Source organism: Ictalurus punctatus, chromosome 6 (assembly GCF_001660625.3).
Source record: "Ictalurus punctatus breed USDA103 chromosome 6, Coco_2.0, whole genome shotgun sequence".
Classification (NCBI taxonomy): Eukaryota; Metazoa; Chordata; class Actinopteri; order Siluriformes; family Ictaluridae; genus Ictalurus; species Ictalurus punctatus.
The window spans coordinates 19187530-19256891 of NC_030421.2; the positions used below are offsets into that span (position 1 = coordinate 19187530).

The 69362-nt window shown below is 38.3% G+C and overlaps 3 protein-coding genes across 7 annotated transcripts; 1 reads left to right on the forward strand and 2 right to left on the reverse strand.

The window, feature by feature from the left end:
• Window positions 1–17595: 17595 nt before the first annotated feature.
• On the reverse strand, window positions 17596–25357 carry inhbb (inhibin subunit beta B). The gene is made up of 2 exons (XM_017470320.3): window positions 23948–25357; window positions 17596–19853 (listed from the first exon to the last, which is right to left on the reverse strand). The coding sequence occupies exons 1-2, from the start codon at window positions 24324–24326 to the stop codon at window positions 19081–19083; spliced, it is 1152 nt and encodes a 383-aa protein (XP_017325809.1). The 5' UTR covers window positions 24327–25357; the 3' UTR covers window positions 17596–19080.
• Window positions 25358–25660: 303 nt separating this feature from the next.
• si:dkey-3d4.3 (actin-fragmin kinase) lies at window positions 25661–36757 on the reverse strand. 4 transcript variants are annotated; one of them, XM_053680967.1, is made up of 9 exons: window positions 36222–36532; window positions 33327–33525; window positions 33146–33228; window positions 32919–32997; window positions 32644–32690; window positions 31994–32114; window positions 30888–31068; window positions 29874–29922; window positions 27007–27172 (listed from the first exon to the last, which is right to left on the reverse strand). In XM_053680967.1, the coding sequence occupies exons 2-9, from the start codon at window positions 33487–33489 to the stop codon at window positions 27158–27160; spliced, it is 738 nt and encodes a 245-aa protein (XP_053536942.1). In that variant the 5' UTR covers window positions 33490–33525; window positions 36222–36532; the 3' UTR covers window positions 27007–27157. The 4 variants fall into 4 exon arrangements, with proteins under 4 accessions (XP_017325806.1, XP_017325807.1, XP_053536942.1 ...); XM_053680968.1 differs by having other exon boundaries at window positions 29874–29919; window positions 36222–36531; XM_017470317.3 differs by lacking the exons at window positions 29874–29922; window positions 36222–36532 and adding an exon at window positions 36673–36757 and having other exon boundaries at window positions 25661–27172.
• Window positions 36758–42037: 5280 nt separating this feature from the next.
• On the forward strand, window positions 42038–60534 carry ralba (v-ral simian leukemia viral oncogene homolog Ba (ras related)). Of its 2 annotated transcripts, none has more exons than XM_017470321.3 (5): window positions 42038–42194; window positions 57314–57476; window positions 58130–58338; window positions 58707–58884; window positions 58978–60534. In XM_017470321.3, exons 2-5 carry the CDS (start codon window positions 57363–57365, stop codon window positions 59098–59100), a joined length of 624 nt encoding a protein of 207 aa, XP_017325810.1. In that variant the 5' UTR covers window positions 42038–42194; window positions 57314–57362; the 3' UTR covers window positions 59101–60534. The 2 variants fall into 2 exon arrangements, with proteins under 2 accessions (XP_017325810.1, XP_053536944.1); XM_053680969.1 differs by lacking the exon at window positions 42038–42194 and adding an exon at window positions 57618–57813 and having other exon boundaries at window positions 57338–57476.
• Window positions 60535–69362: the final 8828 nt, after the last annotated feature.

Consider the following 69362-nt stretch of genomic DNA (forward strand, 5'->3'; position numbering starts at 1 on the left):
CATTTCCAGCCATAAGGACTGTGCAGGTGTAGGAGCAGCCTGGCATTTTCCACTGTGGCTTCACCAATTAGCCATGCTTCAATACCATCTTGGTCAGAGGCCACAGAGGCTGCTTTAGTCACCATCTATTATCCTATTTCAGGGTTTAGTGAAGGAAGTCATTCAGTTGCCAAGACATTAATCTACCTCCTAATAAATATGTCATTATTCTATTATTCCCCACATAAGGAATTTTTTACAATACCACATCATAGGGGATATGTAAGAACAGAGAACTCATCATGCACTGCTCAGAAAATAATCTCCATTTGAAGTCAGCATGTTGAACCATGGGGCCATCAATGGAGACGGCAGCTACCATTTGTAAACAAGCTGAAGATTAGTGGAACTCATCGGACTTGGGGTTCAAAGCTGGAGGCAAAGAGCAAAGTCCACGAAGGTAGGATGAAAGAAGTACAGAATGCCACTGAAAGGAAGGATAATCACCTGCCTCTACGCTAACCTGTTATTAAATGAGGGCCATGCGGGCTAATTTGTGTCCTCCTGCATCCACTGAGTCAGTCCCACATTATCACACCTGAGCATGTCTGCATCCCAGGAGTAGAGAAGGTACAGGTGGGACATTATGGTCAGGAGTGTGAATTTCAGCTGACTTTGCTGCTTAGCTTTCAGAAAACAGCTCTGCAGTTTTAGATTTGACAAGTTTCCTCCTTGTCAGGGTATGTTTAACATGAATCTACATGACATGAGTTAAATATTTTGAACAGTGAAGCAACACTCAAGCAACACTGCCTCTCTTCAGTCAAGAAGGATTAACCAAAGTTAATGCATCATATATAATAATAATTTTTTAAAAATATCCTTGAGGTACAAGAAGGCATTTTATAGTTCAGAATATCTCTTGAAAACATTAAAGAAATTGCTTCCTGGTTGACTTGCCCTGAAAGACTGGAAGGCTCTATGGCTTAGATGTCACGGATCTGCCCCAGGCAGCATGTCCGCTACGCTCTGTCTCCCTTGAGTACTAAACACCTGGCGCTCGTTAACCATGGACGATTTAAACATGCCCCAAAACTCACCTCAGTGCAAAGCCTTGCTTCTATTATAAGCTTTTACCACTCTGTTGCTTTGCATTGTCAGTTTAGTTGTCTCATTAATCTTTGTTCCTTGCTTACTTGATTCGTGTGTACATAACATATTGAAGTAGTTACTATAGAAGAATTTCTTTGATCAGACTATGATTTAAATATGTTTATTATGTTATCCATCAGGTCCAATCAGAAGTTAAAATAATCAGTGATAAGAAATGTTTTAATCCATCAAAGGCTTAATAATGACTTATGTATTTCAGTCATGAAGACAGTGACAATGTTAAATCAACATTTAACCATATTAAGCATATGTTGTGATAATATATGGAATATTTGAATCAAAGTATAATCCAATCATGTATAATCAATGTATAAGATATAAGAGGGTATTCATGTATATTAATCAAAGAAACCAGAACCAGCTGATGTAACTCCAGCTTGTGAGGAATCTCTGAGTACATATTCCTGATCTTTTTTTTCCTAGCTCGTTAACTTGTTATCGGTCATTCCTTCGAATGTACCCACCATTATTGGCAAACTTTATGAGTGGGAAGTTAGAAAAATATAGGATATGTACGTACTGATAAGGCCACCTGTCTTAGGGAGGATGCACCAATGTTCAAGGATGTACGGGAGTTACTTTGCAAAAAGACCTCCTTTGTACTCTTATCAACATTGATGGATATGATGTAGAGGGTTTTATTTTGGAGGGGTATAACATGGTGTGTTAAGATGGAGACAGGAGTAACTTTGCAGGCTGACTCAGCTTTTTATTACTATTGTTATTGTCTAATACTATTTGAAGTCTTTTTGACATCAAAAACCTAGAGACAGATGTTTTTATTTTTGCTGAAGAAGATTCCACGACATTACCTGTACTGCAAGGCTCTTTTAGGTCAGTCTCCTTAGATATTCTGAGCTCTCATTTAGGTGAGGAAAACCTAAGCAAGCATAACTACAGTGTTTGAGTAACGACCCTTTTATTGGCATGTTTCTCACATGTGGTTTGGTTGTCATATTACATGTGGTTAACCAAACTAGATCTTAGATACAGCAGACTGTGGCTTCTGTTCTAACCTTATTTATGCCAAGTGTAATTTTTCCAGTTATAAAGTTAGGGTTAGGAATCAAAACAGTGAAGACAACGTTATGTCTTTAAGTTTTGTATTTCTCTTTACTTTGAAAATTTGATACCATTAACTATTAAATACAACATTTTAATCTATTCTTTAATAAGACAATTAGAATTTTATATACAGGTCACATTACAAAGCTCACATACTGACTTTTAGAAATTACATTTGTACTCTGGAGCAGAGTTAAAACAGGTGAATTCTGAAATATTGATGTTTTAGCATATATAAATTTTTGGAAAGCAATTAATCCTCATCCTACTCCACCTCTTTGCTGCTTGACAGTGTGAAGAATCAGACCCTCCTGTCAACTTTCTCCAGCCTAGGCATCACCAGAACGGCAGAACTGCTCTGCGCTGGGTGGAATCCTATCTCTCAGACAGATCCTTTAAGGTAGTGTGGAGGGGAGGTATTTCTAAAGCTCAGCAACTCACAACTGGGGTTCCTCAGGGGTCAGTTCTGGGCCCACTGCTCTTTTCTATTTATACTACATCTCTAGGGCAGGTGATTGAGTCTCATGGCTTCTCATATCACTGCTATGATGATGACACCCAGCTCTATTTGTCCTTCCAGCCTGACTATCCATCTGTCTGACATCTCGGACTCGATGAGGGAACACCACCTTAAGCTCTACTTGGCAAAATCTGAGCTTCTTGTCAACCCAGCCGGCTCCATCAAACCCCTCCAGATGATTCAGAATGCAGCAGCAGGTCTCGTCTTCAACCAGCCCAAACGGACCTATGTCACACCTCTCTTCATCTCCCTCCATAGGCTTCCTGTAGCCACCCATATCAAATTCAAGGCCTTGATGCTCACATACAAGACCTTGTCTGGAACATCACCCGTCTACTTCAACCCTCTCCTAAAGGCTTACATTCCCTCATGCAATCTGCGATCGATTAATGACCGACGCTTAGTAGTGCTTACTCAGCGTGGCTCAAGGTCCCTTTCCAGAACCTTCACACTAACTGTCCCTCAGTGGTGAAATTAACTTCTAACCTCAATCCGGACAGCAGAATCTGTTGCTATCTTCAAAAAAACAGCTAAAGACTCACCTCTTCTGTGAACACTTAACCAACCCCTAAAATGCCAACCCCCACATTATCCTTTTAAAAAAACAACAAAAAAAAAACTTACTCTGGCTCTTACACCTCTACTCTGTGCACTTTGCTTTTCTAGAACTCAATTATAAACCTTGTATGGTAGCACTACTTGTATTGTTCTCTGCTTGATATATTGCTTTGCTTGTATTTCCTCATTTGTAATTCACTTTGGATAAAAGCGTCTGCTAAATGAATAAATGTAAATGTAAATGTAATTGTGCTGTCACATGTGATATGTGTGAAGAGATTCCATTGTCACAGCTCAGAGTTAATCATTTGAACGTGACCTTATCATGAAGGGAAATTCAGGACAGTGCAATCAAAGCCAGTCTGTTTGTTTACAGGGATATTGTTCATTTGCAGCTCCACAAAGAGGCACTTGTCAGTCTCCAAACACATGACACATAATAAGTATGTCAGTAACTCTCTGAGCTAACACCGATAACACATACCAGGTCATGTTCCCCATTGCAAACTCACTCACTTGCTGACTGTTTGTCATTGACCCCTGCTGATCTAAGTGTGTCCAGGGAACAGACCTCTGGAGCCTGTGCGTGGTCAAGGCTGTGTCAGAGAGCACTTTGCTTACACCCAACTGGAGGGAAAATGCATTGGTGCTGACATTGTTTTGACAGATGAGTTTCCTCCAGCCATAAAGCCAACAGCCTTTAAAAATGAGCCTGCATTATGAGGTGTTCTATTAAAGTGAGCGTTTCATGCTACCCACTGTGGCTTCCTACTGTTGCTTTGCCATTAAGTTAAATAAAGCACAGTAGCATGAAATTGCCCCATAAAGCGTGTTGGCTTAGAGATCTAGAAAGTGACAACATTGTGTCTTTAATGTGTTCTGTCATCCCACAGAAGACCTTACATTCACTCCACTGGTAACTGTGTAGAGATTTTCAATAGATCAAGAGACACGATGTATGGTATATCCATTTTTATTGCTGAGGAAACCATAATATTTTTAATGTTGCAAAGCAATTATAGTAATTAAGAACAAGCAATACAACCCTTGGCTCTCTGCAAGGCAGATTAATTAACCACAAACATAAAAAACAATAAAGATGGGTTGACGATAAAGATGTCATTTAAATGTCCATAAAAGGCCATTTCTTGGAGAGAAAAAATTTAATGGTAGACTCAAGTGCCCAAAGGGTATGATGTTGGCAAAATTAAAGTTGTATCTAGGCTTCAAATTTATAGACACTGCTTTAGACAGAGAGGTAACAGAACAGCATCTTGGGAAACAATTTCTGAACTGTTAAATAGACCACAAGTCATCAGTTAGATTTGAACCCACCCCCATACCCACCCAACCCAACCCAAACAGATCAAAACACTCACACTCTCTCCACCCCCCCAATTCATACTCTTCACTCTTGGATATTCCTAACCAAGACTGCTTATCACCTTATCACACACACATGCTAACCATGATAATAGTTTAAAACAGCAATGATTTTCTCTAACAGTTATATTCTAGCACATAATGGATGGAAGATTATTGCATAACATTGATTTAAATGTTTAATTCTTAAAACAATATTTTCATAGACTGTATCACAGGTATAACATTATTGTGCTTTACAACCTTACTTACTACATATGCACTACATGATATTCAGTCACAATAAACGTGTAACAAATGTAACATGGCAAATGTACATCTTTGTCTTTACATATGATTAAAACAAAATCCTGTTTAAATGACTATATTTCTAAAAAGCCACTCTTTTACATTTGCTTCAAATGTGATTTTCACTGTCAGCTCTTCCTCACTTACTTTTCAGTTCCTCACTATTTTTCTAATGCTTGGTCTAAAAGCACAAATTTTTTCAGCCTAATACCTCAACAGCTATATATTTGGTTGTTCACATGGGCATACCTCAATATACAATATATGAGTAAATGTATGTAGACACCTGACCATCACACCCATATATGGCCGTTCACCAAACTATTGCCACAAAATTGGAAGCAGACAACTGTTTTTGCATAATTTACTTTTAAGAATGCTATTCACTGGAATTAAGGGGCCCAAACACGTTCCAGCATGACAATGCCCCTGTGCACAATGTGAAGTTCATAAAGACATGGTTTGCCAATTTGAGTGGTCTGCACAGAGCCCTGATCTCAACCCCACTGAACACCTTTGTGATGAACTGGAACACCAACTGCGCACTACGCCTCCTTATTCAACATCAGTGCCTGACCCCTGGTCTTGTGGCTGAATGGACAAATCCCTACAGCCATGCTATAAAATCTAGTGGAAAGGTGGAGGTGATGATAACAGCAAAGGGGTTGTGATTGGTCAGGTGTCCACATACCTTTGGCAATATATTGTTTGATTGTTTTTTCTAAAACTAAGGGATTTTCTCATCCTGATCCAACTCCTAGCCTATAACCAAAATGAATGTCTTTTGGTTAAAAGGGAGGGTCTTAAGTGGGAGAGTCTTAAGTGTGAAAAAGTCTTAATGTGGTCTGGAGAACCACTGTAGATCCTATTATGATTACAAACTAGGAAGATTAGTGCTTTGCACAAGATTACAAAGAGAATATGCTGGAGGGATAGTAGATTCTGTCCCAGCTTTGGTTATCAGCTAAATGTTAAAGTTAAGTAGTTTTTCAGAAGCCATTTACTTACAGTTGAAAGCAAAACTATAAGTCTTAATAATAATAAATAAGTATTTATTTATTATTATTAAGACTTATATATATTAATAAATAAATAAGTCTTAATAATAAGAAGAAAGTTTATAAAAATGTATGCCTTAGTAAAACAAGCAGCAATTTTCAATAAATGATGACAACTTAAGGGATAAAGTTGATTTCATTTCATAGTTGTATTTACTAAGAATATTTAGCACATGTGAAAAAACCTAACTTACATTTTGCTTCCACCCCCTACTTTTCATGCGACATTATTCACACAATTATTCTTTGTAAATTATCTGCAACACACCCACTATTTGCCCTCACTATTTTTTTCAATTTGGTTAATTAAGGCAATAGTGTGCAGAATTATAATTTATTTGTAGGCTTGTCACAATTATAAATATTTTGTCTGACAACTAACGTGTTATATGATCGTGATCAACAATCTAATGATCTTTTCTGTATTTTTTAGATCATTGTGAAAATAATTAGGACATGTTATAATTAAATGATATTTTACAGGCTGACAGCCATCTAATGTAGGTGGAATCCAAATAATTTAACTGAGAAATTTGCCGTAATTAAAATGTAATGATTATCAGAACTAGGATCTTTTCTGTGGTCTGTTCTTGACAGTGATTCTTAATATATTTACTATTAGCTATTTACTATTTACTATTAAATGTTTATTCAAATCTTTGGCTTCTCCTAAATGTATATTATCATATGGTCTAATAATGTAAATTATAGCATTCCAATCAGGAAATATGGATGACTGATATATATTTGTATCGTTTTAGCTTCAATGTGCCTTGATTTTCAATGTTCACATGCTGTCTGTCATACAGTTAGTGTGTACCATTATTATGGCGAGATCGTAATGAACACCTCCTTATACAATACTTCAAAATCACAGTTATAGTTAAAATTAAAATGTCACATTATATACTAGTCATATGCAATAATCATAATAAACACATCATAACCTACTGTACCTATAACATTAAAAGTCACTAACTGCCCAGTGGAACGCATCCTCAGTGTTGGCGGGCTCTATGTTCTTCTTCTCCAGCATGGACTCCTCTGAAAGCCTGGCTGAGCTGACCCTGGACCCTGGGCATTGTTCACACAGCTTGGTATTCCCTTCGCAGCATGCTGCAGCCACTGAAGGATGGGATTTTAGGACCGTGTCCCACTGCTTGTCTGATTCAGGTCCTGCTCTTTCTCTGCTCTCCACTTCATTCAACCCTATCCTAGTTCTAACCTTTAGACAAGAGCAATAATTCTTAAAATAATGGTCTTTCTTAGCCTAAAGCTCTTGTACTTTTGTACTCTAACTGCTCTCTCTCCTCTTAACGTCCCTGCACCTTTTGCTCTCATTAGCTGGAATAAGCACAATGCATGTCAAGTATCATCATTTAAGAAAGGCGGTTTGAATGGGAGGCCCTATCTGGGCTACAATGTCCCCTCTATAGTTGAGGAAAACAGTCAGAAACTGTCAATCAAAGTGAAGTTTAATTCTGGTGGAGAGCATGGAGAGACTTTTCATACTGGTAGGGTTATTAGGGTAATCATCAAGCATCACATATTGCTTTGTGGTCTATTTTCCATGTTCTGTTGATGTAAGCTCCTGAAAATTGTCATGTGCTGCTGTAGACATTATTATTTTGACAGTGGCCATTTTTTGTTGCTTATTTAGTCCTCAACTTAGTTTGTCAGTTCCTGTTCTTGAGACAGGTTCTGCTTTGTCAGTATAAGGGCAAATTCCAAAGTGGTTTACTGACAGCACTTCAGGCTATGAACAACTTAATTTATTGAATCTAGACATCAACAGTGTAAGAGAGAGTTTTTTTTAATTATCTTGAGACACTGAACATCGGACATTGGAATTAAACCTAACAAACTGATGACTTATCCATACTGGCATACATTACATGTATTTTCATGAGCTTGTATACTACTGTAGTTAGTTTGTAGCTGAATAGCCCTAACCTCAGTCCCATCAAAAGTTTTGCCTCTTTTAGAAAAAAATCTTTTATTTAAAAGATTTTTTCAAATAAAAACAAAAACATTTTTTTAAATGCCAAATGCCCCCATAATATCAGTATTGTAATCCTATCATCGGATAGATCAGATAGCATTTGTTCTCTGCAAAGAGATAAATACATGGCTGACGCCAACCCTCCAACACCCCCCCCGCCACATACACATACATGCACACACACATGCAAACACACCCACACACACACTCACACACACACACACACACACACACACACACACACACACACACACACACACACACACACACACACACACACACACACACACAGACTATGTGTTTTGTTAACGCATGTATGCCAACCTTTGGATGTTATCAGAAATCCCACCTACGTAGTGTTGTTTACCAAACTCTGAGATCTTATTTATTGGCAGTGAACTTTTTCAGTAAACAAGAAGAAAAAAAAATGTAATTGTACATCGTTTCATATATAGTTTATTAATACCACATAGCTGTTATATAGTCAAATGTACATTTTACTCAAAGTCATATTTCTTTTTGTGCTTAGAATTATGAAAATTATGTTAAGACATGGTTTGAGTGTGAGAGTTATTTTTAGTCCCTGAAGCAACTGACTGGAAGAAGAACATAGTGCTGTGCATGCAGAGAGTCACAAGCACAAAGGAAGTCCTCTGTCCACCATCAACTGTGCAGGGCCTCGCCAGTGTTTGTTGATTTGTTTCTCTGAGATCTGGGCCCTTGCCTGGTTTTTGTCAACACAAGCTGCTGCTGCTGCTATTGATTCAAGTCTTGAATGGGGACAGATACAAATAGATACCTGTCATAATGGCTTTGGTGGTAAAATGTTGTGATTATTATATGGACAAACCCCAAGCTTATGGCAGTAATGAACATGATTTCATCAGTCATGAATTACTGGAGTTGACTCCAAAGGTTTCCTGGAATATTGTTTTCTAAATGTAAAGCTAGAGGTGCACGCTGTAGCACCATTTCAGGTTTGCAGTTGCCTGTCAGACACGTTCACCAACCAGAGAAAGAAAAGAAACCCTACTTCCTACTGACATTTGCAAATCAAAAGTATGCATTTAATATGGTGTTTAAAAATATTGCACTTCACAGTGATGCAACACAACTCATTGCTGTAACTATAGCACAAGGTTCCTAATCCCACGTCCTACTGCACTACACACAGTCTTTTCAGTCTTTTCAGAATCAGTAACAGAGAGGCATGTGGAAACCCTGACAACCACTGTATTTTCTTTCATTCCACTCTTCTTCTTCTTCTTCTTCTTCTTCTTCTTCTTCTTCTTCTTCTTCTTCTCCTTCTTCTTCTTCTTCTCCTTCTTCTTAGTGCATTTGTTTTTTCACATTGTTTTGAATTTGAATTTCATCTTCTGGGAAACATGTAATATTTTATGTAGCTTCTGAAGGGCAGTACTAAATGGGAAAAAAAGATCTTTTTGTCTTAATGTAGTGTGTTACCTTCTTGAGAATCAGTGAATGTTTGCACCTTTTGTAATAGTTTTGTATGAATCCCTCAGTTGTCCTCAGTGTAAAAAGACGAATCTTAATATCATATAATCGCTGTAGGAAAGGGGTCAAATAAGCAGAAGATGCTGGAAAAGCAAAGCATGTGCAAGACCTGGAGGATTTTTCTGAAGAACAGTGGGCAGTTTAACTGTTCAGGACAAACCAAGGACTCATGAACAACTATCACAAAACACAAACACAGTCGTTGATCATCCAGGTAACAAAACACAGTATTAAGAAACAAGCGTATGTAAAGTTTTGAACTGGTTCATTCGTGTTATTATTGTGTCTAGTGAACTATGTGTAAATATCTGTTATGTGAAATAGCATATTTAGGGCAGAACTAAATAAAAAAACAAAATGCAATTTTAATGATCCATCATTTAAAAAAAAATTAACATTTTGCAGATTTTGCAAGGGATATGTACATTTATGAGCACAACTGATGACTGATGAATCTTTGTGGGGATCGCAATTTGTCCCTTATCACTATATGCAGATCCACCCACCGCTGCTCAAGACTTATTCATTCTACAACCCACTGTCCCTGACAAGGAAAAAGCACAAAGGTCTCTCATCATCTCCAAGTCCAGACAAGCCTTAGAGTGAGAACATCTTGTTTTCACCTGAAGGCATTGCAATAAAAGATATAAAGCAGCACCAGTGAGAACCAGAAACAGAATTGCTTCAACCTACCTGGATCATAAACACAGGCTGAATTTTCTGAAGCCCAAAGTAGTAATCACTTCAAATTAATTAACCGAGTTATGCTTTCCAAAGACAACATCCAATCCTTACATTTCTACTCCACCCTAAAGACATAATTTCATCATGGACCAAGCACATCTGGATTTCACATGCCAGTCTACCACATTACAGTGGTCCCACCTCTGATTGGAGGCTCCTCTGTTTGTCAGTTGAGTATCTATGACTCATGAACGATGGTCCTAAGAGCACCAGCCGCTCCCAAGGCCTCAGCATTGACACACACAGAGGAAAAGGGCTGCCTATCACTCCTCATAGCCCTCAATATGCATGCATTTCCCTTCACTCACAAATCTAATCTTGCCTCTGTCACAGTAGTCAACAGCATGACCACTTGCCCTTAACTCAACTAATTCAGATGTGGTCAACATCAGGAAGTAGCTGATATAACTTGGGCATTATTTCCCCAACATGGAACATTAGGTAAGTGCAGTGGAATTCACTGCCATTACCTCAGTCATGCTCAGCTTAGCAACTCACACCCAAAAGGTATCCTACCTTATTTGGGCAATTGGCTATGTCATAATGATTCTTTCTTTCTTTCTTTCTTTCTTTTTTTTAATGGCATTAAACTTCAGCATGATATTTGTAATTCTCCCAAGTGGGAGTTAAGGTTTGGCAGTGTTTTAGAGCTTCAGATACAGTAGAGTGATAGCTAAACATGTTGGTTCACAGGAATGCCACCTCTTCATTAATGAATGAAGAAGGCCAGGGATTCTTTCCTGCCATAATTAGTTCATAATGAGTTTCTGGATATTCAGGGAGTGTATTTTTTTTAAAGAAGAAGAATGCTCCAGGTAAACACAAACAGGACTTTGATTTCACAGACAAAATTTTATGATCAAGCAAACCTCCATCAGACAGTTGATCCCTTATACAGTATGTAGTATCTGAATAACTTTGTATTTCCCTTTGCTTTACTCTATTGATAATCCTCAGGGTTTTTCTGCCTCAATTCTTTCTTCTTACACTGTTCCTTATGCTGTGATACCATCCCTCAGGAATGTTCAGTATGCACCTGAAAATGTCAACAATCAAAGTATTTATAGGACTTCAAATCACACACACAATAGGCTCTCTGATATAACAGAGTCTTTTGTTGTCTGCCCTCAGTCAGTGGTAGATCATTTCCAGTTCTTCGTAGCACTGTATGAACCCCACCTTTGACTATGGAAAAACTTAAGATGTTATTACAACTAAGGCATCATCATCATCATCAGTCATTAGAAAATCACACACTGTGTGTTTCTCTAGTCCCCTCCTTGACTCCTGTAAAATTAATTTGAATGAAGTTATAACCACAGACTTTGACTCATGTTTTCCCTTCTGGCTGTATGGTTAGATCAGGGGAAAGCCTTGAGTCTGACAATTGCCTTGTTCTTTAACTCTCCAGGATTGGGGTTGGTACTGCCTAATAAAACATTTGCATGTACTGTATGCATGGACCATCGTCTGAAAGATCAGCACTATATACAGTTGCTCTCATAAATTTACATACCCCTTGCAGAATCTGCAAAATGTTAATAACAAACAAACAAACAAAACAAACAAACAAACAAACAAACAAACAAATAAATAAATAAAAGGGATCATTAAAATTGCATTTTGTTTTTTATTTAGTTCTGCCCTGAAAAAGCTATTTTACACAACAGATGTTTACACATAGTTCACAAGACACAACAATAACTTAATTTATACAAATGAACCAGTTAAAAAGTTTACATACTTTGGTTCTTAATACTGTGTGTCATTACCTGGAAGATCACTGACTGTATTTATGTTTTGTGAAAGTTGTTCATGAGTCGCTTGTTTATCCTGAGCAATTAAACTGCCCACTGTTCTTCAGTTTAACTGCTCAGGACAAACAAGGGACTCATGAAAGGGGTATGTAAATTTATGAGCACAACTGTATTGGCTGTATATATATTTCCCTAACCTTCTATTAGACACAAGCCAAATTTCTACTGGCCCAGACCTGTTCTCCAAGGTACTCAGCAATGTTGTGTGAAACCATACGGATTTCTCAAATGTAATGGCACTGTCATAATAAAGATAGAGGTTTCATCAATTTAAATTCAGTTCATGCAACTTTAAATAGGTTGCATGGCTGTTCCGTCCAAGTGTAAGGTATTGCTAAAGTATGTCTTGGATTTCAAAGAGTTGACCATTATTTTTTGTATGTTAGATCACATGTTTGATATTATGGCAGGCAGATTGCAAATGCTTTGTAAATGCTCAAAAATCAATTACATTCTGTTCATATCAACCAACATGCCATTTATTATTTAAAACTCAGGCCTTTATAAAAGAGGGACATTAGAATAGTTGGAAATCTCCCATGAGGACATCCATTGCACTATGAGCTGACATTATCCTGATACATGTTTGATATTAAAATCATTTCAGTAATTCACATAACAATGAACTCTCTCTCTCTCTCTCTCTCTCTCTCTCTCTCTCTCTCTCTCTCTCTCTCTCTATCTATCTCTGCAAGCTTATTTATTTGGTCTCTTCTGTTTAACTGATGCAGCTTTTCTCTCAATATTGAAGAACATGACAATCTTTTCTAACCATGTGATCAGGCTGACTTTTTCTTTGTGCCATTGTTTATGGTTTATGGTTTCCTTTTACTCAGGAGGTGTGTCAACCTAAAGCAATGCTCTGTTAGTCTTTCCTTTGCCCTGTACTATAACCTGTCTTTTCTAACAACAAAGACGCCATTTCTGTCTTCTTTGATGCAGTCAGCAGCATCTTGAGACACTCCCTCCCTCTCCCATCAGTATCTCCATTTTGGTAAAATCAAAAAGCCCCTCAATGACAGAACAACAAGAACAATAAGAAACCTGCAAAATAATGAGACTCCAGTCAGCCCTGATGAACAAACATGCTGATGGCATTCTTTAATGTGCTCTAAGATGAATCTGCAACCACACCTGAAATCCCCCTGAATGGAATTTCCCCACCTAAACACGTAAGCTCATAAGCTCCTATTTCCTCAGTTCTTTCTTGGTCCTAGAAGATCAGAGAGACAACTGGCTTTGTCGGTGAACTTGAGTCTAGAGCAGAAGGGCTGCTTCATTCACCCTCGTCATTGTCTCTGCCTCCGTCAGTGGTTTCAGCCTCTGCATGCACCACGTCACATGAATGTGAGTAGAAACTCTGCCTTGCAAACAAAAGGCCAGCTGTTTACCCTCTTCTACATTTACCTGCAGTGAACACACTACATATTACTCACCAGAGTTTCAGTTTAAAGGTTAAACTAGCCTTATTGTTCAGAGTGCTGTCATGAAGCTGCCTTACTTCACCAAGCCATTTGCCAGGCAAAGTCCAACCACAAAAGGATGGCCAGTTTTATATATTGACAGAACACAGAGTATATTGATGATGTCAGGGATGACAGACAGACCTAAGAAGGTGGGGGACTAACTGTAGGCTTTCTGTTGCAACAAATCAGTCGCCCTTTCATGGCAAACTATCAGTTCTTTCAGAGTGGTGACTCCCTCATCGACTCCCTATGGAGGTGGCCTCTGTCGATCCCTGGGTCCTAGCCTGCACTAGGTGAAGTGGGACACAAATGGAGTCTTTATGTCCCTCAGTATACTCTACTGGTCTAGGAGTCAAGAGGTCACCACAAAGGGAGGGTGTGTGCTCGGGTATTGTAGGGTGAAGGTTTAGGGAGCAGAGGAGCGAGAGCCACAAATATTTTGTTGTTTTCTCATTGGTCAAGGAAAATGTATAGGTCTCTGAGACTTTCTTTAGATGTGTCATTCAATCTATTATAATTTTTCATATATTTATGATGGTGAGAGATTAATTCTATGTTATAGGGCTAGCAGGGCTGTTAATAATCCAAGGCTCATTTTCCTTTGGCCTTGGTGATTTGAATCCTGTTGACCTTTCAGCAAAGCTTCTTAACAGAAACCAAATGGTAAGGCTTGTCAAATGATAAAGTTAAGTCAAATAAATCTGTGTAAAGTTTCTTGTATGTTTATTAGAATTGCATTAAATTCAAAATATCCATGTAATGCATTTTATTTGGCAACATGTGAGTCTCCTGTATCATCTACAATGGTTTGGTCAAGCCACTAGTGGTATTTGCAATTACATTTAGTCTTTTTATGATCCTGACAAGAGCTGGACTGTGACCTTTAAAGAAACATTTTAGAAGCACTAACCACACCTATGCTAGTTTGTGAATCTGCTGTATTGTTTACAAATATCTGACAATCTTTTAGGTCCTTTAACAAATCTCTAGCTCTAATCAGGGACTTGTTTGTAAGCAAAGTGTATTGTTTAGATTATTTTAACTGTTATACAGAGTGGGATATTTTATCAAGTTAAAAAAAATTATCTTTGAATTATAGTTTTGGAAACACACCTGGAAACATTTGAGTTCTTCCTTTCTAGATCATTTTATTTTATATTTTAGGTAGTAGCAACTCCAAAAGTTTTGATGTTTGTTGAAAAGGAAGGGTTTATCCAAAAATACAGTCAGGCTGATAATTATTTGGACATTGAGCATACAGTTATTGTATGCTTACCCCAGTATATCAATGTTGAATTTAAATAATGATTTATATAATGATTATATAATATTATTACATAAGATTATATAAGTGCAAACTTTCAGCTTTGATATTAGGGTGTTTAAATCCAAACCGGGTAAACTTTGTATTTGCCCATAGCCCCACCCCACCCCACCCCACCCCTAGAAGTAAGCAGATAAAGGTTGATTACAAGTGTAGCATTAGCATTTTGGTATCTGTTTCTGTTAATTCAAGAGCTGTCATTGCTAGTTAAGCAAAGCATCAATAGGCTGAAAAAACAAAACAAACCTAATTGGAGATATAGCAAAAATATTAAGTGTGGCCAAATCAATTATTTTGTACAAGGAAGAATGCACTGTGAGCTCAGGAGCACCAAAAGACCCAGAAGATCACCAAAAACAACTAAGGTAGATGGCAGAAGCATTCTTCCCTGGTGATGAAAAACCCCTTCACAATAGTTGGCCAGATCAAGAACACCCTCCAGGAGGCATATTTCTGTCAAAGTCAACAATCAAGAGAAGACTTCACCAGAGTAAATGCAGAGGTTTTACCACAAGACATAAACCACTGTTAAGCCTTAAAAAGAGGAAAACCTGATTAAAGTTTCCATGAAAATTTTTTTTATGATGTGACTGCTGACAAAATCAGCAAGATGAATTCAAATGGAAAAGGCTATATTATCTGTTTAGATTCAGCCAAATGCTTCCAAACTCATTGGATGGTGCTTCACAGTGCAAATGGACAATGACTCAAAGCATAATTCAAAAGTAACCGAAGACTTTTTTAAATGCAAAGATGTGGAATGTTCCGCCAATCACCTTATCTGAATATAATTTAGCATGTATTTCACTTGCTGAAGGGAAAACTGAAAGCAAAACGCCCCAAGAACAAGCAAAGACTGAAGACAGTTGCAGTAAAGGCCTGGCAAAGCATCACCAGGGAAGAAACCCAGTGTCAAATTAAAGTCTGGACACTGGCACACATTTTTTAATAACTGAAACATGATTGGCCTAAGTTATTTATTGCTATTTATTTTGGAAATGCTAAATTATGAAATGCAGAAAAATTGCTAATCATAGACAACAAAATGCAAAGATTTAAGATAAATGCAGGAAAATTATAATAACATAATAGATTATTATTTATCATGAAGAAAAGGCAGATAATAATTTATTTCATGCCTGCTGAGGTTCATCCTATAATCTTACAACATGAATACTCATGAGTTCAACACACACAAATACAGTTGAGTAGAGACATGGTTGGATGAAAGTTAAAGAGGAGGGTAGAGGTAGTAGAGGTAGAGGTAGAGCTAAATTTTTCCATCACTGTTTTAGAATACTGTATGTACCAATGATGTACACAACATTGCGTGGCCAAATAGAAATGACAGTATATTGCAAAAATATATATATTTTTTACTAACAGGCCATTTTATTCTATTTTTGTCTATTGTCTAATATTTCATTTTGAGGAAAGCATCGCTGGTTTTGGATCCAGTATTTGGTTTTGCTCACAGTGGAATGTTTATTTGAGAACAAAGTTCCTGAACTGTGTGTGAGCAATTGAGAAAATCCTATAGATTTAAATTTCACGCTATTATGTGTGAGCAGGTGTGTAGGAGTATGTTGCTGCTTAGAATTATTGGATTAAAGAACAGTTCTAGAAACATATGCTCAAAATGTCCACTTCAATTCATAATTCCCTGGTAAGAGTGAACATGTGTGTGTGTGTGTGTGTGTGTGTGTGTGTGTGTTTGTATGTGTGTGTGTGTGTGTGTGTGTGTGTGCGCACACTTCACAAGGTAGCCAGGGGGCATAACTATAGTGTCATTAACATTCCAACAGCCATGCCAACACTGCTAACTCTGCACTACATGATGAGACAGCTCAGTTTCAGTCTCTATATGATCACTCTTTCTCTCTCTCCCTTATTGACACACACAACCCAATACACGTGCACATACATATGCACACACAAGTGCACAGACAGATACACACATACACACACAAATATAATCACCATCTAGTAGTAGTACCAATGCTGACTCATGCCCTTTTTAGCTTTCGTGATTAAGATGTCTCCTCCAAACATGTTAAACATGTTATTTCACACAGCATTTGTTCAGTTGTCAGATAGGATAGCTAAATTTCAGGCAATTATCCCACCATGTCCTTGGGTTTTGGGCATGTTTTAGAAGACTTGTTTTGCAGTGCTGCAGTCGCATTCTTCAGAAACACTCCAGTCATTGGTATGTGTGAAGGCCCGCTCTGCTGGCATAAAGTGTTCCTTCATACCAACTTGTTTTCGTAGCTCTGCCTTAAGGATCTAGAAAAAGGCAACAGATACAGATAGAGTTGGGAACCCACTCTGATATAATCATGCCGTGTGGCTACATGTCGACAAGTAGAAAACCTTTTGCCTCACAGCTGAGAGGTCACTGAGAATAACAAATACAATCAGCACTTCTTGTTCAGAAACATACACAATGTATTTGTGCCATATCAGAAGCAGCCAGTTAAGTCACACGTCAAAACTCTTCACTGGATCTGAATGTATTATGAGAGAACCAAGAGAAGAAAAACTCATGGATTGGATTTTTTCCCTCATTTTGACGTAGTGAATAAAATCAGTATTTCTTTTTCTCATATTACAACAGCTTACAATGCAAGAAGAAACGGAATTGTCTCAAATATGTCAATATTATTTGCAAATAACCACTTCAAAACTCCACAAAAAGCACCATAATGCAGAGTAAGAATTTATTTTAAAGTTACAAAATATTTACGAAGCTTATTTTATTTTTACATAAACTGTACAGAAATGACATGTTTTACTGGTTGACTTTGTACCAACAGCTAAAAATAAGTTTCATTACATAGAAAATGAGAGAATTAAATATGAAGGTTTTGCTGTACAAAATAAAAAAACATATCATGAGCTGAAATGAAATCTGTGATGTTGTACCCTGACACAGTGATTAGGCTTCTTAAAAAGGATAAACAAATATTGTACAAATATTGTAATAGCCTTGCCACCATATTATAATAACTAAAATATTGGCCTCTTTGGTTCCATTATACGGTACACACAAAATTTTCAACAAAATTCAGTTGACTATTATAAAAAATATTTTTTTTTTCCATAGCATTTTGTTTTTTGTCTTTTTTAATTATTTCTGCAACTTTTCAGTGCAACATATGAACAATCATCCGCTTTGGAAAGAAAGCGAAAGATCACATTTCAAGTATTTGATAAAGAGTTAAAGATTAGCAGAACAGAACACTTGGTCTGGAACAGGATTATTATACATTGCATAGATTATGCGGCACTTTATATGACTAGGACTGAGTGAGGATTGGGGTAGGTGCACCTCTTGACAATCCTTTAGAAGGCATTTCAATAGGCAAGTGCTTTAAATTGTGCATTTAGGGCATTTTTGCAAGTGCTGTACTGCCAGCTGGTCAGTAATAATGCCTCCACAGAGCACATGGTGCTGACAGCATTTATGAACCACTGAAGATCACAGCCAAACAGCTATAACATCACATTTCACCTGTTGGACCTCATATCCTGGTTCAGCGGTCTGCCACATGGACTATGCATGTGCAGGGTGAGGGAAAGCCGCCTTGTTGTGTTGTTTAAGAGGGCACTAGCAGTTTCATTTAGCCTACCCGTTTGATATGGAACAATGCCACAGAAAATTTCAGCCATGGTAGTGGAAATGCCTTGAGGAACATACAAGGTGATGTTATACATAGTTATTGAAAACTCCACCTCTATGGAATGATTTGTCACTGTCTTTGAAGTGCTGATGTTCTGAAGTGTGAAGGACATTGTTATGTCAGTGCTTTCACTAGAATTGGAAGGGTTGCTGCTAAGTACTCAAAGCAATGGGCAACACCAGCTTGTTACAGGTAAATGTCCCTTTCTGTACTGTTCGAGTAAAAAGGGCAACATCATATTTTCAACTAGAAAAAAAAGTGTTTGGTGATGACTGTTCCCTTCTCATTTCAATGCCTTTGTGTTTGTAGATAATAACAGAATTACTCCTGTTATATATCTGACGAACCACTGCTCCATGCACACACACACACTAGTGTGTGATTGTGCATTTTGAGTGAACATATAATAACATATTTATATGCCTGTGGTACAGGACCATAAATATGTCACTGCTGTTGTAATGTCTTTTGATTACATTCAAAGTCTACAATTCCCTAACCAGCCTCAGGCACAGCCGCATTCCTCCACTATCATATTAGGAACGTCCCGTTTGACAATGTTGTACTCATCGTCAAAGTAGAGCATGGACATGGTGCTGAGCTTGGTAGGGATGCAGCAGGAGTTCACTGAGCCTGGGCTTATGCCTCGCATGCGGTACTGATTGACCACAGCTGTGTGGAATGAGGAGGCGGAGCCCGGCACGCCTGCCATATATGCAGGGCAGCTGCCGTCGCAATAGTTGCCAAAGTAGCCAGCAGGTGCGATGATCCAGTCATTCCAGCCTATGAGCCTAAAGTCAATGTAGAACTGCTGCCTGCAGCACAGACCACCATGATTTCCATCACACTCCAGGCCACGCTTGTGGATACGATGTTTCCCCTCTGCCTGGCGTGCCCGCACCACCAGGAAAGGCCGGTGAGAGGGATCACCGACGTCCACCAGCACAGGCGCCACATTGGCTACCTCACAGCTCTCGCAGTGCACATCCAAGTCCTGCCGTCGCTCATCTTTCTCTAGTGCCACTCTGACTGCCTCTGACAGTGGGAATGTGTGCCAGCCACTGCGCTTCAGCTCCAGGCGCTTCTCAACCCATTTTTGCTGACCACCAGGCTCCTGGTAGTGCACCCTCACTGTCACCTTCCGACGCACACCTTTTTCTAGGCCTCCAGGCAAAAGTTTGATGTACAGCCATAGATTGGCTTGCAGCACATAAAGGTTCTGATTGCCCTCATTGGAGATCACAAAATAGAGACTGGACTTCACTGACGTCAGGTCATCTATAGGAGATGGAGAGAAAAAAGTTTATTGAAGCACATATATTTGTTTGATTTTAAAAGACATATAACAAATATTTAGTTGAAAGTTGCTATGAAAGTTCCAAAAATACCATATATAGCTATTTATGCCTGAGGTAGATTGCTCCGTTCTATCACATGAAAGCCCTGACAGGTTCAGATACCTCAAATGATCTTTTGTTCACCCTTTCATATATCACCCAGATTGATGGAGAGGCTGCAGCAGCACAACACTGGGCTTGGGCCCAGTTGGCCATGTATTGCAGGCTGCTGATGCAGGGAAGTAAGGGTGGATTGTGAGTTCTGCCCTGGGGGGTTCATTGAGTTCACTGTGAGCGTAGTGAAAAACCCACAGCTCCTGGAGCCTTGGAGACTGACAGCACAATGCACTCTGTGAGGTATTATGAGACAACCATGGCACAGCCTAGTATTGAGCATGTTGCCTCTGAATAAAAAGGATGATCAGGAAAAATAAGAAACATTTGCTTAGCACAGTATTCTATATACTGTTGTATTCAGCATGTAGTCAGTGTTTAGAACAGTTCAGGGTGCTGGCCTTTTCTTTTCCATTTCTGAAAAGTTCCATTGAGCCAGCAGGCACTTGGTTGCTGATAGCTCCAAAGTGATGGATGGTATAATTAATCATATTTCATTTGATCTTTTGGTTCATGTTGCAGAGCTGCTTATGGCTGGCCTGTGCTGGATTGGTTGAATTACCTTGTTTGCAAACTGATTAGCTAAGGTCAGTGTCAACAGCTTGCCTTGGAAGATAGCTTGTTTCTCTGACAGCCTGTCTGGCCCCATGTAGCAATGGCTTTATGTGCACTCAGCCCTGTCCAGACTCGTTTGCCTGACTCTGCTCTCTGGCAGGAACCCAGTTTCTCTGCAGTCCCAAAGTGGCACACAGTTAAAACTCAGGAGGGACAGAAAATAAAGCACTGGGGACATGGTGTCAGCTGTTAAAAGCTGTGTAGCACAATATGAGTAAAACAGATTAGCAAACATTTCAACTGAAATTTTCTACCTCATTAACTGCTGGCATGCCCTCAGGTTATAAATATTCAAGCAAGAAAGTGCTCTACTGCCTGCCTCAACAGCTCCTTCTCAAAATGAATGAGATGCGCAGTGCAGACTGATCTGAATGATGGACCAACAATGTCCACTAGTCTATAGCGTTCCTCTGCACAGGAAAGCAGGAAGGGAGGTGAGGTCTGGAAAGTAGCCAAATGATCCATTGCCCACATGCTGATTGGGTGTGCCTACTTTCAGCTGAGCTGAACCACAGATGGGCAATCAGCACTGTCTGGCCAAGTTTACAGGAGGCAGAGGAAAGAAGGGTTGATTACCTGCTCTCATTAACACTTTACTCCCTTATGGAGCTCCGTATGACATTCCTTTCCGGTTCCCTTCCGGTGTTCTGTAATCTTAGGAGGTGGTGTATAGGTGAAATAGGCCAAACACAAATCTATTCAGTTAAGGTGACTATCCTAAGCAGCAAAGAAAATTGAGAGTCCAAATCCAACATTACTCTAAATTCTAAAAGGGTTTTTTTTTTCCAGGTAAAAGTAATTTGACAGCCATTTTACAGGTGACCTGTAAAATTGACTTGATTACATCACTTTACTCACCTTGAGGGGTCCCAAGCATGTGCTGGGTATCAGCAGATGCCTGGGTGGCCCATTGAATTTACTACACTCAGCTGTTTCAGCCCATTCCTACCCGTTTGTCCCTGAACAGATCAACACAGCTAAAAGTCCACTGCATTTATTACAGCTTTCAGACCACATGCTGCCCCACCACTGCAAGCATGGGCGTAGAACAGTGGAGTGCCAATGCTGTCAGTGTACCCTAGCTATCCACCAAGAATCCCCCCCAAAAAATGTCAAACAGTAAATGGATAAGTGGACACATAAATAGGAGGCTCTTTATAATGCTTCACTAGAGATTGCGCTCATGCTCATATTGCTTTAGGTGAGCTGCTTAGTTCAAGAATATGGGCTGTTGTCTGATTAGCTTCTAACATCCTGCCAATCTCCTGACACTATAGAATCTAATTTCCAAAACAGTATCCTATGTCAATAAAACAAAGATTTGCCAAGAGGATCAATTCAAATGGGGTATGACTGACATGATGAAATTGCAGGTCCTGTTGCAAACCATCTGAATACCGCTACACTGGATAATGTCAAATAATAAAGCCTAATTTCCCGTGCTGGACTGGATGTTAAGAGTTCAGCGAGTCCGAATAGCTATGGACAAATGAGAAGCACACATCTCTCGCTTCGCTCCCGTGGCTACGGGACACCAAATCCTTCTGAAACGGACCACAGAACAGAGTTAACAGAGACGTGAAGCTGGCAGCTGTTCTCACCTGCATGTTGGCAGGGATCTCCATTCTGCCCTCCTAGAGTAGGGTGTGAGATGCAAGCAAACATTCTGGACAAACCACTAATAAAACTATTAAAAGTTCTGTTCCATGTTAAGTGAAGAAAGGGTTCTTTATTGAGAGGCCAGTTTTCAGACTGCAACTGCAGTGATTTGCTGACTTATCTCCTAAGTGTCATAGGGATCCAGGGAACTACACAGGATGAGCACATCTGAAAGCTCAGTGGAGGAGTGTGCCGCTCATTGCAGAATACCTTGGGAGCTTGTCCCAAAGCCATGCCCTGGCTGGCAACCTCCACTCTGGGGGTTAGCGCCAGCTGGCCCTGAGGCAGAAGAGGTCCAGAGAGCAGGGACCAAAGCCAGTTTTGTGACACAATGCAGCTCAAAGGTGTCCTGAATAATGGGTGAAAATGCAAAGAGGCCTAGCTTTGCTTTGATATTTTAAAAGCATTCTTTGCAGAACTGCGATATGAGTAGACCATCCCCCCACTACAGCCTCTATCCCCCACCACAACTCAAATGTCTCATGCATTATTCGGTGTGATTTCTTCTCTCTTTTTTTTGTTCCTAATGTTGACATATTGGGTTTAACAGGAACACACAGTGCCCTATCAATAATTGCTATTCCTTGTTGTCTTAAGTGTGTTTCATTTATTCTTGTCCAAGCTTACTGTGCTGTACAGGTATTTAGAATAGGAAATAAAGGAGTGAGGCTGAGAAGTATCATGCTTCATCTTTCATTCTACAACCATCAAGAGTGAGAAAATTTAGACACCTTATAGATTCATGTCAGGTCCCCATCATATCAACAGTGATAAAAAAATAATTATTTAAAAAAAACAACAACAATAATAATTTCTCATCCAAGATCTGGACAGACATGTCAATGTTTCAATCTATAACTACATTTAATTTAATAAGTAATGTTTACACTTCAAAGTTTGACTCTTACTCTTGTTGATAAGGTTAATTCGAAAGGGGAAAAAAGTTATTATAACCAAAGGTCTTTTAAGGATTTAATCTACAGTTATTGGAAATATCTAATTGGACACAGCAGAATATACCTAATTTGTGACATGTATGAATATATGAAATTAGTTTGATAAAGAAATGCTGCTAGCTGTCAGTGCGATCATCCAATAGTTTCATCCAGTTTCAGTTTGTAATTAGTGAAAAGTGTGAAAATATTCCATAATGTTGATCAAATTATTAGCATTTACCATACCATGCTTGCAGAAGGTTGCAATGTGTAAATGAGTTCTATTACCAATCACTACATGTTTATTCTGTATATGTTTATTCATGTTTATTTAACCCTATGAGATAGGGTTGTATAATATTATTATATAATAATCTAAATATGCGATTTCATATATTTTATATGTTTCTGTGGAGGCACTGAATAACTAGGTTATGTAGCCTAATATTGTTAAAAAATAATGCAATATGGCACATATCATGTTGCATCTTCAATGACATTTTGTCGATATATCATGCTGCATTAGTCTTCCTGCTGATTTGCTTGAAATATAAAATCAATAAAACTAAAACACAACGTCCACGTGCTCAAGGGTGTTTTGGTAACTTTAATAATAAACGCTGCATAATCTGTGCAAACGTCATTCCCGTGTTTACGGAAGTCCGGGAAAAATAGGATTGATTTGTTATAAAGTTTGACATGTCCTACACACCTGACTCGGCAAAGCTGATGATTTCTGAGGTTTCCTCTTGCGCCTCGTTGCTGTAAGCGGCTTGGCCATCAAAGCTGGGAATCTCGAACCTCCCGTCCTCTCTCACTTTCCCGGCGTGGAGCTTCCTCAGTGCCGTGACCATGGCCGCCTTCGGGATCGGGTGCGTGATGTTAGGTCTCTGCCTCATCTGCAGTCTGCTCAGTATGTGCCTCTTCACCGCCTCCAGAAAGTCCGTGTCCATCGCGTCTGGAACGTCTGGACGGCCGAGGCCGCATGACGCGCACGAGTCCCGGGGCAGCGCGTGGGTGTCGCTCCCGGCGCCCCGCACTGACAGCACGCATGCCATCAAACAACACATCACCCGCATGATTACCTTCATCTTCTCTCCGCCGCGTCGACTGCCGATCGTCTTTAATTAAACAGACCGGGTGCCTTGAGATATTTCTTTACTTTGCATTCACAGATCCGTCGTGCCAGGTAAATCGACGCTGTGCAGCCACATGAGATATTTACACAATGTGTTCATAAAAAATACTTGAAAAGTTATTTTCGTCAGCTCGGACTTAAGAAGGATCTGAATTAGGAACAGTCCAGACTTCCAGCATTTGTCTTAGAGACAGCTCCGTGCGTCATGGTTTTTTTGTGTGTGTGTGAAGGATGCAGAGACTCCGGTCAGAAGAGATGGGCTTGACTTCGAGCATCCAAACTCAGCCTCAGGCTAGATCAGTGCGCGTAAAACACAGGCCACATTTCGTCCTTATAATGACGGCAGGAGAAAAATCATTCCAACACAAAAAGAATGCAATCAGAGTCCGAGATCCGATCGATTGCACAAATTAGTCATTAAAGTACTAAGAGCTGAAACAGTGTCCTCTCTGTTATCGCACCTTCTCTCCGTCCAGGTCGCCGCTTGGAATGATAAAAGAGCAGAGAATCCTGACGTTCTAGCGGGTGCATAGCCTCTGCGTACTACAGAACCGATGTTGTGCTTTCCGTCCTTTCCCCAATGCAATCAACATACTAAAGCCTAACTTTTTATAGTTGAAACCACGTGGGCTGAGAGGAGATTACTGTGTGTGTGTGTGTGTGTGTGTGTGTAGAGGCGAGAACAGCATTAGCTGACCCGCACACTCCACAGCTCTGGTGGCCAGCCAAGGTTACATACACAATAAAGTGTAAACGTCATATTGTAACTCCCTTCTATTAGACTCATGTTACAGTCTGTTTTCCTGGAAAGTCTGATATGACTTTTACAGTATAGGCCTACTCCTTAATGTGAGTGTTAAACATTTATCAAAAGTGTAGTAAAATATTTATTAATGGTATTATATGCTTTTTAAGGTTTATCGTGTGTCAATCAACATTTCTTTAGACCAAACCCTTTAATGAATTCAGGATCTCTGAATAGTTACTAAGATGTGATTTTTCCCCCCACATTAGTGTGTTTTTAAATTGATGGACATTAATCTTTTTGTATATAAACCATTTTAAGAAGTGAATGAAGAAGCACTTCTGTTTTGGTGCTGTGGCGCCATCTCTTGTTCTGCCTGTGCAATACTTCTGACCTCATAGTGCCTGGAACATCAGGTGGATGATGTCAAATTCACTGCCATGATCATCAAATAAATACAAACACATTTGGATCTGTGAAGTACCAAAGTATTTTGGAATTATTTTTAGCATTACTGCATAATCAAGATACACGTTACAAACTTTTCAATCACAGCTTACTTTGTTTAATTTAGGTAGCTTGTGTCTAAAATGTTCATTCATAATTCACAAGGCATACACATATCTGTGTATGTTCTATAAACAAGAAAAGGTCTCATCATACTGTGAACATGCTGAACTTGGGTGTTTGTTACCACTGTAAAGAAAACAAAGTTAATCTAATTATGTGATCTACAGAGAGTCCAAAAAGTCAGGAATTAATGGGAATATGTTAAGCAAATGTGTCAACCCAAATATGCTGAGGAAAATCTGCAAAAACATGATACAGTGGATGCAAAGATATGTACAGCATAAGGGTGAACATGTACAGCACATGTAAGTTTCCTCTGGGATCTCTGGTCTCCTCCAATCTCCCAAAAAATGCCAATAGGTGAATTGGTTTTGCCCTTGATTGTGAACGAGTATGAGAATGTGTGTAAGGTGCCTTGTGATGGACAAGCATCCCATCCGGGGTGAATTCTGGGTGAATCCTCCCACAGGTCCCCCAGTAATATTGTGATGGGTTCCGGCTCCACCATGACCATGACTGGTATCCATCCATCCATCCATCCATCTTTCATACCACTTATCCTATCACAGGGAACTTGGCAGGGGACACCCTAGACAGGGTGCCACCCCATTGCAGGGCACAACTGCACACACATTCACACACTACGGACAATTTGGAAATGCCAAAGTACCTGGAGGAAACCCCCAAGCTACGAATGAAAACTCTGTGCACACAGGGAGGAGTCGGTATTTGAACCCCCATTCAAACCCCCAATATATGGTAATATATAAATCAGATTAATAAATCAGAATGCCACTAGTGTACCAGCAGTAAAAACGATAAGTATGTCCTCATATAGGACAATTAAGTCTATTTTTTTTCTCTCTCTCTCTGAGAAAGTAGCATTTGCTTCTATAGAACTTTTCACCCTCTCTCAGCTATCTCCCAAAGTCATTTGCCACACCGAAATGGCAGCTTGGTCTTTTAGAGGTTTACCTCCGAATATGAGCAGCAAGTCAGGCATTGGGACCTCCATAGTGTCCTCTGTTTCATTTTCTGAATGCTCATTGTCCCTGTTTCCTTGTACAAATTGGTTTTCAAAGGTGAGGCAGTTCCCATATGTCTTAGTACTTTTTAAGCTCACATGCAGATTCTGTAGCTCTATGTCCTCATCAGGCTGCTGCTTTAAGGGACTGGAAGGGAAACACTTGTTCTTGAAGGGTCTGAATGTGCTGTCCTTGCTTTTTGATATGGAGAGTTCTTTATTACTGGTATTATTTGGTGGTTTGGGCTGGAATTTAGGGCCAAGACCAACACAGCGGTGGTGAATCCGGCATGGAGCAGTGGATCCAGGCAATGAAAGCAGCCTCTCCCACATTAGTGTGGTAAGATTGAGACTCCACAGGCAGTTAGTGGGAGCAGTCTGGGTCTCTCCTCCACCAAAGAGCAGCATGCTGTCCTTGTACACCGCAGCTGAGTGGCCCATCAGTTTAGAGGGTCCTGAGCTGCACATTGAAGTAGGGAGGCAGAAAATCAAATGTTAAATATAATAGTACAATGAATGGGCAATTAATCCATTGTTCTTTTAGATGTATTCCAGTAGAACCTGGAGTGATACGGTAGCCTTGCTACAATAGTCGGTGTTCTCGGTGTTACACAGTGTTCGGCTGCACACCGATTACATCACTTGCCCAACGCGGCACTGCTCCCAGTGTCGTTTTGCTTTTTTATAGTAATAAAAATCATTTTGCTCAGTTAGAGAACGGACACTACAATTAAAAACTGAACGCGTCTGCTCAATTCAGCATGAGCCGAATGAGTCAGAGTCGCAGCACAGATCAGCAGGAGTCAGATTTCGTTTTTTCTTATTAGTTTTTTATTAGATACATAACTCCATGTAGCCTTGTAGTTATGCTCATTGCCCAACGATTAAACGATAGGAAAATGTCCTCACGGTCACATCTCTATGATACAGTATTAAAAATCAACACATAACATTTTTATTGTTTAACAACTTGTGTAGTCAAACAGGCAAAAAAAAAGTAGCCAAGTAAATGGATTAACTAATGGCCAGTTACATTTCAATGTATTTTTCACGTTCTTGAAACAACATAGTTAGAGCTGTGTCTTTTATCATGTTTCATTTTGTTGCCTGTTTGACTACCTGACAAGAAACAAAACTCTAGCGTTAATCATTAAGTAGCAGCGGTAAGCGTTACTAGTAAAGGTTAATTCAATGGCAAGTGAGTAAGATTAAGAGAAGGTAATGTGCCAACTCTCAGCATGTGGGTTTTGGGCAGTTTATATTTTCTACTGGGCGTATCAAGGGTCTCATACTTATTACAAAGGTATCAGTGTTTCATGCTCTCTTTGTACAGTTTTTTTCCAAAATATTCTTAATTTTAATTAGGTGCACTTCACAAGGTTTACTCAAAATAAATATGTCATATATTATTAAAACCATATATTCATACATATGCAAGTTGCATGTTCCAGTTTATTCGGTACACATGCCTTGTTCCTATCCTCATTATATTAAGTACACCTACCACATACATTATGTTGTAAGCATACAATTACTGACTGTAGCCCTGCTATTGCTAAGTACATGTTGTCAAGCCACCTCTACTCCATTCATAAATGGAAAGACCAGTGCTGACCTGATCTTATTTGGATGGTGGTCCACTCTCAGAGCAGAGGTGACTGACATGGTAGTGTCAGTATCACTGCCTGGTTTAGAAATAGTTCTCCAACCAAAAATATCTAGTGAACAGAGATGGGCTAGTAATGTCAGTAACTGTAGACCTACAAAGTGCACATATATGTTATGACAACCTGATAATTTGGCCAAAGAGCATAGGTACAAGGTACTAGTGGTACATAAAATAGTACATGGAGTTATGTATCTAATTAAACTTGGGACCTGATTTACTATTTAGTAAGGGCAAACGAATAAATTGTGCATGCCAATGTGGGTGTATTTTGAATGATTTCCAAAGAATAACTATGTGAACGATATCACACAAAGTTGGGACAGAAACAATATGCACATGAAGTTTTTGCATGTGCCATATGTTTAGCCACAGTTCATGAGTTCTCTCCTGAAATGTTGAAACAAACTAATCCATAACCACAAGCACATAACTGTGGGTCCAGTACAGTGACTGCATATATGAGTGGGCAACATGGCACTATTCACTCCCATTGTGCCATTTTGAAGTCTTTTTTGAGCAGTACAAACCGAGGAGCCAGTGCATGCACAGTTGATACGGCCAATCGGGCAGTGTACCCACCCATATTAAAAGATGGTCACTACATGCCATCCACAATTCTTTACCTAACATGCAACTTAAAATGGTGCACAAAGTGCAAAGCACAGCGTTATTAATTAATATATAAAATGTTAAACTGTATCATTCACAGGCATGTTGATTTTACTGCTGTCAGAAAAAGATTTTTAAGCTTTGCGTCAGGATTTTCTGAGCTACTACTTGCTAGCTAGCTGACATTTTCCATCATTTTAATGTAAGTATATGTAGTGAATGTAAGATACCAACTGAAATTATACTGGTAAACAGCAGTCAACATTTACACTCAGCACGATTTTCATCTAGCTCTGACAGCTGCAGTTAAGTGTACTTAACCTGAAGCTCCAAATAACTCCTATAAAACGCATTTATCATAAGGAAACTTACTGGGAGAGATATCAAGGTCAGCTGAAAATGACAACATTATTCAAGAAAATAATTTGTGGAACTTAACTTAAAAAACAGAAGATTGCCGTGGGTCTCATTTACTAGCATAGGAATAGGCGGGGTTAAAGCCAACCACTAGAGGGCCTCAGAGACATTTTGGCTTCAATTTTGACTCCCTGTTATGACCTCCACTCATATACACTCACCAAACACTTTATTAGGAACACCTGTACACATACTCATTCATGCAATTATCTAATAAGCCAATCATGTGGCAGCAGTACAATGCATAAAATGTGGGCCACCTTCTTCGGGGTCAACTTAAGCTGACAGAAAGCCTACAATAACTCAGATAAGCACTCTGTACAATTGTGGTGAGCATAAAAGCATCTCAGAAAGTACAACACATCAAACCTTGAGGCAGATGCACTACAACAGCAGAAGACCACATCGAGTTCCACTTCTGTCAGCCAAGAACAGAGAGCTGATACTGCAGTGAGCACAGGCTTACCCAAAACTGGACAGTTGAAGACTGGAAAAATGATGAATCTCGACTTCTGCTGAGGGACACAGATGGTAGGGTCAGAATTTGGCGCCAACAGCATGAATCCATGGAGTCAAACTGCCTGGTATCAACAGACCAGGCTGGTGGAGCTGGTGTAATGGTACAGGAAATGTTTTCTGGCACACTAAGCCCCATTAATACCAAGAAATAATCGCTGGAATGCCTATTTGAGAATTTTTACTGACCATGTGCATCCCTTTGTGGCCACAATTTACCCAACTTCTAATGGCTACTTCCAGAATGATAATGCACCATGGCACAAAGCAAAAGTTGTCTCAAACTGGTTTAATGAACATGACAATTAGTTCAGTGGTCTTCAGTGGCCTTCCCAGTCACTGGATCTAAATCCAGTAGAACAGCTTTGGGATGTGGTAGAGAGGGAGATTCATAGCATAAAAATGCAGGAATTGCGCAGGAATTGCATGATGCAATCATGTCAACATGGACTAGAATCTCAATGGAATGTTTCCAACATCTTGTGGAATCAATGCCATGAAGAACTGAGGCTGTTTTAAGAGCAAAATTCCCAGTATTAGTATAGTGTCCTAATAAAGTGTTTGGGCCAGTATAACTGGCAATGATATGAATGCAAAATAAAAGATGACTCTTTTGTTTATAAAGTACATGTGAATGAAAAACTTCTCAAAGGCTCTATTTAAAAGCTCTTGGAATCAGAGCATTTCATGAAATTTCACGGAATGTGTGAGCATTCAGTGAATGTCTAACATGTTAGATACCACTTTGCCATGGTAATATAAAATCAGCATTTTAATAATAATTTTGAGATACTAATGCATGATCTTGATAAATCTTCTCATTGTTGAAACCTAGTCAATGGTATCATTTTGTCTTCAACTGGTGGAAGACTTCTGCAAATTTCATACCTGCTTTTCGGTTGTACTAATTTGAACACAAATATCTTTTTAGCACTCATTGGGGTTGATCATATGATTTTCTCACGAGGTACTGATGCAGGTCCATGTATGGCTGTGGCAGCTCCATCTCCATAGGTCCCTCTGCTCCTTCAGACCTTGCAGACCACCGTACAGGTACATATAGTTCTGGTGGGTTATGGCAGAGTGGCTATGCCGAGGTCCAGGACCCACTTGTTCAATACTCAAGAGTGACCATAACCTGGAGTCTAACACAGAGGCACATGGTTACAGTTATTATTTGCAAAAGCTGAAAGCAGGCATTTAACAGAGCAGCTGTGAGAGAACACTGGATTTTTAGACTACTGGATTGTAATTGTTTATGTATACGTTATCGTTTAAAAATTTGGACATTACTCTATTTAGAAATAACACTGAAAGTAGTGAATTTCACAACCTGCATACGGTTGATGTGACTACTTTGGGAAATAATTTTTTTTATTATTGAAACTGGTACGAGGATTTGAAAACCACTGTTTACAATACTTCAGATCATAATTTGAATATCATCTTGTCTACTGGGTGTTTATCTCATCTGTTGGGTGTGAAATTGCTGTTATTGCAGCTGAAGGCGCAACAGAGAACAGTTGACTCACATTTCACAGTTACAAATGACTAAACTTTTGAGAAATAATGTCTGGCTCAGTGTCTGTGTGCAAATTGTCCCTGAGTTATGAAACCAAGAATACTGCAAAATGTTTGGAAACACTTAAAAAATTATTATTAATTACCAAAATGACTGATAGATTGAAAGGTACATTTTTCTTAGGAACATAAAAAGTAAAGCCATGTGCAGGCATGAGTATGTGCTAGCTACTGCCTATACATATTTTGAGATCATGTGACAGGAGGCGGGATTTTCACAGCAGGAACTGGCTGTGACTATAGATATTATATATAGTATTATATGTCCAGTGTGCAATAGGATTATGCGCCACCGATTTGTATTTCGTTAATTTACTGTCTTTACGTGCGTTCCTCCTAAGCACCAAAATAATCACAGACAAATGTTTTGGGCAAGACTGGAGAAGAGAAACAACATCCAGGCATATCGACTGTCACATGCATCTCAAATCATTTGTCTCAGAGTTTAGGTCACGTTCATGTTTCTTCCTATAACTTAATATTACTGACCCATGTCAAATCTCCAGAATTCCTGTGAGGTCCCTCGCATGTCGATGTATCCACCATAAATGAACATACAGGATCCCAACACAACAGCACTGTGTCCCTTTTTGTTGGATGGTGCCACATTCTAGAAGAAAAAAAAAAAGATGTAGAGCAGATAAGATTCACCTGTAAAAAAGTTTACTAATGCATTCAAAAGCCTTAATGTGTTAGAACATATAGTATAAGTGGTGGTTTGGGAAAACCCATTGGATGGTGCCACATGTGTTTTAGTAAATAACTAAAAATGGTGAAAAATAAGGTTCTGGCCAAAATAGGGCTTTTCTGCTTATAACATACACCTCAACAAATGACATGGAAATATTTAAAATTAAATAAATATAATTTTTAATCTTGCCATGGCTATTTTCCTACCTTCTTTAAATGCAATTTGCTTCTTTTTTTGCTTGTGGGGGTAACCAGAATTTAAAATGTTATAGACCTTTACATGTAATTGAGATTCATGCAAAAGATAAACATATTTAATTCCAGGAAAGCCTGTCGTGTTTTAAAAAAAATGTCCTCGTTTCACTGCATAAAGTGTTTTCCTAGGCTGCCGCCCATTTAACTATGCAGGAGTCTTTATAAATTTTATGTTAATCTTTATTATCTCTTACCTGAGAAAGTGGACTTTGCTCTTCTATGTAGAACCAGTGTTCTTTAGCTGCAGAAAATAGGGATTGGGAGTAAAAATAAGAATGTATGAGACAGTGAGTATCTAAAAAATAATGAAACATATATGACTGGAAAACATGGTTCTGTGGGTCCTTTTGACAATGTCACTTTAACAAAAATATTTATTAACGATAATCTATTGAATGATTTACATTGTTTATTAGGATTTCTTTAGATAAATCACGCTAGACATTTTCATTTATTCATTAGGCATCACCTGTGTCAAACAACCAGAGAGGTGTTTTTGAGTCAGAATATGCTGAATCCCTCAAGCCTCCGAAAACATAGAGGACACCCTGAGACAGAATAAAAGCATAATATGGGTAATATAATGGGTAATACATTGTTTTACCATATTACTTATCCAGTCGCTGATCACTTACTTTATATGTAAGCATTACATGTAAAGACAACAATAAATACCGGATTCATATTTTAAATCACCTGATTAGGCACCATGCTGTGTTCCTCCAATTCGTCAGGTGCATTGTCATCATCACAGTCCAACTTTACCCACTTGTTACATACTAAAATTATGCAAAAAATTATTTCATTTCACCAAGCATTTTATTCAACTAATGAAATGCATCTTAGAGTCAGACACAGAACAATAGTGATGACTTACCCACAGAGTATTTCCAGAAATCTTTTAATGAGTGCTTCCCTCTACCTCCGAGCAGGTATACGTTCCCATTGTAAGCACAAATAGCATGCTTATAGCGGTTACATGGTGCAGGAGAAATCTGAGGCACAGAAGTCCACAGACAGGAACTGGTCTTCTCGCCCATACTAGGCCTGTGAGGGTGTCATAAGGGCAATCACTCCTGGAAACAAAAACAAATTTGTTTTAGAGACCAAATAGACAAGAAGACAGCTGTGGCTGAGGTAGTAGAGCGGGCTGTCCACTAATCAAAGGGTTGGTGGTTCGATTCACGGCCCACATGCTGAAGTGTCCTTGGGCAAGACACTGAACCCCAAGTTGCTTCCGATGGCAGGCTAGCGCCTTGCATTGGTGTGTGAGTGTGTGTGTGAATGGGTAAATGAAAAACAGTGTAAAGTGCTTTGTAGAACTGCTAAGGTTAAAAGGCGCCAAATAAGTGCAGACCATTTAGCACTTTACTATAGAATTACAGTTCACATCCAAAAAATGCTTTCAGCAAATAGGCTGTGGTGGTACTGAGAAATCTTTATTACAGGTAATATAACCGGTCACATTGGCAGGTGATGTACAGTCATGTGATCAGATCAGATACAACACACCCATTATGTTGCTATCATTATACAGGACTATATGACACCTCCCACCACAAATACATTTAATGTGATTGAAGAACATCTGTGTAATAGCTCTGTAACAGTAAATCTTTAAACATTTTATAAATGCATTCATTCATTACTGATGTTTTAACTGCATTCAAATGATCAAGTAGAAATGTGTATTCACATTAATAAAGAACATTCTTTTAGCCAAAATATCATAACGAAGACATTAATCATACAACCCCAATTCCAAAAAAGTTGGGACACTGTGTAAAATGGAAATAAAAACAGAGTGCAATGATTTGCAAATTTCATTTTTCAATTTTTTTTCACAACAGAACATAGAAAACATATACAATGTATAAACTCAGTAAATGTACTATTTTAAGAAAATCTTTTTTGAAACTGATGGCCACAACACGTCTCAAAAAAGTTGGGACGGAGGCAACAAAAGGCTGGAAAAGTAAGTGTTACTAAAAATTAACAGGTGGAGGTTAATGGGCTCAGAAACACCTCCAGAACTCATTGTCTGTGAACACAGTTCGCCGTACCATCCACAAATGCTGGTTAAGGCTCTATCATGCAAAGAAGAAGCCATATGTGAACATGATCCAGAAATTCTGCCATCTTCTCTGGGCCAAAACTCATTTAAAATGGACTGAGGCAAAGTGGAAAACTGTTCTGTAGTCAGACAAATCGAAATATGAAATTCTTTTTGGAAACCACAGACGCCACGTCCTCTGAACTAAAGAGAACTAAAGAGGAGAGGGACCATGTGGCTTTTTATCACGCTCAGTTCAAAAGCCTGCATCTCTGACGGTATGGGGGTGCATTAGTGCCTATGGAATTGGCAGCTTGCACATCTGGAGAGACACCATCAATGCTGAAACGTATATACAGGTTTTAGAGCAACATATGCTTCCATCCAGATTCCATCCCATTTTTACTTCCGAGGGACTCTGCCTCTCGAAGATACTCTTTTTAAAACCAGTCATGTTACTGACCTCTTGCCAATTAACTTAATTAGTTGCAAAATGTTCCTCTAGCTGTTTCTTTTTAGTAACACTTAATTTTCCAGCCTTTTGTTGCCCCATCCCAACTTTTTTGGGGGCGTTTGATATGTTTCATATGTTCTATTATGAATAACATATGGGTTTATGAGATTTACAAATCATTGCATTCTGTTTTTATTTAAATTTTACACAGTGTCTCAACTTTTTTTGGAATTGGGGTTGTAGTACAGCATAAGTGCTATGTTACACTGGGCTATAGGCAGGTCTCACCTGACCACCACAACACAGTGGGGTTGACTTAAACACTTTCTTTAACCAAGATATTTCTCTAAATGTGACAAAAATTACAAAACAGCTTGATTTTATATAGCACAAAACCTGTAAAGAATTCAATACCAAATACCAACACATTATCAAAAGTATTGTGTTAATTCTTGAGTTCTTATAATCCTAGTTCACACCACACAGACAGACATTGACAACCGCCAGCTTTTAAAATTTGGCCTTTGGATTTAGTGTGTTGGGAAACACGAGTGTTATGTTCACACTGCCCCAAAAGACAGCCAGATTTGCTCCTGTTACCACAATCAAAATTTTACTATTACTAGTGTCTTTAAATGTCATTCTTTGCCTGAAAAGATGAAGAGCGAAATGAAAGAGGTCGTGGGGTGACGCCTCGGTTGTTGTGACGTGAGAGAAAGGGTGCTTACTTAAATTCTGCACAGATCTGCAGACAGAGCATGTGTAGAGCGTTCAAACTTTTTGCTCGGTCTGCCCACAAGCAGTTTCAACAACTCTGAGAAAGACATCTCAACGTAGGCTATGTGGTGAGTTAAGACCATATTAATAGGTCATACTTTATGAACAATATTTTGAGTGACTTGAAGGCAAGGACCCCTCTGTACAGATTTATATTTCATGAGCATTATTTAAAATGTGTACAACATTGTGAGTTTTCTGTTCATGAATTTAATACTCACGTTACACATTAGGTTCAAGTTATTTACAGACCTGCTTGTTTTTGTGTTGTTGAGGTTTGGATTAAACAACCAAATGAAGGTGAACCAGTCAAAAAGAACTAATAACTACTAGACCTCACTAACAAATATAATAGCTTTGATAATGCTGTATTGTGATTTCCACGGTTATGAAGAACTATTGACAAACAGGGATAACAAATACATACAAATTCTCCCGAGTTTAACTGGAAGGGAGGGGTTTGTAATGACTGTTACTACAACACTCACCTAATACAAAACTAATCCCCTGTTACAATTCCTATTATGATTTCAGATTATGGAATTCCTACAATTCCATAATCTGCGTCCGATCGGATCTGAATCCAGCAGAATGTAAACAGCAACCAACCAGCACGGTGTATCCGTTAGTTATAGGTCTCAGCAACCACATTTCCACGGATAATAACTAACCTTTCCCGCTACTTCAACACAGAAAATTGACTCATCAAACACATTTAGCGTTGTCGGTGGATATCATGTGACGGGAAATACAATGTTCAGTCTCCGCTTTTGTAAGATATCATATCATGCTAACGTAAACCCTTTCGTGTTCGTATTGTTAAGTAGTATTATATAACTGTCTTATAAGTGTTATATAACCGCTTATGGTGCACCCACTCCCACAAAAAAAAAAAACAAAAACAAAAAAAAAGTTTATACTTCGTTTCAGTTCACTTACTGTCTTAACGCTTCCCTCTTATAGTGATGTGTCGTTCGCGCACGAGTCAGCTCATTGAACCGGCTCTTTTAGGTGAACAATGAGAGCCGACTCACATATATGAGCCGTATGTGTGTGTTTTTGTCTTCACTTTTCCTTCCGTTGTAGATGTACAACCCCTGGCAGAAATGATGGAATCATCACACTTAGAGGATTTTTTTTTTTTTTTAAGTCTTATTGTCTTTTTTTTATTTACTTCATAGCAAATAAACAAATCACAGATATGACACAAAACAATATTTTTTCCCCCCAGATCAAGTAGAGGGGAAAAAAAATTATGGAATCACTCATTATTGAGGAAAAAAATTCAAGTTGGAATCATCTTGTAATTTGCATTTCCAAAACAAATACTGACAAAAAAAGTTTAAAAATGAAAATTAGTGTGCAGTAAAAAGAGAGTGGTTAAAGACCTTAAAAGACTGCATACAGACCTGAACCATAGACTTTTTGAAAGGAAACATTGCCAAACAAGAGAGTTGTCAGTAGAAACAATGGAAAGGATTTTAAAACTCCTCTAAGAAGGAAATCTAACATGGATTGTGGCAAAAGACGCTGGTTATTCCCATTCACCTGTCTCTAAAATTTGGTGCGAGTATAAACAAAATGAGATGGTTATAAAAGGAGACCAAGGAAGACGTCAAAGAATCTGGATAGAAAATTCAAAGCAGTATGCCTTGAAAATAGAAAATGCACAACAAACAAATGAAAAAAAAATGGCCAGAGTCAGGAGTCAATGTTTGTGATAGAACTGTAAGAAATTGGCTGAATGAAATTGGATTTATGTACAGAAAAGCCAAATTCAAACCAGAACTAAAACCTAAACTGAAGAATACAAGGTACAATGGGCTCAAGAGAAGCAATCATAGAGTGTGGATGACTGAAGGAAGTGATATTCAGTGATGAATCATGAATCTGCATTGGCCATAATGTAACATATAAAGACTGCCTGAAGAAAAGAGTCAAATTTCCCCACTCATTTATGATATGGGATTGCATGTCAGGTAAAGGACCAGAAGAGACCTCAACAGTCAATGCACAGGTGTACATTTAAATTTTGGACATTTTTCTCATTCCACTGATAGAAAATATGTTTTGTGGTGATGAAGTCAATTTTCAGGAAGATAATGCATATTGCCACGGAGCAAAGCGTGTTTAAACTTTTCTTCAGGAAAGGCATATCAACTCAAAGACAGCAAACTGTCCAGTTCTCAATCTTTATGAAAAATTATAGGTGAAATGTAAAAACTTGGTCCATGACAAGGCTCCATCCTGCAAAGCTGATCTGTCAACCACTATTCAAGAAAGGGGGAACCAGACTGATGGAGAATATTGTTTTTCATTAGTGAAGTCCATGCCTCAAACAATTCAGGCCATCATAAAAGCCGGACGAGGAGCAACAAAACATTAATTGTGATTTTTTGCTGATGATTCCATATGTTTTTCCTCAACATTGAGTGATTCCATATTTTTTTCCTCTACTTGATCTGGAAAAAAATATGCTATTAATTAAAATGATTTAATTTAATTTGTTTTAGGTATGTTTCACTAAGCCATCATGTTCAGCTATTAACCAGAAAATGTTTTGTGTCATATCTATGATTTGTTTATTTGCTACGAAGTAAAAAAAAAAACAAAGCTGGATGAACATCCTCTAAGTTTGGTGATTCGTTTGCGTGTCCGTATTAGAGAGAAAAAAAATAACAATGAGCCGTTTGGGAGTCGAATCTTCTCGGTAATCTAAGTCAAATGATCCGACTTTTTAAAAGAGAAAAAAAAAAAAAAAATTCCATAACTAGTCTTAGAATATGAGTACAGCAATAAATAATATTTGACACTTTTTTCTGCACAACACCAATATTGAAATGCATGAACAGTGGTGTACGATTTAATTCAGTTACGCAATATCACATGAGCAAAAGTACGGTTATACTGAATATTTAATTCAATAGTTATATTTTTAAAAATACTGAAACATTTCAGACACAACATGGCCACTATTTGTTTATTTTTTGCTCTACGAACAGAAATAGATCGTGAAAAAGCCACTGCTCATTGGCTAGCTTGCTCACAATGATTCACACATTCCTGTTAAAGGTGCATCCGGTGAAATTGGCTTCCCTTCTTTCTTTTCACCAGGAACAGCGATGCAACATTTGAATATTTTTATGAGATTGTGACAATGTTAACAGGAATTTCCAGTGTGTCAGGTGAAGGGAACCAACTCCTTCCCTACCCCCAAAGCACCTTAAACCTTGCCATCTTCACTATGGTATGGTTTAGAGGACCTCTTTGTCTTTATCTTTCCATATGTTTGTTCACATTCTTTTGAGGGTTTTAACTGAATAATTAAATTCAAGTCCTCCTTTTTTTAAAACAATTTTTAAATTAAGGCACATTCTAAAAATGACCATCTCAGCTTTTAAATAACCGCAATGCATATAAATTGCACAATCATTATGGTCTATAAAGTCAAAGTTCTCTCTATAAAGATGTTTTGAACATGCACAAGCAATAGCACCCAAATTCAAGTTCAAGTTCAAGTGGTTTTATTGTCATTTCAACCATATACAGTTGGTACAGTACACAGTGAAACGAAACAACGTTCCTCTAGGACCATGGCGCTACATAAAACAACACACTAACCACATGAGACAACACAGAACTAAATAAGTTCTACACATTTCTACCTAAAGTGCACGTGCAGATGTGTGCTAAAAACACAGGTCAGTACAGTAACTACTAAAACAGGACAATAGGCACATTAAGTGACAGTGTAGCGCCGAACAGTACACAGTTTTAGTGTGGAAGTGTCTGATATAACAGGTAGTGCAGAAGATAGGTGCCAAGGAGTAACAATATAATTTAAAAATGGTATCAATGTATACATAACATGCTATGACTGAGTATTCATAGCATGAGAGAGACCCTGATGATCTTCTCACCTGTCTTCACTATCCGCTGCAGGGTCTTGCGATCCATTGAGGTGCAATTTCTGAACCAGACAGTGATGCAGCTGCTCAGGATGCTCTCAGTAGTTCCTCTGTAGAACGTGGTGAGGATGTAAGGTGGGAGATGGGCTTTCTTCAGCCTTCACAGGAAGTAGAGATGCTGCTGGGCTTTCTTGGCTATGGAGCTGGTGTTGAGGGACCAGGTGAGGTTCTCCGTCAGGTGAACACCAAGGAATCTGATGTTCTTGACAATCTCGATGGAGGAGCCATCAATGTTCAGCGGAAAGTGGTCACTCCGTGCACTCCTGAAGTCAACAACCATTTCTTTTGTTTTGTCCACATTCAGAGACAGGTTGTTGGCTCTGCACCCATCCGTTAGCCACTGCACCTCCTCTCTGTATGCTGACTTGTCCTTCTTGCTGATGAGACCCACCATGGACATGTCATCGGTGATCTTGATGATGTGGTTGGAGCCATGCATTGCTGCACAGTCGTGAGCAGAGTGAAAAGCAGTTTCCTGAGCACACAGCCCTGGGGGGCGCCAGTGCTCAGCATGGTGGTGCTGGAGATGTTGTTCGGAATCCGGACCGATTGAGCTCTACCAGTCAAGAAGCCCAGTATCCAGATGGAGTTGTTCAGGCTCAGTAGGTTCAGCTTTCCAATCAGGTGCTGAGGAATGGTTGTGTTGAATGCTGAACTGAAGTCTATGAACAGCATTTGAACGTAGGTGTCCTTGCCCCAGTGGGTAAGGGCCAGATGTAGGGTGCTGGCGATGGCATCATCTATTGAGGGGTGGCCTTCCTCGCTGCCACATCATTCGGTGCCTCAAACCAACGTTGAAGTTGTTCAGCGCATCTGGAAGGGAGGCATCACTGTCACAGACGGGTGATGTTGTCCTGTAGTTGCTGATTGCCTGAATGCCCTGCCACATGCGAGGTGTGCCGCCGCTATCCTTGAAGTGACTGTGGATTTTCTGGGTGTGTGCACACTTTATCTCTCTGATGTCCCAGGACAGTTTGGGCCTCAGTGTTCTTAGGGCCGCCTTGTCACCTGCCCTGAAGGCGGAGTCTCGGGTCCTCAGTAGTGCTCGCACCTCCGCAGTCATCCATGGCTTCTGGTTGGAGGGTGTGGTGATGGTCTTGGAGACGGAGATGTCATCAATGCACTTGCTGATGTAGCTGGTCACTGATGCTGTGTATTCCTCCCTGAACATGTCCCAGTCAGTGTACTCAAAACAGTCCTGAACAGCAGAGATGGCTCCTGCTGGCCAGGTTTTCACCTGCTTCAAAACCAGTTTGGAGCATCTGTATGCTGGAATTAGCATAACAGAGATGTGGTCTGAGTAGCCAAGATGGGGACGGGGCTGTGCCCTGTACGCGCTGGGAATGTTTGTGTAAACAAGATCCAGCATGTTCGCCCCTCTCATTGCAAAGTCCCAATAAACATATCAGTAAAAAACAACAACAACAAGAAGAATGTAGAAGCTAGTCAAAACTGAGTGTCGTGGATACGAATTAACCACAATATATCCATATACCTTCGAGTTGCACTTGAACCAGTAGGCTATACTACTGACAGAGTAGTGTCATTTTTTTCTGATATGCTACAGTCGCCAGCAGGGGGCACTATACATTCATTTTGATTTATTGCCATGTCACAGTTTACACAAATATTCTTAAGCTGCAGAGCTGTAACGACAACAAAAAAAAAACCCATCAAATTAAAAAATAACACGTACATGCAATGGCAAATAAAATACAAAGGTAAAAAAAAGACCTGTATATTGAACTGTACAGTATAGTATAAGAATTATAATAATAGCAGTGCATAGTGATATAAAGACAACAGTAATATAAATATATGCATAGTAGTATGTTTATACAGGTAGGTGGGTAAGTAAGAGTAAGCAGACTACAGTATACACTACAGAACATGGTAATGTGCAATATGTGAAATATGCAGTTAATATTTTGGTCCAGTTGCAAAGTATGGTCATTCAGTAGTCTAATGGCTGTGTCTGAGTCTGTTTTGAACATGTCCCAGTACTGCAGTAGTGTGAAAAGCCTGAGGTTTTTCAGTAATCCTCCAGGCCCTTCTCAAAATAAGACTGGAGTCACAAGGCAGTTTCTATTAATTCAAAAGCCTTTTGGCTTTACTTGGCACCAACTAACTGTATACAGCTGAGCTGTAGGAACACACCACAACAAATACACTTTAACTGACACAAGGCATTATTTCAATGGCGTTGCAAAAAAGTTGGCCACCATCCAAAATTCATACATCGCACTACTCAAGAGTTCATTACGATACATTTACAGTACGCCACCTATGGTCAAGTGTGATTTCGGCATGTGAGACATCATGACGCCACATCCGGTTTAGATTCCGCTCTTCCTCGTGCAGGAGGGTGGGGTCGGGCTATCAGGGGTAGCAGCTTTCTCTGATGTAGGACCTGAGCTGTGTGCCTTTGAACACACGATTAATGCATGTAAAAAGATAACATTACGACAGTGGAGAGGATCAAGACAGTGTGTGGTAAGCTTTTGCATAAAAAGCCTCATTTTAATCGAGAATTTCGATTATTTTGTGTTTAATTAACTCATCTGTGTGTTTGATCTACGTGACATTATATACTACTCCGAGGTACCAGCTTACTTAGGCGAATATATGGAAACTTAAATAATAAAAAGAAATAACAAGACAATAAGATGGCAGTATGCTGTGATTAGAAGTGGGCCTGAGCTGAGTATTTTGTTATGATTGTGTGTTATTGGTGGTGGTAAAGTCTCTACCCAGCTAAACCGGCACATCATTCAGTCTCCGAAATGGTTTACTGATATTAAAGAGACGACTGTGTGTCGAAATGTTGAAGAATTGCGGAACTGTTAACTGAGAGACTTTAGAGACAGCTGTTTGTTTAACTAGCGCGTTTCCTGTGTCATGTCTATGGTATGGCATTAATAAATCTACAGTATGTGTTTGTTATTGCGTAGTTAAAGACAGTCTTGACGTGTGCAGCCTGCTTTTGCTCATCTTTGCATGTTAAGAAAATCATTGTTCAGCTCAGTAACCTTTTTCTCTGTCACGCCTTCCCTTTCTGAACTTTCTTGAGCCAATATAAGTAAGTTTAATGCGCCTTTGTCCTCTTATCTAATGTAACATCGAAACCGTAAAAAGGTGAACAGGTTGGTCCACATGCACCTTTTATCAAAAATCTGTTTGATAATGATGGTCTTTATTGGTCACATATGCATTACAGCACAGTGAAACTCTTTTCTTCGCATACCAGCACGTCAGGAAGCTGGGGTCAGAGCCACCTGGAGCAGAGGGGGTTAAGGGCCTTGCTCAAGAGCCCAACAGTGGCAGCTTGGCAGTGCTGGGGCTTGAACCCCAGACCTTCTGCTCAGTAACCCAGAGCCTTAACTGGCAAGCCACCAGATCCTGTAAACTTTTCACTTCAAGTATTCATGCATTTTAACGTTCTAATCCCTAGAATGACCAAGCTATTTTATGCACATTTCTATCGTTTCCTGTTTTTATCCACTCAGGAAAGGAACCCCATGTGTTCCTACACCATATCTCCATATTGGGTCTTTTAATGGATTGTTATTTTGGTGTAGATCTGACCTTTTCCCATATGCACTGACTAACAGTTGTTCTGCATCATCAGTTATTGTGAGAAATGAACCAAGGTCAATTGATGTGCTTCAGGAAACAGCAATAATAGGTTCAGGGCTCAAGCGAAATCATTAGCATATGCATTTTCCCCCCACTCATATACATAAATTCAAACAAGTGTAAATATACAGATTTTGTTCTTTAGTCTACATTCTGTGTATATTATTTGATCTTGCATTTCTGGTTCAAGAAATGCTCCTAAAGTTTAATGCACTAATGAATATAAACCTTCACCATTCTTCAGATGATATTCATTTACAACATTTGGTAGACTCCCTTATCCAGAGTGACTTACATTTATCTATTTTTTTTTTTTTTTTTTAACTGAGCAGTTGAGGGTAAAGGGCCTCACTGAAGGTCCCCGCAGGGGCAGATTGGTGATGCTGGGATTTGAACTTATAACCTTCCGATCAGTGGTCCAATGTCTTAACCAATGAGCTACCACTGCCCTTCTAATTGATATTACATTCTCCATGATTGTTTTATGTTTAAAGAGTCGGGGTAGCTCGGAAAACACCTGAATTAGTGTTTAACAGAATATACTGATATAGAGCAGTGTGCACATACACAGTCAAGCACAGATGACACACACATTTTCAACCTGACTGATAGATTATGCGAACACGGAAATCGGGTTGCGTCACTTAAATGACTGCTTGACTTTTTTATATTCTTATTAATACACAACACATCTATAGTGATGTTTTAAAGTCGTTTCTGTGTGCCTACGTCCTTAAGAGAGCATTAGTCTTGAAATGCATTTAAGTATATATATATATATGTGTATATATATATATTGATTATATATATAAAATCAATCAGTTCCCTCCACTAATATTGGCACCCTTGGTAAATATGAGCAAAGAAGGCTATGATAAATGGTCATTATTATTTAACCTTTTGATCTCTTCATTCAAAAATTCTCACATGCTTTGCTCTCATGGATATCAAACAATTGCAAACAAAATACAATCACAAATATATATTTGTTAAATATAGGTGTGCAACAATTATTTGCACCCGTTTAATCAATAATTAGTGCTGCCTCCCTTTGCCAAGATAACAGCTCTGAGTCTTCTCCTATAATGCTTGATGAGGTTGGAGAATACATGGTAAGGGATCTGAGACCATTCCTCCATACAGAATCCCTCCAGATCCTTCAAATTTCGAGATCCACGCTGGTGGACTCACCTCTTCAGTTCCCCTGACAGGTTTTCTATGGGTTTCAAGTCAGGGGACTTTGATGGCCATGGCAGGACCTTGATTTTATGGCCAGTAAACCATTTTTCTGGTGATTTTGATGTATGTTTTGAATCATTGTCCTGCTGGAAGATCCAGCCATGGCCCAGTTTAAAGCTTTCTGGCAGAGGCAGTCAGGTTTTCACTTAATATCTGTTGATATTTGATAGTCCATGATGCCATGTATCCTAACAAAATGTCCAGGTTTTCTGGCAGAAAAACAGACCCAAAACATTAAAGAGCCACCACCATATTTAACCGTGGACATGAGGTACTTTTCCATATGGCTACCTCTTCTGTGTGTCCTAAAACCACATCTAATTTTAGTTTCATCTGACCATAGAACCCGATCCATTTTAAGTTCCAGTAGTGTCTGGCAAACTGAAGACACTTGAGTTTGTTTCTGGATGAGAGTAGTCTTAGTTAGTCTTAGTAGTTTTCTTGAAACCCTTCCAAACAACTTGTGGTGATGTAGGTGACTTCGGATTGTAGTTTTGGAGACTTTCTGGCCCCAAGACACAGCTAACATCTGCAATTCTCCAGCTGTGATTCTTGGAGATTTTTTGGCCACTCGAACCATCCTCTTCATAGTGCCTTGAGACAATATAGACATGCGTCCAATTCTAGGTTAATTCATAACATTTCCAGTTTACTGGAACTTCTTAATTATTGTCCTGATGTTGGAAATGAGCATTTTCAATGCTTGTGCTATTTTCTTATAGCTACTTTCCATTTTGTGAAGCTCAACAACCTTTTGCTGAACATCACAGCTATATACCCTGGTCTTTGTTATGAATGACTAAGAGAATTTAGCCTGTGTGTTCCTAGTTACCAAGGTGTGCTAACAATTATTATTATTTTAATATTAATGAGAATATACTGCAAATATATTTTTTGGGGTGCCAATAATTGTTGCACACCTATATTTAACAAAGATTTATTATTTTTTTTTGATAAACCTGTGTTGTGTTTGCAGTTGTTTGATATCCATGAACGTAGAGTATTTTTGTGAAGTTTTTGAACAAAAGGTTAAACAACAAAGACAATTTTTCACAGCCTTCTTTGCTCATATTTACCAAGGGTGCCAATATTATTGGAGGGTGCTGTGTGACATGAGACAGCTTACATGAAAAGTGAGTTAAGGTTAAGGAACTTGGTGTCATTTAGGGCTGCAACTAACGATTATTTTCACAATCGATGAATCTGCTGATTGAAAAAAAATAAATGAAAAATTATCGGGGCGGGGGGGGGGGGCAAACTTTCAGTACCATTTTTAAAAATAAATAAAATCTAGTTTAAATTATAATTATAGTATTTATTAATTATTTTAATGGATCGACAAGAAAGCACTGATAATTAAACTACAGTCCTAAATTAATAATAAAATCTTACTTTCACTGTAGTTACTACAAACTACATGTGGCCTAGCTTTGTTTAACTTGTAGGTGGCGTTTATCTACGCGTGCAGCTGTATCCTGAAAAAAAGCACACCCATGTTGGAAGTCCCAGTTGTTTTTATTGACCAAATGCTGACTAGCGTACATAGGAGAAAACAATCATTTTTTAAATGGAAGGTCTCTTTGATGCTGTTTAGGAACCGGAGATTTGAACTGAGAACTAGATACTTTTCATACATGCTCTAAATCATAGTACAGTGGCAAGAAAAAGTATGTGAACCTTTTTGGAATTTCATGGTTTTCTGAATAAATTTGTAATAAAATGTGATCTGATCTTCATCTAAGTCAAGGGTATTGACAAATATAATGTGCCTAAAATAATAACAAAAAAAAAATTCTGATCTTTCATGTCTTTATTGAACACACTCATTCAACAATCAAAATGGTAGTGGAAAAAGTAAGTGAACCCTTACAATTAATAACTGGTTGACCCCCCTTGGCAGCAATAACCACAACCAGGAGCTTCCTGTAGCTGTGGATCAGACCTGCACATCATTCAGGAGGAGTTTTAGCCCATTCTTCCCAGCAGAACTGCTTTAGCTCTATCATATTCTTTGGATGTCTCATGTGTATGACTCAAGTCATTCCATAGCATCTCTATTGGGTTGAGGTCTGGGCTCTGACTTGGCCACTCCAAAAGGCGGACTTTGTTTTTCTGAAGCCATTCTGTTGTGGACTTGCTCCGGTGTTTTGGGTTCAATGACTCCAAATAGCTTTTTTGAGGTTATTAACTCAAGGGTTCACATACTTTTTCCACAAGCACTACAAGGTTTTTTTTTGGTCGTTCTCAATAAAGACATGAAAGGTCAGAATTTTTTTTGTTATTATTTTTAGACACATTATATTTGTCAATACCCTTGACTTAGATGAAGATCAGATCACATTTTATGTCAAATTTATTCAGAAAACCATGAAATTTCGAAAGGTTCACATACTTTTTCTTGCCACTGTATATCACAAAATAATGAGGCGCAGTTATATTAAAATTGTAGGGTTTTTTTTTTCTTTTTTTTTTCTTTTAAACTGCTCAGGAAAATAGATCAGTTGTGTTGGGTGGATTTTCAGAAATGTAATACAATAAGCTTTAATGCCCAATGTCTTGCTCTTCATTAGTCACTTAGTCAGCTGTCTAACATGAGTGGAACCAGTGGTGTAAACTGTAGTTTTCTCCCTGATTCAATTACCCATAACGTGAGAACCTATGTCATAAAATTGCCGCTGACCCAAAAAATTTTCCACAACACTTACTTGCATGAAGGATCTTTATGACCATGAATTGTATCTATCCCATGACATTCATATACTTTGATCAGTAGTGGATACCAAAAATGATTCTCCAGATCTGATTTACTTCAGTTTAGATGTAAGACTGGCTAGGAAGAGAAACGTGAGAAAAGTACTTCCACTACTCTTTATGGTCGAGCGTGACAGCCAGGCTTTTACCATTCACTCTGTTTATCTTCTGCTTCCTCTTTCCTTCACAGGTATTTTGTTACATGTCTCAGCATGCAAACTTTTTTCTTTTCTTTTCTGTCTTTCAAAGCGAATGTAAGGTTCTGACTCTTGAAAGAAGTAAGAAAAAAATCACTACTAATGTTCTCATGAGAATTCTGTTTTTTGTTTGGAAGGGCTTATCCTAAATTCAGGATTATGTTCATTTCCCTCTTCACTGTTGTAAAAATGTAGTAATTTTCTAATCTTAAGGCAATGTTTATAGGCTTATTTAAGCTTATTTACAGTTTCATTTTGTCAGTTCATTCAGCTCACCTCCTGAGTTTAGTGCAGTGTAATGGAGTCTGTTTGATGGTGTATGTGAAGGTGAGATGGTGAGGTTCTAGGTTAAGAGGGTACTGCATGGGATATGTGAAAGAGGATGATGCAGAGCCTTAATTCCTGGCCTCATGTGTCACTACTAACTGTGATTCATTGTGGGTGACCATGAATGTGCACTGTTAATTGGATTCAGTGTGTTTGCTTTTCATGAAATGTGAATAATTTAGAGATGTGATGGTGAGAAATTTCCCCACCGGTTAATCGATGTGTGACATCACTGGCAATACCGGGAGGAAAGGTGAGGGGGGGTTTCACCCTTGCTTTTAAATCGCTTCTGAATGTCCATGCAGCCGTGCGCATTTCACTTTTGCTATTGAATTAGCAGCAGTTGCTTGAATGGTAGGTTCATTAATTTTTTTTAATGAAAGACCAACAGCTAAACAGTACAATGACAAACTCTCTTATATTAAACATAGAACTTTTATTAATAAAATGAATAAGACTGGTTTATTAACTCTTATCTATCAACTCGCCTCACTCATCACGTGATAAATGAAATCTGACTCCTGCTGACATGTGCTGCGACTCTGACTCATTCGGCTCATGCTGAATTGAGCAGACGCGTTCAGTTTTTAACCCTAGCATCCGTTCTCTAACTGAACGAAATTATTATTTTTTTTATAAAAAGGCAAAACGACAGTGGTGGGCAAGTGATGTAATCGGTGTGCAGCCGAACACTTTGTAACAGCGGTAACTCTAACTATGGCTGTAAGCATAGTATAATAAAAAAATAATGCTTAGTTGCCAGACTATTATTTTTACTGCAGTATTTAACATCTACATTAGGAAACCCTGAAATGCAGGAAAAAAACAGTATTTACATTTTTACTATTTAAAAATTCAATACAAAATTTAACATCAGATACTTAGAATCAGAGTTTATAATTGTACTAAAATAATAGCACCGTGTTATGAAAGGATATTTTGATAGTGATAGTACTGCAGAAAAATGTATTGTGGCATTATTTATCATAATATGGATACCTTTCATATTGCCCAAACATAAATATCTGAGCTCTGAGTATTGGATGATATGCCAAATTGGTTCAGCACTCTCATTTTCACATTAATATTTGCAAAATCTTGATTAATTGCACAGAGGCAAGCCATTTAATTGTACAGGTGAATCCTATACCCAGGCTCACTGACAGCTGACTCTCAATCAACTAGAAGCATGATGAGCTAGAGCAAACCTCCTGTTGCCTTGACAAAGTTAGTTTAAAGAGTAAAAGTTTTAAAATGTTATAAGGATAAAACGTAAACTAGTTTGTTCTTATTGAAGAAAGGGTTAATTGATTTTTTTAAAAAAAGTTTTAAAAATGTAACAAACAAAACTCACAAACAAAAAATGGAGTATGTTTGTGAATACATTTCTAAGGGTGAATGGACAGATGAAGTGGAACATCCTTTTGTTACATACAAGCTTGTGTATGACTGATTTATTGATTGGTAGATAGATACTATGTGTGGTTGCTATGCAGTTGGTAGAATATGAATGGTAGTCTATGGGAAGAATGAGAGATGCATATACAACAAATAAGCAGGTCAGTTTGACCAGTGCCCTGACTTGAGACAGTACATATGAAATGATATTTCTTTTTTAGGTTCTGTGGCAGGCATGGTAGTTTATAAAAGTTTCTAATATGTAAAGTCTACAATCTTAAAAACATTTATAAATGTTTGAATGTTATAGCATTAAAATGATAAAATGCTGCTATGCTAACCCGGTTGCTAAAATGTTGAAATGAAATGTTAGGCATGTAAAAGTTAAAAGGCTAAAGGCTGTATTAAAGTGTTAAAATGTTTAAAGATTGGATTTTTTTTTTAATTTTTGGGTTTTGTGGCAGTTAGCAGGCATATTGGTATTTATGCATGTGATTGAATAGGCATCATTAATTTTGAGGATAAATGGCTGTCTTTATCAAAGTGTGTGTGAGACAGACAGACAGACAGACAGACAGACAGACACACACACACACACACACACACACACACACACACACACACACACACACACACATTCCAGAACTCTTATCTGACAGGCTATTTGTGTACTATCATTGGGTGAGTTCATTGCACTCAAACAAATATTAAAAACTCAGAACATATTCACCAAGTCACTCAACTCATGACATGTTTGTGTAATGAGACTTTGCGGATCGATTTGAGGCAAAAATATGTAGATTGAGTGGGAATTGGGTGATTTATGGTGCCAGATTTTACACCGAAGTGAATGGGACTATTGACATGCCCTAGTGCCAAACAAACACTGATAACTTGAAAAATATATTTTTTTAATGATTAAATATTAATTATATGTGAATTATTTTAGATCAGGAGAGTAGCTTAACATTTTAAAGTTTGAATGGAGTTTCTTGGTGAAAGTATAAGGATTTTAGTGGCAAAAGTGAATTTGGACTATTTACGCTCAAGGTTAGCGTGGCGTGGACCGCACCCACTCTAGCTGTCCCCTATTAAAATGAATGGGGGAAGAAAGAAGGATGGATAGAAAGAGAAGGACGAGTGTGATCTGTCTGCAATTTGGCAAGACCGGTACTGGTGTACGCAGGTTTGATCATGTGAATGTTGGTGGTTATAGCTTGAGAATTGAATGAATTGTGCCCCTTTAAAAGGACATCCCATTCAAGAGTCAATGACTACGTTTACATGGACATCAGTAATCTAATTATTGACCTTATTCTGAGTCAGACAATATTGTGATTAAGGTGTTTACATGAGTCGCTTATAGAATACTCCTGTCATGATCCCGTTTTACATGTTATAGAACATAGTTTGATTAACAGCACACGTCATTACGTCACCGTGCCCCGACGTCCCTTCATAATTTCACGTATCGACATATAGTTTGTCTTCGTTATGGTACCGTATACAGTTTTGGGTGTTTTTATTGAATTTTTTATGAACGCTTCAAGTGAAGTTAATTATTTGTCATGCTATACATGCAATTAGACGACTGCATGAAGCCTTGGGCTGCGTCCCAAACCGCGTACTTACCTTCTATATAGTAAGCCGAGATACATGTATTTCGTTTACTACAGGCCTATAGTAGGTAAATACGTGGTTTGGGACGCGGCCGTGCTCTCTTGTTTGCCATAAAACGGTTGAGCACTGCCGTGTGTGATCGTGTCCTGTCGGAAAATGCGGTGAAAACTCGCACATGGTGTTAATAGTGTGATTAAGGTGTTTACATGTCTGTAATACACATCGATAATGCGACTAAAACAGGAGTACTCCACATGTCTTAATTCGATTTGTGTTTACTTCGAGTATGACCTTATTTGCATTAAGGTAATTAAAAATTGCTGTTTACATGGTAGATTCTTAATCAGAGTATTGGGTTAATATTGGATTATTGTTGTCCATGTAAACATACTGATTGATTCATCTCTGTAGCCTTATCGGAACTGGATTTGAACCTGGAAAGGTTCTGTAATGTAACTCCTGCAGTTATTAGCGGGTTTTATTACCTTAGCGTGAGGTCCGAACTAACATGACTACTTGTCCAAGTTGTACAAAGACCTGACTACTCTTGGTACTGTGTATTCTTTTGTACTAGCCAGAGGGGATGTGACATCAGGCAAAATGGAATTTTGTCCCTTGATACAGATTAGAAAGAGGATGTTAATGCTGAGGGGCCTTAGCCCAGTTCTGCTGCTTTCTTCATCATTTTGATCAGGAAGTTTCATACAAGCCAGCTAAATGAAGAGAAATCCATCTGGTTCCCTCAGATACTTCCGCTCTGCACAGCTTGTACTGTGCCCTCCAAAAATATCAGCAGCCTTCATGAAAACATGCAAAAATTACTATCGAAAATAAGACATGCATTCAGTAGGAGTTTGAGCTCAAAGGTGCAGGGATGTTGTATAGATTTATTTAAAAGGTTTTTGTTTTGCAGGCACTTGTAGAAATTTTGGTCCACTCCACCATGCAGAACATTTTATGGTCCTTTATATTTGCACATTTGTGAATATGAACTTCCCTCTTCAATTCAGACCACAGGTTTTCAATGGGAATCAGTAAGGTCATTGCAAAATTGGTTTTGTTTGTTAAACCATTTTTGTGCTGAATTCGTTCATTCTCTTGTTAAAAGATGCATCTCTGGCCTCTGAACCCCCTGTTAGAGGCAAACATGTTTTAGGCTGAAATATCCAGGTACTTAGCAGAATTCGTGATGCCGTTCATTTTCACGAAATCTCATGGTCCCGAAGCCACAAAACAGCCCCAAAGCATCACTAATCTACCATTGTATTCTACAATGGGGTTTCAGAGGATTTTCCATGAATGCAGTTCCTTTTTTTCCACCATGATGATGTGCATGAGCAAAAAGTTTGATTCTGGTCTGATCTGACCACAACACAGATGCTCAACGGAAGGGATTGCAACAAGAATAAACTCTTCTGTGCAATTCTAAAACTGTGTTGCGTGCTCTTTTTGTTGTTGTTGTTTTGTTTCCTTCTCCATCCTCCTCACTCTGAGGAGGTATAGACTGCTCATGCGTCCAATTCCTGGAAAGTGACTTTTTTTGTTATGGCCCTAATTGTTTTTAAGGGGATTTTTAAGGGGATTTCTTATGTATAATGATTATGTATACATCATCTGATTTGTGGAGATCAGCACCAATCGATCTCTTTTGTGTTGACGTTTCCTTGGGTTTTCCCATGGTAAAGGATGACATCAGGATTTTACAACCGCATATTTGTACCCCAGGAAAACGGGTAAAGGTAAAAACAGAGTGCCTGAGCACTGAGAGAAAAAGAAAAACATTTGTTTTTTAAGAATAAGAATTTGTGTGCATTTATTTATTATGTACTTTTCTTTAATGGAAGTCAGTCAAACAAAAGGGACAGCAACTGTTTCAAAGATCTTAATAGATCTTTATAGATGCACCTTTCCATCTAAACTGGATTCCATTCATGACCATTTTGTTTTTGTCAGGTTTAACAGGCATCCTTGGAATGTTTAGTTCATCATTGAGCCAGACTAGGCTTGAGAACAGGGATTGAGCTGGTTTTGGTAAGCTACAATGTCCGTACTCGGCTCACTCCTGTCCATCACTGTAATAATGTCGGGCCCGGAAGACTTGTCTTGATTCACTACCAGCTGGTTTTCCAGCACATTATATTTTGTTCTGAACAGATCAGTGGATGATGGCTACAGTTTTGATACGATCATATAGAAATACACGTATTCATTCACACACCGTCAACTTTATTAGACACATCCATGCCACAATCAAAGTCACAGGAATCACACTTTTTCTTCATTCTAATGTTTGACGTGAATATTAACTGATGCTCTTAACCTGTATCTACATGATTTTTCGTATTGCGCTGCTGCTACGTGATTGGCTGATTTTAGATAACTGCATGAATGTGCAGGTGTTCCTAATAAAGTGCACGGTGATAATTTATAACTTCAGGGCATCTTGAAAACTGCTGGAACTTCAATTTCTGTGAAAAGTGCTTTAATTCTCAGTTTTATCCTGGGAATAAATGTCAGTGTTTTATGCTAAAACCTTTAACATTGATTCATCTTCAGTAACTGCTTTATCCTGGTCAGGGTCACAGTGGATCATTAGTCTATACTGGGCATGAAGCAGGAATACATGGGATGCCAGTCAAACTTTACACATGTTCTTTTTGTTGTTTTGATGTAAGCAGTCTTTTTGCCCAGTCATTTGAAACCGCACCCTTAACATTTCTGTGTGAATAATACAGTTGAGAAATTGGGTTACTTCAAACTGGATAATGTTTGGTGTAATTTACATTCATTCATTGGGAAAGTAATAATAAATGTAAATATTCATTTCCTTCTCTTTTTGATACTGTTACGCATTACTTTGATTTATGGTTTATGGTATGTAGATGTATTCTTACTTCATAGTCAGTCACCTGATTAGCTGTGTGTGTCCTTGCTTTTATGTCTGCTTAAGCTATTGACGTATGATTTTCATTGTAGCAAGTGTCACTGCTATCTCTGGGTAGAGAAGAGGGTGTGAGGTTAAACAGGTTATTTTGACATGTACCTACATTAGAAGGAGGAAGACTGAATAAAGGCCATCACAAAATAGTGCATATAAAGTTGTGCCTCAGGTTTAATAGGTGGACAATAAGCATGAATGATTTTTTTTATCCCACCAGACTCTTGAATTCTCACAGAGACTCAGGGGTATGTATGTCTGTGTGTGTGAGCGAGAGAGAGAGCAAGGGAGAAAGATGAATATCATGGCCTGCATGCTGCATAGCCTTTGGCAATCTGGGAATCCTAATGAATTCCTTTATTCCGGGGAAGGGCAGCGACATTTATATTTCAGCGGCATTTATATTTCAGCGGCATATAGCCATAGGGGAAGGTAATGAAGCACCATATGTCGGTCACAACTTCAACACTGTTGCCCTCTGTTCATTCTTTACTAGAGTGTTCCCTGATAGGGGCAGTCCTATTTTATGCCATTGTCTGCCATTAAAGAGCAAAATTAGCAGTACAGATTTTAATGTCTATTAGGTTTATGTACAAAGTGTAGAGATACTGAGTATAATTGTAGTATCCTGCTAGTGGGGAGCTGGATCATGGCTCTACCCAGAAATGTTTTTGTTCCTGTAAGATTAGTGCTGACTGTGTGTAAGGAATAGTGAGCATGCACCAAAAATGCCATAGGCAGCAAATTCTGGTGCAGTGTTCCTGCATGCAGCTTCCTAGTAAGGTCCTTCATGACTTCAACGCTGCCAAGAACAATAGCTGGAAGCAGTGCATCAGGGTCTTATTTCCTGAGTAAAGAGCAGCAGTGTAAATAGGCACCGGACACCACATCCTTGAAACCACCAACTCTCTGTTTATCCCTCGAACAGCATGTCAGATCCTCAAGGAAAATTTGTTGGGCTGGGTTGAACAAGATTTTTCAGGCTTCAGGCTTTGAGTACTCGTTGGTGTTTCCAAAGAAGTACACCAGTACTCTAAACTCAAAACAATAATAATTTACTTAACCATAATTTAAATGTTTGTTGCTACATTTCAAAATATATTAGTAGGCATTTCAATGTATTGATGTTGTATACCAGGGGCAGATTTTTTATTTATTTATTTATTTTTATATGACCACACAGAAGTCAATAAGAAAAGAATTGGGGGGAGGGGAGATATTGAGTCAGACAGGACGGTGTATAAGATGAGGTTAAAATAATGTGTACATCATCAATAGCATGTTTACTTTTGGGGATTTGGAAGAAAAAGCTCACAGTGTAAGAGTCATATCTGTTTCAGTAGCTGTGAAAAAAATGACAGAAGTAAAATAAGGAAGAAAAAAATGGGTGTTAACCCTGTACATCGGACTTTTTACCTGTCCTCCATATCTAAGGCTATTTTTTTTAAAGCAATATACTTTAAGCAGTTAACTGATTTCTGATATTTTTATATTAGATTGATTATGATTCAGGGATAAAGATTGACACCGTCTTTGATCAGTAGGTGTGGTTTTATCATGATTTAGGTCACATGACAGAATTCCTCTAAATTATCTTCCTTTTTTGTAAGCATAGGCCTGTTCCTATATAAAAAATGCAATCAGTTATTTATTTATTTATTTAAAAAAATTTTTGGCGTAAATAATAATTATTGAATGTATTCCTGGAGGGTTTTGTGATGTTTTAATATCTGTAACACTGGGCCTCAATCTTTTAGTAAAGTTGTGTGTAAAAGTTTGTGTAAGCCAAATCAAACCCAAATTTTCTGTCGGATTTACAAATGTTTCAGAAATGAGGATTTTCTTCATACTCTCATGTCTAGGTTAATCACCCGTAAAGTGCAAAGTGTGTTCCCGACACAGCTCATTTGCATGTAGTGATGACATTAAAGTTCAAGTGCAGAGACGGGTCTAAGCACAAAATGAATTGGTAAAGGTTGAAAGTAGAAGTCATGCTGACTTGTGTCTGTGCCAAAAATATTTAAAGAGCACCTGTTATGGTTTGAAACGTGCCTAATTTTGTTTTAAAGGTCTCACACAATAGATTTACATGCATCCAAAGTCAAAAACACTTTAATGTGCTTATAATTTAATAGCAGCATCACCTTTTTTCCCCCAGTGTCAAAAACGACTCATTAATGATCTGTTCTAAAGCATTCATTCTAAACTCCTCCTTTCAGAGAGCACACTCTGCTCTGATTGGTCAGATGTCCCAGTCTGTTGTGATTGGTCTACTGCTGTCAGCTTGTTTCAAAAAGGAAACGCCCACTACCATAACGAGCATCAACTCTGTGTGTTCCCGAGCAGCCGATGAAGACCAGAGGCGGGGCTTTTTTTTTTTTTTTTTTTTTTTTTTTTTTTTTTTTTACACAAACCTACGTAGGTTAGTGCAGGAAGTAAGTCTGGAATTACTAACGACTCGTTTCAGCTGTTCAGAATCGGCTCCTTATTTTGGAGCCAATAATCCCGTTTATCATGTGCTTTGACTTTTTAAAACTTTGCAGACTTTTTACATTCACAGAATGCTATATAACACACTACATGAAAGGTAATATTTGAAAAAACCATGATAGGTGCACTTTAATAATTTGTCAAATTAAGCACTAAGTCTCCCATTGGCAGCATTTCTTTTGTCATAATTGATTAGTTTTATTTGTCTTAAGTTATGGATTTTTGTTACACACACACACACACACACACACACACACACACACAAACACACACTCAGGAGCACAAGTTGGATACAAAGTTTTTTTTTTTTTTCCAAATGTACAGGCTTTTCATGAATACCACATTTCTTGTGTATATGGTTGTATGAATATGAGCTGGATAAATGAGGTCCAATGTTATTAAAAAAATCTCCAGAGAAAAACTTTTCACCCATTTAACCAGCAAAGAGTTTAAAATTTAAAGTGTTTTCAGATTGCATACTAAGCTTGTTCTCTAGTCGGTATTTGATAGTCTGTGTTCTCTGTGTTACCGGTGTTACATGGTGTTCGGCCGCACACCGATTACATCACTTGCCCACTGTGGCACCGTCCCCACTGTCATTTTGCTTTTTTATAATAATAAAAATAATTTAGTTCAGTTAGAAAACGAACACTACAATGGAAAAACTGGATGCGTCTGCTCAGTTCAGCATGAGCCGAATGATTTCGAGTTGCAGCACAGATCAGATTTCATTTAGCGAGAGTGAGGCGAGCTGACTGACAAGACGATGATGGAAGATTTAGTTTCAAAAGTTCTGTGTTTAATATAAGCGGGTTTGTCATTGTACTGTTTTGTTGTTTTGTTTTTCATTAAGAATATTAATTAAGAGAATGTAAAATGTGCACAGCTGCACGACACCCCTCCCATTCCTCACAGTCACATCTCTCTTGCATACCCTAGTTCACTATTGCATGCTTTTCTTCACTCACAGGAACAGGTTTTAAACAGCAAAACAAAATGTGTGTGTGTCTCAACAGGTAGAATCCGATCAAGTGTGCGTGGAGTAGCTGAGCAAGGCATTTGGATATGGCAGCCAACAAGGGGAAAAGTCAGAGCTCCTTGGCATTGCACAAGGTCATCATGGTGGGAAGTGGTGGTGTAGGCAAGTCAGCCCTTACACTCCAGTTCATGTATGATGAGGTGAGCAGTTATGTTGAAACACTAAGTCATACTGAATGTTTGGAAATTATATGGTATTTGAGGATCATACACTATATGGCCGGAAGTTTGTGTACAACTGACCATAACACCCATATGTACGTCTTGAACATCCCATTTCAGGTTTAGTCCTTCCTTTGCTGTTGTAATAACCTCCACTCTTCTGGGAAGGCTTTCCACTAGATATTGGAGTGTGGCTGTGGGGATTTGTCCATTCAGCCACAAGAGCATTAGTGAGATCGGGTACTGAGGTCGGATGAGGAGGCCTGGGGCACTGTCGGCATTCCAGTTCATCCCAAAGGAGTTCACAAGGGTTGAGGTCAGGGCTCTGTGCAAGCCACTAGAGTATTTCCAACCTTGGCAAACCTCGCTTTGTGTACAGAGGCATTGTCATTCTGAAACACATTTATGCCCCTTAGATCCAGTGAAGGAAATTGTAATGTTATAGCATACAAAGACATTTTAGACAATGTAATGCTTCCAGCTTTGTCAACAGTTTGATGAACCAAATATGGGTGTGATGATCAGGTGTCCACATACTTTTGGCCATATTGCATGTGTAATATATCAATATAATACTTACATGTTGCAGAAATGTTGATCCTTGACCTAAATATCTGTTTTTTGCTCATCAGTTTGTTGAAGATTATGAGCCCACGAAAGCGGACAGTTACCGAAAAAAAGTTGTGCTGGATGGGGAGGAGGTGCAGATCGATATTTTGGATACAGCTGGACAGGAAGACTACGCAGCCATCCGAGACAACTATTTCCGCAGTGGAGAGGGTTTTCTGCTTGTGTTCTCCATAACTGAGCAAGAGTCTTTCACAGCCACAGCAGAGTTCAGGTCAGTATAAACTCACAACAGCACACCCTTGTGATTTGAGAATAATGTAGTCTCTATTTCACTTGAAAGACTTTAGACACTCAGGCTTTTACTTACATTTTTTAGGCCCAAAGCTGTTTGCACATTGAGTTTGATACACTTGGTCAAATCTGAGATCAGTCCAGGAAACCAGTCAGCAGATATGACATGTAAAATGACACAATTGATCCCTTTTGGAATTCGTCCATTAGAAAACAACCCTGTGATGACGCCCTCCATCAAATGAGCCCAGAATCCATCCTGGCTATAGACCTGAGTTTTTGGGAGTAGTGTGAAAATGCCCTTAGATTAGTTATCGTGTGTGTTTGTGTGTGTTTGTGTGTGTACAGGGAACAGATTCTACGTGTTAAATCCGAGGAGGATAAGATTCCACTGCTGGTGGTGGGGAATAAGTCTGATCTGGAAGACCGCAGGCAGGTGTCTGTGGATGATGCCAGAGGAAAAGCAGAGGAGTGGAGTGTACAGTATGTGGAGACTTCTGCTAAAACACGTGCCAATGTAGATAAGGTTTGTCTGAGTAGTTACATATTGCTCATGTATGTTTTACTCTTACCTGACAGTCTAATAAGTATATATTAATTAAACCGTTTACTTCCAAAGGTATTTTTTGACCTCATGAGGGAAGTGCGAGCCAAGAAGATGTCAGAAAATAAGGACAAAAACGGCAAAGGAAAGAACAAGAACAACAAGAAGAGCTTCAAGGAACGGTGCTGTTTACTTTGAACTCCACATGGACTTTCCATAAACAAATCTACTTTCTACTCTAAGGAACATTTCAATTTTTCTTTATTACCATAATTAGTGGCAGGTCATCACCGTCAAGGCCTTTCATATTTCCTTTCTTCATGCAAAGTATAATTTTTCAGTGATTGATGACCAGTGGCTACTTTATGAGGAGAAAAAAAAGTTAAAAAAGCTACTTAAAGTAGCACTTTAAGACTAACATGGAGGTGATCAACCAGTGCCCAACACTAAGCTTTTTATCCTGTGTAATTTATCTTAATTTCACAGCTTGCTTTTGGCCTGTTCCAGGGAAATTATTATTCTTTTTTTTTTTTATTGTTATTATTTTGCAGCCTTATTTGTGGCTATGCATTTCTAGTAATGTTTTGTTTATTCAGAAATGCATATTTTATGTTCATTATGTTTTCGGGTCCTTCCATCCATACATCTGTGATTCTTGTTAGAAATATATTTTAAGGGTATTTCAGGTATACAAATTAGTAAGAAGAAGTACTAGACTTGGTGGAGGTATCCTCATCTACATTTTTCCTCAGATTAAAGGAAAGTGACAATGCTTTTACAACATGCAAATGTTTGCATTTCCTGCCCCAGGTTTTGAAAATGTATACCTAAATGACTGTTAGGGAGCATTAATATCTATTTTAAACTTGGTATAGACAGATGAGCCTACTGATTTATGGTTGAGAAGAGAAAAAAAAAAAAAAAAACTAAATCTTGACTTCATTATGTCTGGCAGGCTAGATGATGAAATGGTGTTTATGTTACCAAAATGCAGTGTATTCCTAATGTTTGATTCCAATTCAGTCAAATCTCCAATGATACATTTTGTGGAGGAAAGTACAAGACTATTAAATGCTGTTAGACTCAACAACACTACTTCCTGAGTAAACAGCAATTATGAAATTTAAGGGCTTGGAATGATGCTGAAATGTTGGTCAGCTTTGGGGCACTAAATAAGCTCAGTTTTGGCATAGGAGAATCTACACTGCCTCCCACTGGTTGACATAAATACTTCAAAAGAGGCATATCACATTTATAGACACTGCTAGGAACTTATTGCCTTGATGTTTAAGTTTTATTGAGATATTTTTGTAGAAAGTATGCTGCCTTTTCCACCATCAAACCCTGCTCGGATAAATGTGCCATAAGTACTTGTGCCAATCTAATATAAGTAAAGCAATGACGTCTGACTGAACATTCAATGGCCTTATTTGTGTGGCTTCTTTTATTTAGTATTCTGATACACACATCGAGTGCTACAGGTCCACCAATGATATAGCTGAAATTGATGTTTTATATCATATTAAACGTTCTGGCCTTTGAGAAATGGGATACAATTTTTATGTTTGTTTTCCAGTGGATGATAATCAAGATACTTTTGAATTATGTTGCCAAATAAACACTTTTGTTGTATTTCTCAGTGTGGTCTTTACACAGTCTGAGCCTCATGCTAATATATGTTCTCTCTCGTGTTTTCTTTAAAAAGAGATGCATGCAGAAGTTGGTTAGATGAGATTTATTGCACCATCGTGCATATGGATTTTCTCCACCTATCTGTAACTGTAAAAATCTCTCCCAATACAATGACCCAGGACTTCATGCTTAAGGTCATGTACATGTCTACAAGACATTGTATGTTTCTACAAGAGCTAACTTCCTTAGCAACCCATAGCAACGGCATTCCTCTATCCATGAAGTGCCTAAAATTAGTTCACTCACAGAGGGCCTTCAATGTACAAGCTCTTGACTTGAAAGTACATTGAGAGAAAAACCTACAATAGTTTATATTACTTTTTTTTTTAAATGAATCTAAAATTCACTTGAATGCTGCCCTTTCGTTAGTATTACATAGCATGATTTAGCCTCTGATTTTTAAGTATAATGATTTCTCCTGGACCTGGTAAACAAACTGAAGATGAATTATAACTGAATAATCAGACTTACTTACAAGTAGCTAATAAAAATATCTCTCAGTTGTGTTGACATCAATTTCTATAAGAACAAGCTGGAGTTGTTTTATAATAGATGTACTTTCTGAGAGAAACCCACAAACTGAAGCAATGGAACTTCACTTAGCATCATCGGAACTACAACTTGGATTTTTTTTGGCCATGCAAACCACTGAGGTTTTTAATACCAAACAAGGTCTAGCAGGCTGTTTTGTGGTTAGTGGTGAAAGGCTTTTGTGAAGACTGAAGGCACCATAAACAGAGTTAATTTTCAATGGCTTAAAACTTATTGAAATCCTGTAATCTAAACTGCAAATATGTTGAATGTAAAAATGTTGCACAGAAGAGTTTCCACAGGCTCTCTCCTGTTTGGGGGTCTTCACCATTAATTGTTTGGGTGCCAAAAATTCTGAAACCATTTATTTGCAGAATAAAAATAATTGCACTACTATGCAAATCAAACTTGACCTCTTTTACATGCTCAAAATGCCACCTCATTGCATGCAATATTCATTTAGTATATTTATTTCTGCTTATTTTCATGAAAGGTACCAATAAATTTGGAGTTTTACTATAATATAATAAGAACTGGTCATAGTCACAGTATTGACTTAACATATTTGACATTATCTGCTGAAAAGTATAAATAAATGTTTGATGTCTATTTTTGTAAATTCATGTATAGGCAATGTAGCATCACTACATATTTCAGATATTTACAGTTAATCACTGATTTCATCATCTTTGTTGGAAAAGGGAGGGTAGAGGCTTCGATCAATTTCTGTTTACTGGGGTTTATTTAGATAATGATGAGTTAAAGTTGTTAACTTTGAAATAATTATTATTTATACATTCTGCTTTAGGGAGACCCCAAATGCTGAAAAAGTATAATGGCAATCTCAGCAAATTAGAAGGGTAAAGCTATATGTTTATCTATAGCAGGGGTGTCCAATCTTGTAGCATCAGCATGGTGGGAAAACCTGTGACAGATAGCTTTGGCCACTAGGGGGCAGTCTCATCATTCACACTCAAATATGCTGGACGTTTTGAAAAATATTGGTGGTGAGTCTTCAGTCTACCTGAAGTAAATCTATTTTCTCATACTGCAGCAAATGGGCATATTCACTCGAGCTGGAACAGGCATCATAAACCTGCTAAGGAAGCAATGAAGCGTGACAAAAACCTTTTCGAGAATATTAACCATGAGTACTGCATGCATTTACACAAACAATTCAAAATAACTAAAAAAAGAAAAAGAAAAAAGACAGTCAGAAACCAGAAATATTTTTATCACTCGAATTGTGGAAAAGTGTGAAGGTACCACAGTACAGTAGTGCAGTGTTACAGTAATGCAGACTTCAAGGTCAGGTTTTCCAGACACACAATTACCACTCATTGTAGTCTAATGTTTAAAAGTGTCTAAATTACACTTTTTTTCTTTATGACAAAAAATACTTCAATATGACACATCCTTACCGTTATGTGACTCTGATATAACAGAAGAACATTGACCTACAAAGTCAGTTATCATGAAGTACTGAAGTAAGTTAGCCTTGACAATGTCATCAAAATCCTAGGTCATGTGGTATTATAACCACCTAAAGTAAACCCAAAATTGACATGGGCAATATTTATGTCAGCTGGTACCAACTATAATGAGCCTTTATAAATGCTTAACCCTCCTACTATGTTTGAAAAAAAGTTACATCCATTATGTTATGGGTCAAAATGACTTCTACAGTTTAAATACACACAAAAACAGCAAGGGACAGCTTAAAACAGTAAACGTTTATTATGGCCTGTCTGAGACAAGCCATAAGAAGAAATATTTTCATATAAGTTTATGACCCTAAATAAGGAAAGAGAAAAAAAGAGATTAACCAGTATTTCAAACATCTCAAATGTGGAAATGGGTCAAATTGACCCATAACATAATAGGAGGGTTAAGTAGATTAACAGTATATCAATTGTCTTGAAGGGCGTAGATAGGTGTCACACAGCCTTATGAACACTACCCTACCAAATTAGCCTTATGAACACTACCCTACCAAATTAACCTTACTTCAGCTCCAGTTTAGGAAATCAGCTGCATGAGATATCCCATGCCAAAGCTTGGCCAGGCCAGAAATTAGAGTTACATTGCCAGTGGTTTTGTCTTGACTGTCAACCTGAGGTACACATTCTTCACTACATCAGCCACAGGTAGCAGACCAGAACACTACAGAAGGGCTGACATGCTGCCATTTTCCTTTTGCTTGGCTTGACAGGATGACCTTTCATTCCAGCAAAGCCCTTTGTTTGCTGACCGTTTCACACGCCAGATAAAGCCCTTGATTTTAATGGGGTTCTGTTTATTAGAACTTATGGCACCTTCAAGATATTGTGCCATTTTACATATGAGTTAGTCCTCAGCATGGGTGATACTTTTGAAAAACAATGAGCTGCAATATCTTTGAGGAAAAGAGCACTGATAGCTTAGTCAACTGCTCTTGAGCACTCCCATTATGGTATAAGATATGTTCCACAACAAGATGTGATATGAATGTATTTCTGAGAAGAGCAATAATGCTCTTCTCAGTAATGCTCTAATTATTATGCAATAATTAAAAACAGCCAAGCATCAGAGATCAGTGTCTCATGTTTAAGTCAAATGTGTGACTCTAGATGAAGCAACTTCAAAGAGTGTGGAAAGAAAGTCCTTCAAATGCCCAAAGGACTACTGCATTCTCTTCAAAATAAATGGTCCCACAGTACCTTTCAGCTGTACCCCATGGGACTTCACTGATGTAGCCCTAATTAATGCACACACCTGAGCCCAATTGCAATTCTGAATATTTTAGTCTTCCATATACGCTAACCCAAATTGTGGGGGTTTGCAAATTTTATTTTAAGACACTGAAGCCTATTTATAAAACTTTCCACTTGCATAAAAAAAAGTTCAGAAACAATTCTACAGCTATAGCTCGACAGTTAATAAATGTTTGGGTTGTAGAATGTTTTGAAAGCATGTAGTGAGTATTCAATTCATAGCATCTTAGACATTATGCATGCAGTGATTAATGATACCTATAAAGCAGTCCTATTGATCACCACAATAGCTATAGCAACACAGTAAAGTTCATCTTCATCATTTACCTAATAAGAAAAGCATTTTTCACAGCATATTCTTAACTTACTTATTGAAAAGTGTTTTAAAGAACATCCACAACCCCAATTCCGAAAAAGTTGGTACAGTATGGAAAATGCTAATAAAAACAAAGAGGAGTGATTTGTAAATGTACTTTGACTTGTATTTTATATAGACAAGGTATTTGATGTTTTAACTAATCAACTGCATAGTTTTTTGAAGATAAACATTTATTTTGAAACTGATGTATGCAACACGTTCCAAAAAAGTTGGGACAGGGCAATTTAGAACTAATAGCAATGTGACAAGTTGAAATAAGAAGGTGGTGTGAAACAGGTGAGGCAATCTTCTAATCATATTGTATATAAGTAGCACCCAAAAAAGGCCTAGTCCTTCAAGAGCAAGTATGGGTCGAGGCTCGCCAATCTGCCAACAAGAGAATAATCCAACACTTTGAGAACAACATTCCCCAAAGACAAATCGGTAGGATTTTGGGCATTTCACCTTCTACAGTGCAAAATATAATTAAAAGATTAAAGGAATCTTGAATCAGATACAAGTTAAGGCTTTACTATGCAACGCAGAAGCCATACATCAACACTGTCTAGAAGTGCCGCCCACTTCTCTGGGCTCGGTCTCATCTGAGATGGACAAGTAGCACAGTGGAATCGTGTTTTGTGGTCTGATGAGTCAACATTTCAAATAGTTTATGGACAAAACAGCCATCGTGCTCTCCGGGCCAAAGAGGAAAAGGACCATTCAAGCTGTTGTCAGCATCAGGTCCAAAAGCCAGCATCTATCTCACACACACACACACACACACACACACACACACACACACACACACACACACACACACACACAGACACACAGACACACAGACACACACACACACACACACACACACACAGACACACAGACACACACACACACACACACACACACACACTAATTCACATATAAAGTATAGCATGTTTTTGAAAGTTGGGAAAAAACTGCAGAAACAGGAGGAAACCCAGGCAGGCACAGTATAGAGCACAGACAGTAACCCAAGCTTAGGAAGTATCAAAACAGGAACCCAGGAGCTAGGAGACAACAATGTTATCCACTGTGTTTTGCATGTTAAATAATTATGAAATGTATGCCAATATTTCTCATATTATTCACATTGTCTAAACAAACTCAATCAAATGTTCCTGTACACTGAAAGTTTTATGGTTGAAAAAACAGCAACAAGTAGCTCAATAAATGTAGTGTTGCCCAACTTCTACCTTACCTTAAGTGTGAAATGAATATTGGCACTATAGAAATGGTCTTCCATTGAGAAGAAAAGCAGACTAAAATAGATTAACTACAGTGCCTTGTGAAAGTATTCAACCCCCTTTTTTTTTTTTTTTCTGTTTTGTTGCATTACAACCTGGATTTAAAATGGAATTGGTTGGGGTTTGTTCCATTACTTTTACACAACATGTCTACCACTTTGAAGGTGCAAAATTATTTTTTTTATTATGACACAAACAATAATTAAGACAAAAAACAAATGTTCAGTGTGCATAAGTATTCACCCCACAAAGTCAATGCTTCGTAGTGCAGTTACATTTGTGGGGTATGTCTCTTGTCCTAGTCCATCTAGCCCCTGGGATTTTTGTCCATTCTTCAAGGGAAAGCTGCTCTAGCTCATTCACGTTAGATAGTTTGTGTTGGTTTTCAGCAATCTTCAAGTCATTTAAATTTTTCCCTTTTCCCTTTGATCTTGACATAACAAAAGTTGTTTTCTCGTGATCTCGAATGAATTTTCCTGCTCACTGGACATCAATCATCCTGAAGTCAGTTGGGTTTTTAATGGGTTTTTTGGTTAAATGCCTCAAATAAAGCCTGTGGTTAACACAAGCTCAATATATGTTCACGTTTTATACTATGCCATAAAATACATCAGTAATACCCCATTAAGGATTTTTAAAAAAAAGTTTTACGTGTCTTGAAAAAGATGGTTGTTAACAAGTGGCTAAATGGGACTACAGAGGTTGTCAGGGACATTAAATGTCATCATGCCGAACAGGAAAACTTGTCTATTACAGCCTCGTTGTGTTTATACTCGCACTATTGCAACTCAATTCGTAGATTTATGAATTTATAGTATTTTCCAATTGTATTGCTTTTTTAAAATAAAGACTGAAAGAGTCGTCAGAAGCGTAGTGGTGGTGACGTGGAAGTCAGGCGACCTTGGTGTAGTTTGTTTATAGCCTAACATTAGCTTTTTACTTCTGGAGAGTGTATAGGCTTCAAAATCTTGTGAATCTTATCTTAATGAACGAAATATGTAAGAATCATAAACTTTTGTTGGTCACAATGTTTATTTTCTGCAATAATCCAAAAGCTAATAGAAAAATCCTATTTGCTTTTTGTCGAGGAAATCAGGGTGATGCTAACTTCTGGGGTGGCCTACAAAAATACATCATCCCTGCAGGATTGATGACTTCTACATTAGTGACCGACACTTGAGAAGGGGGACACACACCCCTCTCTCTTAATGCAGAGAAAAAGTCCATCTGTACAGCAGGGAATTATTACATTTATGATGGCGAAGATGCCAACGTGCATGTAAAACCAGTCCCATTCACAAAGTGCGAGATTTTCTCATAATAAAATTACATTGTGAGAAAACAACTTTTATTATGTTGAGATCATGAGAAAATTAAATTGAGATCATGACAAAACAACAGAAAAAAGTAATAATGCATGGCCGCTTAGTATGCCAACAGTCATTATAAAGTATATTTGCATTCCACAGACTGAAATTGAAAGGCGAGGTCTGTTCTGCTTAAATTAGTCTAAAAATGCACCCACATTCCCATGATCAGAAGCATTCAAGATTTCACACATTTCTACAAAGTTTGCCAAAAAAAATTACTGTCAATTAATATTACTGTATAATACCCTTGACTTTGTCTTACTCACAGATCTTGTCATCTCACCTGTGTCCCTGTCAAAAGCTAGAGCTCCTTAAAGAATTTTCAGGCATAAGGAGTGGAACATATCTATAGACATTTAAACATTTAACAAACCAGATTAGTGAAAAAGATTTCAGACTCATCCTAATCTTAATTAAGAGAAAATGAGGGAAACTGCAAAAAAAGTAGAAACACTGGTGAGCTTTACACTTTTTTACATATCTAAAAACTGATAAACCGAAACATTTCTGATTGCTCATAGTTTTGAACTTTGTATTTCATGACCTCCAAGTTTAACAGTCTTCAATAAATAATAAATGTTTGTATGTCAGTAAAGAAAGCAAAATTTTTCATAACAGACCACTTTTTACACAAAAACATAATGAAGTCTCCTGGGATTTGCATGCAGAATAATAATAATAATAATAATAATAATAATAATAATAACAATAATAATAATAATAATAATAATAATAATAATAATAATAATAATAATAATAATAATAATGTCAGATTCTCCAGAAGAACTGCAGCAGATGCTCCAAGATGCTCAGTAAAGCTTAGCAGTTAATTTCCATATAAAGCAACAGAAAGCATACCTGAGACTAAAAAAAAAAAAAAGCAAATGGTTGTCACACCAAGTATTGTTTTTACTGTTTTTTTTTTGTTTGTTTGTTTGTTTTTTTTTATATTTATTTTTTTTAAGGTAGAAACATTTAATTTAATTATTTCTGAAACCAATTTTGTTTTACAGCATATTTTTGCAGGTGCCTTCTGCAGAATAGACTTCTGCATAATACTGCATAATAAATTACATGCAACAGGTATTAATTCTGAACTAACACCAGTAGATTAGAAAAGCAGCAGTTTCCTTGTTCTATTTACAGCAGAGAAGACACACAGCCTAAATAATGCATAATTAGCATTATGAAGCACCTAGGAGAAGGCTCCCTGATCTTTTCTTAAAGATTGTTTATAAAATACATTGCAAAGTGAATGAAATGGTGTCTGTCTATGTGAGATCTGCATTTTGTGGGTTGCTCTCAGGAAGGCTGACTTTAATGTGACCCTTTTCACACAGCTTGTTGTTATGATGTGGTGTGTAATAGTTGATTCTGGAACCCAAACCCAAGAATAAACTGCAATTCTGAATTTGTGATTTTGAGCTATTGCTCCTCAGTGTGAAGGAGGCGGTATAATCATGCATTCTCCCTATGTCCAACTATTCCAGACTACTATTACTTCTTCTTTTTACTTCTTCTTCTTCTTCTTCTTCTTATTATTATTATTAGTAGTAGTAGTAGTAGGACCTGTTTTTAATTAATGGTATTTTAAACTCAGTATCATGTTGAATGATCTTGGGGTTCTTCACGGTGATGGATGACAAAGGGATTTTACATAACACACTTCATATTTATACCTCAGGAAAACAGGATATGGTCAAAGGCAACAGCAATTCTAAATTCTAAGACCAAATTTCATAAAGTTGAAAAAGTTGACAATTTATTTGCCTTTTAAATATTCTTAATGGTGTCAATAAGTTTGCCAACACCCGATTGTTAAAGTGAATACACTCCTCACATTTTTGTAAATATTTAATTATATCTTTTCATGTGACAACACTGAAGGTTCCACTCAGTGGAAGGTTCCGATCAGGACAGGCCTCGCCATGGTCGACCAAAGAAGTTGAGTACACGTGCTCAGCGTCATATCCAGAGGTTGTCTTTGGGAAATAGACGTATGAGTGCTGCCAGCATTGCTGCAGAGGTTGAAGGGATGGGGGGGTCAGCCTGTCAGTGCTCAGACCATACGCCGCACACTGCATCAAATTGGTCTGCATGGCTGTCATACCAGAATTAAGCCTCTTCTAAAGATAATGCACAAGAAAGCCCGCAAACAGTTTGCTGAAGACAAGCAGACTAAAGACATGAGACCAAGATAAACTTATTTCGTTCAGATGGTGTCAAGCATGTGTTTGGCGGCAACCAGGTGAGGAGTACAAAGACAAGTGTGTCTTGCCTACAGTCAAGCATGGTGGTGGGAATGTCATGGTCCCGGGCTGCATGAGTGCTGCCAGTACTGGGAGCTACAGTTCATCGAGGGAACCATGAATGCCAACATGTATTCTGACATACTGAAGCAGAGCATGATCCCCTCCCTTCAGAGACTGGGCCGCAGGGCAGTATTCCAGCATGATAACGACCAGTGCCTTGC

Coding starts and splice junctions, on each gene's coding strand:
- inhbb (XM_017470320.3), bottom strand. CDS start 24,326: ATGAAGGTAATCATGCGGGTGATGTGTTGTTTGATGGCATGCGTGCTG. Junction 19,854..23,947: donor CATCAGCTTTGCCGAGTCAG/GTGTGTAGGACA, acceptor CATCTCCTATAG/ATGACCTGACGTCAGTGAAG.
- si:dkey-3d4.3 (XM_017470317.3), bottom strand. CDS start 33,489: ATGGGCGAGAAGACCAGTTCCTGTCTGTGGACTTCTGTGCCTCAGATT. Junction 33,229..33,326: donor TTTCTGGAAATACTCTGTGG/GTAAGTCATCAC, acceptor GCATAATTTTAG/TATGTAACAAGTGGGTAAAG. Junction 27,173..30,887: donor TGGACCTGCATCAGTACCTC/GTGAGAAAATCA, acceptor TTCAATGTGCAG/CTCAGGACCCTCTAAACTGA.
- ralba (XM_017470321.3), top strand. CDS start 57,363: ATGGCAGCCAACAAGGGGAAAAGTCAGAGCTCCTTGGCATTGCACAAG. Junction 57,477..58,129: donor TCCAGTTCATGTATGATGAG/GTGAGCAGTTAT, acceptor TTTGCTCATCAG/TTTGTTGAAGATTATGAGCC. Junction 58,885..58,977: donor CACGTGCCAATGTAGATAAG/GTTTGTCTGAGT, acceptor TTACTTCCAAAG/GTATTTTTTGACCTCATGAG.